We start from the raw sequence: 68,783 nt of genomic DNA on the forward strand, positions 1-68,783 counted from the left end.
AAATTGTTTTAATCAAGATTAAATTATATTCATTGGGCTTTGAAGGAAAAAATGTCCAAGATGCAAGGCTTCAAAACAAAGATATGCTTTATACTGTACAACTACTAGTACAAGGGGGCATCCAGTTTACAAGTTTCATTTTGAAGCGACGGACATTTTCTCAATCGATCTAGAATTAAATAACTTCATTTCTGCCAGAATATTTTCGTCACACAGCCAAACCATATACTTTTGTTTTGATAGTATTGGGGTTTGTATTTCAAAAAGAGGTTACGAAATATTGGCTTTGAAACAGTAAAATACTACATTACGAAGAATGAGGCAGTGGTGTTCAACAATGTCCGACCGACTGCAGACATGATTTGACTTCTGACTGAATAATCTTTTTAGCTTAGAACTATCATAATAAACTATCAAATTTCTCCAAAAAAGGGGAATTATACTTACAATTTTGGAATGATACTTACTGAAAAAGTTCTTCACTCAATCACTGTGGTCAGCCGAGCTCTGCACTCCACCACGGACTGAATCTGACGCGACAACTGTAAGTCACGTGACAATTTACGTTCGATGTAGCAAACAGAAGTTTTCAGCGCATTGTCAAATATATAACTTCTGAGGAGCAATTTTAGAAGGGCCCAATCACTATATATTTTGTTTTTTGGGCGTAAAAATTAACAATAATCCTCGAGACTTGGCGAATATGTCCGTTTGAGTCTCGGTAACATGTATGTGGAGAGATAATACAGATATTATATGAAAATTAAGATTTAAATTTAAAAAAACCTCACTTCCCCCCATGGTTGACTTTTTATGCATCGAACATATAAACTGTCGATTTTGGAGTCCCTGATATCACCAATTTAAATCAGTTCCTGTGGTTGAAACCTGATATATGAGATTGTATTATCATTCCCTGTTGTGTCAATCTTTAACACTTCAAGAGGCACATCGGAAAGTATTGAATCATAATCTCAAAACGTTAAGGGGAAACAAAATTTTCTCCCTAAAGATGATTTCCCCCTATGGTAGATTTTTTCCGCATGTATATTCCCCCTAATCCTCAGATAGGTACATATATATATATATATATATATATATATCCCATCTGCAAGATACAGTCACATGCTAGAATTAATTGTATTACTGTGTATATGATCAAAATATGTTTATGTATTCTGTCGATTGTGCACAGAAAAGTTTCTCCTCCTGTAAGATCGTTGCACTTCTTTTGTTACTTTAAACACTCGCACGTTATCAATTTGATTATATTATCCTGAAAGATTTCAAAACATAATATATATTATGTTACATTATTTCAGTAAATTATGATATCACCCTAATAATTCATTCTAAAAAATAATCTGAAAGCTATCATGATTAAACACAGTAAAGTTTATATATTTCCGAATCAATACACTTGAGATGAATTATAGTGCAAATTATTTCAAACCCATGATTACGGTGTGATCACATTATAGAGAGTGGTAACCGTTAATTTAGGTTGATAATGTTTGTCTTCATCACAACCAGAATGAAAAAAGTCGTCGCTATGTAAACTATATACACAGCGGAAACCTACATCGCAGCATGTTTAGGTGATATTTGCTCTGTTGAACGATTCATTAACGTTTTGAATCGTCGTATGTATGTATGTATGTATGTATGTATGTATGTATGTGTGTATATATGTATGTATGCATTGTATGTATGCGTCTGCGTATGTGTAGTGTGTGCGTGTTTTATTGTAGATCAACATTTCTGGTTTACATTTCTTGCTTGCTACTAGTTATACGTGATGGCTTGAAAATGTTTAGATGACCTAATATTCATATCGCTATAATGAAACACGATAGGGAATGGACTCACATCGAGTCTATCTAAACCGTCAAAAGCCACATAGAAAGATAAGGGACTGCCGTATTTGCTAATATCACGATAGTTTTGTGAATTTTTTATTTAAATATGTGATCATCTTCTCCTGCATGTGTAGTTCGAAGTGTGCTAAAACAGTCGTGTTGTGACGTAGATTTGTTGTCATGTCCCCGGGGCTTGTCCCTCTCCTGGCCCAGAAATTCTATCCGGAGAATACCTACATTGTATCTGACCTAGAACTTAGCAGTTGGGAGATGACTGTTGAAAGCAGAGTAATTACCGAGTCACACTGTTGGATCCAGATCGGGCACAAATTGTGATATTTTGGACGACACCTCCCTCCTCCAGTCATTCCAATGAATCCGTACTTAGTCTGTTACACCGGGGTGCCGTTGTGACTTCGACAATATCAGCATTCTTACTTGTACACAATCATCAAACTGTTTTGACAATAAGAGATGGCCTGTATTCTTGAGTGGTTGACACCTTAATTACATTTTCAAAGACTGTAGTAAACCTTCTCTTATGGAACGGTTTTATATTGAAGATTGAAGATGAATGACTGTTAGTAATAAAAAAGTCACATGATTTATTCTCCCACTGCGAACCTTGAATGGCCCAAATAAAGTGATCGAAAATAAAAAGTATCAATATGTCTTCGAATACTCAATGCCAACGACGATAACCTGACCAGGACGATTTACTGCTTCGGAGAAACAGTCGTCAATGTCTATGTAATGACGAGTTTATGGTGATGGAAATGCCTGTAATAGTCTAAATATCAGTATAGATGTCTTAATCGTCAGCATGATTTACTGTATGGCGCTGTAACTTGATGGCCATGATTCGAGTGTCTACAATGAATTGAAACGACTTTAACAGAGCACCTCGGCTAGCATACTACGTATTCGGTTAGCCACTGGATATATCCGTTGATACTGTTACCCGTACAGCGAATTAGTACCGTAAATTGTCAAATCTATGACGAATTTAATCCCAATGATAGGGTACTGAGTCGGTTTGATGGTAATGAAAACAGAATGGATTGCTTTGGGATAGTTCAGCTGTATTAGCGATATGGATAGACGTACGTGTAAAGTAAGATGAACTAAGACCTACAACTTTTGGATTTTGATTTTAATCATACAGCACAAGTGTTATCTCTCTTTCCGCCATATTTTATCGCGATATCTGGATAGTTTATGGCCGAGGTAAACATTAAAATCATACGTTATATGAATAATGTACATCAATCCATTGTAGTAGTACATACACCTGTCATGGGGACATGAGGGTATTGTTCGACAGTCCCATGCGTCCTTGGATCAAATAAGTTGTATTGCAAGAAGCCAGCCTAAAGTGTGAATTAAGGTAGACGGGGTAATTAAAGTTGTGAAGAGGGAGGTAATTCATGGACTGTGTTTTAACACGCTTGACCCTTTCCAGAATTACTTTTCAATTTCAAACTCCAATAGAAGGGTACGGTAAGTTTGTGGATTTATTTCAAAACATCAAAGTAAAATACCGAAATGCTGCGAAGTTTAGTCGGCAGAGGACGCTAACGTAGTAACGTTCTGGATAAGACTCAGCGAAGATCATAAAGGGTAATACTGAACTTTATCATCTTGCTTCAAACTATTGCGACGTTTACAAATATTCGTTGGCAAAGTTTACAGAGTATCTTATGTTATACTAATATTTGGGAAATCATACTTGGTGTTGCACGCTAGTATTTTTGAAGTGATTATTGATAGGAGTAAACAAAGAGTAACTTTTTAAAAATAATTATGATAAGCTTATCGGTGATTATGGAAAACTCAACTTTATCGACACATTTTGTAGGAAAACGTACAAGCTTAAGGCTACACATGTTTGGATGAAATATTGTAACTTCCTCTATATTATTCGAACAAGTTTAACGAGAGTTTCGCAATCGAAAAGGTACCGGATACATCACACTAAAGTACATCGTCAACACCTACTCCAAATGACGGAAAGGTCACTTTGTCATTAAGAACATTTTATAATGTGTATATAATTTACTCAGTGTGTTCAGCCAGACATAACGATTCTCGTTTTATCAGTCACTTGCAATTTATACAATGTAATCGTAGAATCTACGAAAACGTCGAGTAATGTCAAATGTGACAACAATAACAGTGTCGTCTCCATCTTAACGCAGGTCATAGGTTATTATTAACTGACAGATGGCACCGCCAGTCATGCATTCTGTCGTCTGGATATATATTGGCGCGCGAATTGAGAGTTGAAAATGTTGACCTTTGTCCTTACGCTTGACAGGAACTCGCTAAATGCAGTGATAGTCGTTCCATTTGATATACCGCATCAAATTTATATTACCTTATATAAAAGATGCCAAACTCAATACAGGATATTATAAAATAGGAATATGTTGGTGAAATATTAAACTCGCAACAATTTTAATAATAACATCGCTATAACTTCAAATTTGATTCCAAGAATAGACATGGACGGGTTTGGATTTGAGTAGCTTTTTGCGAGACTAGTATATACACCATGGTGTTGTATTTCACGTAAGCTCGTACCTGGATTGCATGAACGGGTGTGAAGAAATGTTATAAAAACGAAATATAAGATAATGGAGCTTAATTTTTGTCAGTAAAATATGTTTTTAAAACCCGTGTAAACACAAGTAGTGTCTTTTAAAGTTGCCATATGGATGGGGATTAGGTATTTATTTAGGATTCTTAATTTAGAAGTCTTTGTTCATAAAGCAATAAAATTCTGATAAATATGTAAAATGTTTGTTATTGTACGCACAAATAACAAACTTTTTTACACATTTTTTTTTAGCTTTTTGCAGTGTATTTAGTTACAAACACAGACTTGGTCTATGTTTTCTCAGATTAATTTTTCAAGTAGGACGCCATGATAAAATTGTTTTATAAATTAAAAATCCATAGTAAATACCGTGTCCCAGAGTTTATATCAAGTACATATATTTAATATTTAATGTTATTTAATGTAGATATTCTAGATAAATATATATTATATGGTCTGAGAATACAGTTGAGCGCAAACCAGACTAGAGTAGACTAGACTAGACTAGACTAGACTAGCTATAGATTAGATTAGACTAACAACTCCACACATATGCCAATTCCCAGATTCCTGCCTCGTAATCTAGTAAACAGAGAAGATTCTCTTATTTGGAATTCATAATGACTAAAACTGTTTTCGTTTTAAAGGTGCGATTTGTAAATTTGCTTAACTCTTACAAAAGTGAGAAAGCTAAACAAAATTTGGGAATGCAATATTCCACCTTATTTGTTGATAATAAGAACGAAGTGAATAGGCCACGATCTAATTTCACCGCCCACGTATTCTCTCATAGAATTTCATGCCCAAATCCGTGCTTGGAATCCTAGGAGAATTACCAAGTGTTTACCACGGAAGGGGAAATTAAGTTTTGGCATTAAAACAAACTCGTTGATTTTGAACAAACAGTCTATACTTAATTCTCGGTATTGAGTAAGGAAATTGTACCAGGCTAACGCTCCCTGGGGTGCGTAGTCTAGATTTGAAAAGGCGGAAGACAGACTTGAAATTTGACACTGTTTAAATGTTAACATTTGGCAATTGTGTTTACTTGATTTTTATTTGTATGTGAAGATCTAAAGGTGACCCTACAAAGTTTGAGAAGAGGGTGTCGCGTTACAAACGTTGATAGTCTTATCACTCTACCGATAATTGCACACCGAGTATGTGTGTTGTTATTTACTATACGGTTTATTGTGCGTTTTCGCAAATATCACACTGCACTATATTTTTCGAATGATTTTGTACAATATGACATCATATACCTCAGCTAATAATGTGATTTTCTGAAAATTAAAGATATGACAGAAGTCACTAATAAGCAATATGAAAATATGAAGGGCGTTATATACGAGATACTTATGATTATGAAGGTAGTGAAGCAGGGATTTGAATGGGCAGTGAAGGTGGCGTTTACAAAATCACCGGGGAAACATATAACCCAAAGTAGAATACCCGGGACATCTGGTCTCTGTTATATGTTGTACTAGAAGGTGAGAAGCCTGTATTGCTCGATAAAAGAACTTGTATTATAGTTGAGAAGGTCACTTTATATATATATATATATATATATATATATATATATATATATATATATATATATATATATATATATATATATATATATATATATATATATATATATATATATATATATATGTATATATATAATGTGTGTGTGTGTGTGTGTGTGTGTGTGTTAGGGGCACGTCGCTTTTGGCAGAATTTTCCCCAAAGGTCAGTACTCTCCCAAGGACTAAATGTACGGATATAAAAAACATTTTCTGCTTTCCCTGACCTTACCTACTTGAACAGTTAGCATTTGTGCACCATAGAAAGATCTAAATTGATTTGTAAAGATTCTGTGAATGTTATGCTGTATTAGGCAACATTAGTGCAATTAATATTCAACTTGCCATGCGCTGTTTATGATATGTATACATTGCTTGTGTACAAACATGATTGTGTTTATCCACGTGCGCGTACATGCCTGAGTGCATTTTTCAAAAAGTGGTCAGACATTTACGCGCACGTACACAATCATACGTATATGTGCACACAATGTATACATACAACGCATACATACATACAGACAGACAGACAGACAGACAGACAGACAGACAGACAGACAGACAGACATACATACATACATACATACATACATACATACATACATACATACACACACACACAGTCATATACATACACTCAACATTGCATGTAAGAAATCATTCTTATTTTTAATAAAACGAAGTTAGAATGTGAATATACAACAACAACAACAACAACAATAATAATAATAATAAAACAACAATAAAACACTGTGTTGAACAACTCATTTTGCGATAATCAGAACCAAAAATGCAAATTGAGTCAAATAAGTGCGCCAAATCACGCACTACTGATATGTACTTTCATGTTGAAATTAGCCTTTGTGATATATCTCACTGATAGTATGATATGAAGTTGGAGTCAAATTAACTGCTGAAGTACAAATCGACTTTTCTTATAAAGGTGATGCGCTACAATCGATGACAGCCCACAAAGTGGAGCTCATTTCCATGGTGATTTATGTCTTTCACGTCTTCTTGCCTTGTAAAACTTGTACTCGGTTGTGGATGACTTCAGTTGTGACGTCAGAGTGGGGAAGGTTATCGCGGTTTCTATCAAAAACAGGCGCACCTCTTAATAATTATTTCAGGTGAACATGATATCTAAATGGAATAAAAATAAATAACAGTTTTATTCCGTTGAGTTTAACAAATTGAATATGATTTATAAGAGTTAATTTTAGTCTTGGGGTTTTGTCAATATTTCAGATGTGCTAAATGTATTTGTTTTTAATTTCAAATTTATTTCTGGGTTTCCTACAGTGGAAATTTCGTGAGATAGATATAAATGAATGTCAAACATATACAAACACAAAAGATTTTACGGTGAGAGTACTCGGGGAAATTATACATTTGTTGAGGACGTGAGTTTTAGCAAATTCCAGCAGGTTTGTTGAAATGATAGTTGGACTGGAAGGCACAATTGTCATGCTTACCCTACAGGAAATAGTTGTCAGAAAAATACTCAGTAAGTAGGGTTTCAGAGAAAAAGGGAAAAGCTTGGTAATTTTAGATGAACGGTTTCGCATATTTCTGAAAGTTAATCTTTAAGTATCGCATTTCACTGTGTTATTTCATCACTAATATTAACTCTAAACGCTTAAAACTATTATTATCATTATTATTATTATTATTATTATTATTATTATCAAAATGTGACTTAATTTCTCAAAATGAAATTTTATATGTACAAGCTAGGCCATAATTAATCACTCCCAGCAACGATGATGGCGCTCTATGCAATAACAACATGCTCACAGTAATTTTAGGTGAATTTAGAATCTTAGATAAAGGTTATGGTTCTTGCTAGCTGTTCTCTGTGTAACTAGAGTGACATGCAGAGATTCACCAAATAATTTCCCTTAACTCGATAGAGTAGATTACCATGTCATAGGACATTCAAGTCAGTCTGGTGAAATTTGATGGAGTTTTCTTTCCCTAGGTGGTGTATGTTCCTGATATGCCTTGCAATTTGATTAAAACGATCTTGTTTATCGTTTCCTCGTTAAGCAAGATAAGCGCTGTCATCAACTTCGATATCGAAGGAGTATACGTGTACGCCGGTCTCCTGACAACGCGCTCATGTTTGCTTCTAAAGTCGCTAGCTCTTCGTCACTGGCGAATTCCAAATGGTGTACCTTGATGTCCAATTAACGAATTGTCTGCGTCTGACGAATAGTCTCAGGTCTATATTTTTGTTCTAATGATACACTCGTTCTCATTAGCGACACCTGGATTTACATTTAGTCAGCTAGCCACCCCCTCCCCTTCTTCTGTCTCCAACTCTGAAATGTTAATTATCCACCGTGACATTTCCAAATGCCAATTCTTTAAAGAATTGATCTGTTGCTTGACAAGACTAATTTGTCTTCAAAATTAATCAAAACGATAACATTTATTTGGGTAATTTCTAAGATTATTACCGAAGGACATACACACACACACTTTTAGTGACTTGTAGTTATTCAATATTTACGTGAAGACAGTGTTTAAGAAAGAAAAAATTGCTGAGTCGAATTTCGCGTTCATAGCACAGTACGTCTCGAAGGCATTAAATATTTCATGTAGGTTCCTTGTCATGAAATTGTGAAAGCAAAGAAGAGTCTGGTAGTCTGTATGTCTATCATCCGCACGGCTGTCCATCAGTTGCTACATATGCCTGTACTAGCTTATACCAACCTTAACTGCTTCATCCTGTCCAGAACGCGCGCAAATGTGCCATCTGCCTACAGTTGCATTCAATCATATATTTGTTGAACAGTGGTTGCCTCACACTGTGGTTTATTTTTTCCCCCGAAAACGTTTCGTGAATATCTATATTACTGTGCTAGAAATATAATTGTAAAATTAAAGAAAATGGTTATTTTCAAAATCGTTTCATCTTTCAACCAGTATATATTTGACTTAGATTGGCATAGTCCTCATTTTCATGTATTGAGCTTTTTGTGATGTGTTTTAATCGGTTTGCAAATAAAACAATGAAATCCCGCGAGACAGCGAAATCTCGTATAATTGCGAAACAGCGTTTTCATCTAAATGAGGTCCTCATTGAGATGCGAAAACGATGTTTCGCAATCATGCGAGATTTCGCAGTCTCGCGAGATTTCATTGTTTTACTGGTAAGAAAACATCACAAGTAAATGAACACATCAGATGAACAGTGTCAGTTTACATTTGACTAAGTAATGCATTCAAACACAATTCCAAAACCTTGTTCCTACGCATTTCTTTTGTGCTGGTCTACATTTGACGCAACTAATCACGTGACAACGTGCTTCCAAACTTTGTGGTAGTCATCGGAGCAAGAGCCGCTTTACCCCCAAAGCGTAAATGTATACAGTAAATATTATCACCGTTTATAGAGATATCATGCCAAATGTACATCACGTTTAATTTGTACTTTGTAATGCCGACGACAATTAGAGTGCAAAATTGCAGCTGTTGTGAAGTCTCGGCAGTCAATCATGACAAACAGAAGGACCTATAAAATATAATGGATAAATTCAAAGCTCTTAGAGCCAGACAGAGAACATGTTTCACCACTACAGTATGAAAACGCACATCATTCAAAGACACCTGTTTTAGACTTAAATAGCTATTCGTTGTTGTAAAGTGACTGTGAAAGGCCTGGCTTGGCATTATTATCGCCTTGGGAGGAGATTTCTGCTATCTGTTCTGGTCTTGTAAATATGTATGTTGTACGCTATCAGATTTTAAGCTCGTTAGGTAAATTTGCAACCCCACCTTGTTTTCAAGTAGAATGATAGGAGGTCAGAGGGAAAACGATATACTAAGTGCGTTATACTGTTACATATGTACTCACGATACAGCTAGTGCGGAACAGACTTCCATCGCGTAGGAGTCGAGTCAGAAACAGAAGGATGTTTTTATATGTTAAAATTGGAAAAAAAAAACAAGGGGATTTTTTTATCAATGTCTAAATCATATGAATTTGCACAATTGTATAAAATTACTTTAGTTATTATTGTATATATTTTAATCATGTTGTTTACAAACGTTCCTTTGTTATTGCAAATTGTTGATGCCGACCTCTAGATAGGTAGATAGGTGAGGTAGGTAATTAGACGGACGGACGGACAGACAGACAGACAGACAGACAGACATCTGCCTGCCTGTCTATGTTTTTGTCTGTCTGTGTTTTACTCTGTCTGCCTGTCTGTAGAAAGACAGACACACAGACAGACAGACAGACAGACAGACAGACAGACAGACAGACAGACAGACAGACAGACAGACAGATAGATAGATAGATAGATAGATAGATAGATAGATAGATAGATATATAGATAGGTGAGGTGGGTAATTAGACGGACGGACGGACAGACAGACAGACAGACAGACAGACAGATATCTGCCTGCCTGTCTATGTTTTTGTCTGTCTCTGTGTGTTTTACTATGAAATTGGCATGTTTTCTTTCATATTTCTACAATATGGTATACATTTATTAAATAACACAGTTATAGTCACTGTAAGGCCTCGAATTTCTTTTGTAATTTATCATGTTGGAATCCGTGTTGAAATAAATGATTATTTTGATCGTGATTTATAAAATGATCGATAGCAAATCACTGTTTTCATCATCTCTGCTTTAATTTTCTATTAAGGCAAATTCTCTAAACTGCCTCAAAATAAATTGCTTGCACAAATTAACACTTATACATTGTACTTTTGAAATCCGGTGTCCCCAGGGCTTGAAATTACTGCATTCATTAATCATTTCTAATTAATGCTAAAAGAAAAAATATATTCTCGGCATTTAAGAACACATAGGTAAGGTGTTATTGAAAAAGAAAAAGCGAAAATCTCAAGTCTAGTATCAGTGTGATATTTACTCAATATTTTGTTCTCACCAGAGGGCGCTTATCCATGCTTTCGAACTTTGTACAAAACGTGATATGTTCCGAATAACTGTATATCTTGTATTTTTCTAATCCTAGACGGAATGAGCATACCATCGGGTCATATCCCGTTTGAACTCAATGGCATCCATATTTAGTTGTTAATCTTAAGACATACATTACAGTTGAGAAATTCTGTGGCAAATGAGAATTAGCTTCTTCTTTTTTTTAAATTAAACTAGGACTCTGTATGTTATACACATCATATTTGTTTAGTGATATATTGTTAACTGTCATTTTTCTTTGCAATACAAAAGCCTATTGTAACAACTGTGTGATCAACATACTCAATATACAGACTGCCAATACATGTATAAAAGCATACGAGTTTTGCGTTTCGTTTTGATGGTTTTTGGGGGAGATGTTTTTGTTCTTTCTTTTATGTTGCTATTTTTTTTAAACATGTGCGTTGCATATACTCACTTATAACCAGAGACTAGCTATTCTTTTAGTCTCGGTATAAAATGACAGGTCATCTAAATTACTAATTATATCCGACGATACCATCGATTTGAAATATTAATTTGCACTTTGCTAATCCGATAGAAGGAAATGATTTGATGTAGCCTATTAATCAATTGTCTAGTAATGAGTTTCACTATTAATGTGAAATTTATCCCAAAGTTGATGGCTTTCTGTGGGTGATTTATTTATCATCATCATCATCATCATCATCATTATTATTATTATTATTATCATCATCATCACCATCGGATATATCTCATTTCTCTAAGAAATATGAAAACGCATTCAAACATAAAACTAGACTGCATTAAGTCAAGTTAGGAGGACATGATGTGTAGACACACCGATTAGTTCGTAGGTATTGAGTAACTCATTTATGTAGTGTATATGTATGTATGTATGTATGTATGTATGTATGTATGTATGTATGTATGTATGTATGTATGTATGTATGTATGTATGTATGTATGTATGTATGTATGTATGTATGTATGTATGAATGTATGTATGAATGTATGTATGTATGTATGTATGTATGTATGTATGTATGTATGTATGTCAGAATATTCTGAGTTTAATACAATGTGCAATGTAGGTTAGGTTTTTAATTTTGTCTAAAAAATTAACAAATATACAGTTATACAATGAATTGTATAACAACTTATAGAATGTTTATGCAAGAGATATCAAAGTTACATACATCTAACATGTGCAAACAGCTGAAAGTCTATATATGATATTCAATTCCACTGATTTCAGAAGTTCGGTCAAACTACGATATGACAATACAACACTTCACGTATTCATAAGCGTACTTTAGCCCTATTTCATGTACATTTCATCTACATTATACGGATTTACTGGATATAAATCTGTCAGTTTGCCAATTTATGATGGATGAAACCTATTAAAGATGTAAATTTCATTTATGTTATTTAATAAATGACACCAATTGCCTGCGGCATTCACAACTTCACTTTTCTAAGGGCAGGGATGAGAAAACCACCATTAGCTACACGGAGAATTGCAAACACAGCTACAAGCTAAGCTTATAAATAATTGTACTTTCTCATTTGTTACTCCTTTGTGTTTTAATGTCAAAGGTCAGGTCATATATTTTTTTTAGACATTTCATCAAAATGGGAATAGCATTGTCTCTGTCGATGAGTTAGAATATCACACCAAGATATCAAAATTACGAATATACAGTCTGTGCATGAATATATCTCATTATATATTTTGCAGTGTTCACTTTCTTTTATACATATAAATATATCACTGCTTCGAGCTATGGCTTACATGCAGGAATGGTAATGATTGTAGCGCATTTAAGGCAATTGGCACACAGTACATAGACAAAGATAGAAAGTTTGAAATACTTACATGGAAGGAATGAATATAAATTGGCATTGTGAATTATGAATATCTGTGTTGAAATTATTGAATGTAAAATTTCACCCGTAGATTATAAATCTAAAAGGGCTATAAATCTCACAAAATAAAGAATGCGTGATATTATTGTTCAATATGATATAACATCATGATATATATGTGATATACAAATGTAGCTAAATTTGAAACAAGTCTACTGTGTAAGTTTACTCCATCCAAAGATCGTGAGATAAACATCTAAACCTTGCCAAGGAGAGTACTTACGTATCACTAATTAAAATAAAGCTTAGATTGTATATAGAATGTCTTAAAGTTACAATAACTGCTTCCCTTAGATCACGATTTCGAACTATTTGGCTTCTTGAAATACACAACATTTAACTATAATGGGTAACCAGATGTAAGTTGAATTCCTTTCGTGTAAGGCCTTCTGATTAGTTCCTTCATATCCAGTATCAGATTGTGAAATATATCACTTGACTTATAAAATATCATTAATTATGCAAATCAATCATTTTGGATAACAGCTGAGTCCTACAGGTTTATACAATACATACGCTCTGTCGTCATCATCAACGTGTATGTAAAAAATATATCTAGAAGTGTAAAGCATGCACTATTAAGATATTGTTTTATTACCCATTACCTTACGGAAGATAAAAATAAGTATAAAACAGCTCTGATACATCAAGTCCTTGGTTTTCCAAGACACTAGCGAAAAGGTAATGCTTTTGTGCATGTCCACTATTCTCAGTGTATATATTTTTCTTCCCTTTTATATTTATAATAATTGGTATTAAACTGTTACACTTTGGGTTCCATCCCACCCCCATCCCCCACCCCCACCCCCTTCACTAGCTACTTCGCTTATAACTACACTTGTTTGCACTTATACATAATATAAATTCTCCTCCGGGGCATATGGATTGTGTTTTCCATTTATTTGAATAAAACATCCTTGGTCAATTTGTACCGTAGATTAAGAAATTATTTTTTTATATAGTCTGTGCTAGATATAAACATTCGATGAAATACGATGAGTACTAATAATTTCCTAATATTAATCGATATTAATTCAGATTGGAGTATTAGTGATTGATAGCAGATCTTCATCAATATTATAGTAGTACCAATAATTGATGATGTACAAGAATAACAGTAAAACTTGAAGAGCCCGATATTTACTGATCGATTGTCAAGTAAAGAGTATGACTCTTATTCACATCTTGAATATTGTTGGTCCGATTTTGTCTGCGTTATTATCCAAATACAATTCTATAATTACAGTGTTGGGCATTGTTGCATGCATCCAGCGGTCATGCCCCTCACCCCAATAACGAGGTAATATATCCAAGGAAAAGTCGGGAAGAACGTTCGTAACAGTGTTGTGACCAGTCATTTTCCTCCGACCTCGGAATAGGGTTTAAGCACATGGGCCTCAGGATTGATTAGTTAGTTAGTTGACGAAGACAAACAAACAAACAAACAAACAAACAAACAAACAAACAAACAAAAATAACTAGTAAATAAATAAATAAATAACAACATATAATACTGATAAACATGAACGACAGGGTGTTACAACTCAAGATAAACAAAGTTTCAATCTATGCAACAAGAATTACAATATCTTTTCTTGTAATGTGAAATGGTCATGACTGCCGTACCCCTATAAATTATTATTGGTATATACTGAATTATACAAATGACGAATTTCATTTTGAAACCATTATTTGTAACATCATCATCATCATCATCATCATCGGTTGATTTATCTTTTAAATGCAGATTCCCTAAAATACATTAATTTTGTCAGGCATCGAAAATAAATCTCTTTCACAAACTAAAATTTAAAAAATGCAAATGTCATACGACAGATTTTTAACTCAAGATAAATGTACTTGTTAACTATCAATAATTATACGCTAAAAGGAAATAACACGTAAACATGTACAGTTGAAGGGAGGGGTCGTCTAATAGATTTTGCTAAACATTTATATAGCATGTCGACAGAGGGCGCCCATCCAAATTTAGTAAATTCGAGCAATTCGATGCCGTCAGTGTATTACACATGCATTCCCATTCCACTGGAGCTCCGCATTTTAGTACTTTATTAAATCCGTGACGACAAAATTACTGAAATTAATCTTAAACTTGGTTCGAGTCTGTGATTATTAATTTACCATAACCCTAACAATGAATGAACGTTTGCCGATAATAGGCGTTGGACAACAATGTCAGGCAAAAGTATGTCAGCACTCGATGTAATCCCAAGTCCGTAAGCATGAACGAGATGATCGTGAATAAACTTTGATATTGTATGTTGTTTTGATTTTAGTTGATTTCCCGTGCTACTACGGGAACTATGCAAAAGAGTATACCTTGTTTTAATATTATTTTTATTTTGTGATTTTTGACAATCTCCGTAAAATGACATTATTAGTGTAATGCATAGACCCAAGCTGAAAAAAAGATCCATATCTATACCAATGAAAACTCTGGAACTAGGCTATTTTTCAGACACCGTATAAAGTGACAGTGAGATACTGATAAAAATATTAGTTTACTCTCTGACAGTCTGGTATAAATCAAATATGTTTAATGACATGTACACCATAAATAAAGTGGATTTAATTCCAAACTTGATGACTTTCCGTGGGTGGATCATTATCATAACAGAATGGCAAATTGTCTTTTTTCTATGATGAATTTGAAAACGCATCTAAGTATAGGATTAGTCTATAATAAAATTATGGTTGTATTTGATTAAACAGAAATATCATTAGAATGACAAATGGGGGTTGATGGAAAGTTATTTCTATATACCGTGACTTTTTTTATTTTGTATGTTTATCTTTGTCTGTCTGTCTGTCTGTCTGTCTGTCTGTCTGTCTATGTCTGTCTGTCTCTGTCTGTCTCTGTCTGTCTGTCTCTGTCTGTCTGTCTGTCTGTCTGCCTGTCTGTTTGTTGATTTGCGTATGTGTGTATTTGCCCGTGTCTGTGTATGTGTCTGTGTCTGTGTCTGTGTATGTGTATTTCTGTGTGCCTGTGTGTGTGTGTGTGTGTGTGTGTGTGTGTGTGTGTGTGTCTACGTGTTTGTGTCTATTCATAATAATCTTCGTTTCCCATGATCAGATTTTGACAGGGATGCGTTAGTGGTCCTGTCTATTTAACAAAAGAAATTACACTTTTGCGAACATCCGTAATCCCTGTAAAATATAGGCAATCTACGAAAAAGTTCTTTCTAAAAAAATCAGCTAATCGTTTATTCTAATACCCCGGTACTTTCAAATTAGTTGTGATCGTGACACGTAAACGAATGATAAATGCATTATCCCAAGGACCGAATTAAATAATACTAGTCGTGAGGTGTTCATTTCTCTATGGGGAAAAGTTGGGATATCTTTTCTTGAAAACGTGTTCTTTGATATCCGAAATATACATCTAGTTTGCGAAATTTACATATGTACGTGACTGACTTCATTTTTTTCAATGAAGTACACCGCGTGTGATACTATATGTTTATCTCAATTGCAAACATTTCGCAAATTTTACAAATTTTGAAAATTGACAACTACACATAATCAACAAGGTCGAAACATGATTTAAATGCAATTGTTCAATACCACATGCAAGCATCAAAGTTTGTTAATTTTGTCTGGAAACATTGCTGTAAAGTGATTAGTTGTATATTATGTTTTCATCTATCGAGTGTAATGTATCTAGACCTGGATATCTGCATATACTTTATGAGTGTCTATTACATGCCTTGGTTACCTTGTACATAATTCATAACACACTGAAATATTAACAATGGCTTGATAAGTATACCCTTTTATGGGTATCTATGATCTCACGATTAATGCCACTCCATGATGAAAATCTAACACATTACGCAACCATTAGCGTGAGCTAATTAATGGCCTCGCAGGATTCTCATTTCAATTTCATGATGCCACCTTAAAAGATTGATCGTGAATAAAAAAAAATGTATCATTAAAGAACATTTGATTAATCAAAGCCATTAAAGATGTATATTTCATTTACATTATAATTGAAATAATATAATACAGTTAAATGCCTACAGCATCTATAACTTAATATTCCCTGTATATTGTACTATAAGAAGTCAAGTCAGGCTGCCATGTTCATCGTGATTCGAGGCCTGAACCACTAAAGTATCAAAGCTTTATCTTTCCAAATAAATGACTCAACAAGACGATATTGATATAAAAAGCCGCATCCACAAGTACTAGAATGATAAAGAATGCTATACAACATGAAAAGACAAATCATACATGTCTGTGTATTTTCATTCCATTATGGCTAATATTTGGGAAACATCTATAATTTAAATAGAATATAGAAGTTCCATATTCGCTCATCATGCTTATTATCAAAATAAAGTCTCTTATCTGGATTGCGGATTTAATTTGTACATATAGTTAAAAACGACCACATCTATCTGCAGTATGTATTTCTCATTTTAGTTTTCTCTTCTAGAACAATTGTTTCTCAGATCATACATGCATCATACTATTGTAAATTTTCCTCAAGGCGCCATCGCCCCTTTCTTGCCTCGCCATGCCACCTGTTTGTAGAAGGATTATGTAAAAAAATTTACCCGCCTCTTGGGGAAATGCAGACGTAGAATCCGTTTGTTTGTTTGTTTGTTTGTTTGTTCGTTCGTTCGTTTGATGGTTTGTGTTTGTTTTTTTCGTTTACTAATCTTTGATAATCAATCTTAGGTGAAATTGGCATTAACTATTCTTAACTAAGATTCCAAGTTGGTGTATTTCACCTTTGACGATCCTTTTCCCGTTAGCGCATTGTTTGTACAACGAGGGTACGGTACTACAAAGATGTTACCGAGACTGGAAGATTAGTCACGTGGTTGTGTGTACGCTTTATATCACTCGTCACAAACGATGCTTAGAGTGCCAACAACGGCTAATCTATCAGTCTAGGATGGTACTACGAACTTCATTAAATTATGTATCCCGTGTTACTACATGTAACACTGGGATAAGGTCGACTTTTGTCATACCCATAATTATTTATCTGCCAGGTTGATTGTCATATTTTTTTATACATCCCTGTAGAACTGTACATTTATATGTGGTGCGGTGTAAATGAATAATAACTATGCAGTAGATAATATTATCACAGGATACAGTTTTATACATATATAATTGCATCAATCAATTACGCTGCGCTCGCCACGTCTAGAAGTTAATAAAACAAATGGTGGGAAGAGACTTTGTGATAATGTCATCAGATAGTTGTATGGTAAGGTATTGGCACAGCCAATATTGCCTCGGTCATGGATAACTGCACTACTTCTTTCAGTACGCCTTTGCTGGAGCCCTCTGTGGGCAACATCTGAAATATATATATGCACAATACATTGGCGTCGATCTTAATTGGGGTACAAATTATGCACTGGCGGGAAGTCTTGCATGGAATATTAATGTACATATTCCCTACCCCTGCCATACATCTGTCTCTGTCTCTGTCTCTGTCTCTATCCTTGTGTACTTTTCTGGCTCGCTATCACTGTCTCCCTTGTCTGTACCTCTGTCCCTCTGCCACACTGTTTTTTCATTCCCTCTCTGTTTCTGTCAGTCGGCCTCCACACTGTTTTTTTCTTTCCCTCTCTGTTTCTGTCAGTCGGCCTGTCTGTCTGTCTCTGTCGCTGTCTCTCCCTCCCCCGCTGTGTCTATGTCTGTCTCTGTCTGCGTCTGTCTTCTGTCTCTCTCCCCCTCCCTCTCTCTGTATATGTCTCACCCTCCCCTCTCCTCCCCCCCCCTCTCGCTCTCTCTCTCTCTCTCTCTCTCTCTCTCTCTCTCTCTCTCTCTCTCTCTCTCTCTCTCTCTCTCTCTCTCTCTCTCTCTCTCTCTCTCTCTCTCTCTCTCTCTCTCTCTCTTTCTCTCTCTCTCTCCGCGTCATGCAGGCTCCAATATTTCGCAACAACACAACACATCTATTACACAATAAGACGACACGTGTGCAATGTCAAAGTTCAACTGAATTGATTCAATACAACAAAAGAAGTATACAGAAATAAAGAAATGTGTTTTTAAATAATGAAGATTGTGCAGTGTAGGAAAATCTATTGCAATCATTGAACCATGATCTTATATTTTATCTCAATTACTTCCATGTGGTATAACTTGTGTAATGGTCTATCCTTATCTTCTCAGACTTGTTGGATTTTGCCATGTGCTATGTTTTAACAAATTTAAGGTTTATCATAGAAAATCTAAGTATATATCCACTTTTAAAATACTGCAAGGGGGATTTGCAGAGATCATAGCTTCGTGATCCTGACATTGATGTCAACACACTTCATTAAAACATGATTTGCCATTCTCAGTGCTCAACTTATTCTCCGGGACCACCCGGATGGATAAACTCTATAACTACCCCATTCACTCCATATTTCTCTCCAGCCCAATATAATTTGCTTATCCGAAATACTTCACAACAAATTACTGTTAGCCTCGAACAAGGCTGACTCTTTCATCACAAGTACATGAAATGGGGCGATACCTAGAAAGTCCATTCTATTTTGTTCCGCCTGTGTACTTTTCAAAATCTTTGGGAAACGCAAAATGTATATTTTAATAACATTGGCTTCATTCAAATCTGGGTATAAACAATAGTATGTGATGTTTGCTCTGGGTAACGCACACTACACTACACATATCCGATATATCTTGCTGTTCGATATTCTAGTGATACGCATACCTTTGATTATAAAGACTTGGCCTCGTTCACATTTTTTGTGCCAAGAAACAGCTCTGTCTACCTGTATCGTGGCTAAGGGATTGATACCTTTTGTGTTATATAGCTATTTGACTTTGAACAGGGAATAACCGCGAGACTGCAACTAGTAACCATATGAGGCAAACGACAACTGATTATTTATATGCATGTCGACTGCCGCTTGTATGCACTCTATAAATAGCCAGACCGTGAACAAATCAAACTGCGTCCCAAACAGATTTCATGCAGTAACGAAAAAAAAAACACCTTTCCACACAAGCCGTTTTTAGCAGCTTGTATACGTACGTTTTAGTGCACTGGTTTGTAAAGGCTGCATTCTTTGTCCTCTGACTGACCCAATTGTGAATCAATATAATTTGAATAGTCTACTTCTGTAACTTCAGATTTTAATGTTTTCTTCAATGAACCATGCATGACCTCCCTTTTGTGGTCAGTTTTTTCCCTTGAGATTTGATGGATTTGTTTGTCTACGAATGTTTCCTCGGGATAGTGCCCCCCCCCCTTAAGGGAATGTCATGATGTTGCATAGGAGGGGCTTTAGTATGACATGCGACATGTTTCCAAGTTTTACCACATAATGATTTCACGTAATAGACGAAGTCACAGATTGGTCTTACCAGTTAAAAGCTGTGAGTCCTCATTTTGAATTTCAGGCTAACACCCCAGCCGCCGCCCCCCCCCCCCCCCTCTTGAAAAATAATGATAGTCCCTACCATTTGTATATGTATTTAGGAACGTCAACAGTACTAGTAAATCAGACATTGGAGCAGTAAGTTAAAGCTGAGGACCGGTTTAAACTTTAAAATGGCGTTCCGAGGCAAATGGAAGCACTATAAAGATGAAGGCTTGGAAGAATTCTTGGATGTGGTGAGTGCCCCAGCGGATATGAAAGTGACAGCGAAAGAAATTCACCCTTTGCTTGAAATCAGTCTTGAGGGCGAATATTTTGTCGCATGCTTCACCGATCTTGGTCCAGCACCAGACAGAAAGGTGCAATTCAAAGAGGGCGAGGAGTTCGACCACTTGGCGAGTCTAGGAGACCCCAGTAAAACCCGTCGAGCGATAGCGACAAGAAAGAGCGACACTAACTTCGAAATTAAGACAGTGTCGGGAGAGCCTGAAATAACTGAAATACGAGAGGTTGTTGGGGGTGAACTGGTCACTACGTTGAAAATTGGAGGAACGGTATGCAAACGCTACTTTAAGAAACAGGAATAAATACCGTGGGTGCCATGGGCAGGGTTATGCCGGACATGGCCGCTGAAGTTTAATGTTTTAAATGCAGTGACCTATATTAATAGTGTTGGCCAATCAGAGAAAGCGTTTGTCTAAGTTTAGTTCCTATGACTACAGTGCTTGCTTTATGCAAAATATAGCTACCAATGAGAAGAACTGATAGGGTGAATGGTTTACAAAAAAAAACGGGTCTTTATTGCCGGACTTTTTTCGTCGGTAAATTGCAAGGACAGGTAGTGAGGTAACGCCTGTGTCTGCACTGAGCACTACGCAAACGCCAGTCTTGATCAGAGTGGGCGTTCAGCTTGTATCTCGCACTCCAGAGTTTAGCACTGCTCTACACAACATGGCCCTTCTTGGAGAATGGATCCACTGTAGAGATGAAAATATCGATCCCTTTTTGGATTGCGTCGGATCACCACCCGAAATGAGAGACAAGTTTAAAGAAACACACCCGAAGGTCACCTTATCAGTGGACGGTGATACATACACAATGCAGATAGTTGGGCCAGCGAAGACACTCGAATCCAAGTTTAAAGTAGACGAAGAATTCGACCACTTTGCAGGCGTCGTGGCAGACAAAAGGCGTCGTGCCATAGCCAAAAAGATCGCCGATGGAAAGTTTGAGATCAGAGGAGTGAATAATGAAACGCCAATCGACCGACTCGTTGAGTTAAGGGAAATCGTCGATGGAGAGATGGTTGTGACCTTGACTACCGGCGATGTTGTTGCTAAGAGATATTTCAAAAGACCATAAGATATGAAAAGCATGGTGTGCACCTTTGTGGACTCGGTACGAAAAAGGAGGTGACTTTATGTTTCATCGGAACATTTGAGGATGGTTGGTATAACAACCTTCAGACTGATAAAGTCCGTAGAGAGTAACATTTTTATTTCAAGTTGCTGAGATCTAAGACTTTTAGTTCACATTCATGGCTTCCTCAATGACTTTGGCATAGTTGCAACGCGTACGATAACAACTAGTGTCTAGTTGATACATTTTGATATTTGCTTCTCTCTGGCATTAACTGATGCTTTGCTATTTGGAAGTACTTGGTCGTTTCACATACAACAGACATCGAGAAATTTAACTGGAGTTGAAATTATTAACTTTTAATGCTTTGGAGCAATTAAAATCGTTTCTTTCGAGAAACTCAAACTTTGTTGAAGTGTATTCACGTGTCTGTAAGTGTGTGTGCCTATATATATATATATATATATATATATATATATATATATATATATATATATATATATATATATATATATATATACATGTATGTATGTGTGTGTGTGTGTGTGTGTGTATGTGTCTGTGTCTTTGTTTATGTCTATCTAGCTGTGTAGCTTATCTATGTCCATACGTGCACACATGCGTATGGATGGATGGATGGATGGATGGATGGATGGATGGATGGGCCATTAATACATAATAATTGTATCAATCCCAAACGTGAATGATTTGTGTTTTCACTTCGCCAATCCAGAATCTTACACTATAATTGAAAAACGTATAAACCTGAAAATATATCCTTCAGTCATTTTTTAACCATAAATCGAAATGACTTTATATACATTGAGATTTTATACACGCTGCGCCATTTTTTTGGTATATACTTACTACATGTAGTTGAGTCTTCTTTAACGTAACCATAGACCCTACACGAAAGGTCTATGTTTTAACTGATTACAATAAAGTAGGCGTCAATAGGAAAATTCTGCACTATTTTCAATTACCTTTTGAATATAACTGCAGGGCTAATATGTAATTTTATCCCATAATTGAGGCTCAATTTTCACAGTGTTTAAACTGGTCGAATTCAATTTATCTCCACCGAGTTTGTATGAGAGGGCTTACAAAGTAGTAAGCACATTGTGACTGAAAGGAATTTGTAGCTTTATCACCTGAGCTCTCATACATCTCGCTCTTCCTTTTGTATTCAACCTGAATGGTTTTATGTTAAAACTCAACGGGATTGTTAAAATGACCTCAACGGATCATTGACCCTTTTTTTCAACTCTTACAAATAAATATATGACTAAACAATGCCACCTTTGTGACATACAGCGGAACGGCTTTTCACAGTCTAATTTTTAGACTAAGTCTTAAAACAGGTCCGTGTTCCCACGATCTCGAACGTGTGCTCTTGTTTGGTACGGGCAGTAAGGTTGCAAAGGTTCGCGCCAGAGATTTCCGGCCTCAACAATAACTAAATACAATCAGTCTGTACTTAACAGATTTTTCGACATAGAAAGGTCGTTGCTACCTTTACAAGCATTGTGGTATTAGACAGGTTGTTAGTAGCTGTGACACTTGTATACTTCCGTCGTAGCCTTTATATACGACTCTGTCTGGGGGCAATGATACCAAACCCACTCTTCAAAAGCTGTTTTACTTAAAGGTTAATAAATGCATACACTTTACTTCCGATTGTATGACTAAATCTATTGAGAACATTTGAATGTGTTCATCAGAACAGTCATGGCATACTGATGCTGTGAAAGAGAATACAAACGCAGCGTGCCAGTGTGTAGCGTCTACCTTTCGCCTTGGGGTATCGCATTCCGATTGTATAAGGTAAAGGCAGCAGGCTGTTACACCGTGCTTCCCTGGTTGACCTTTGACCCAAGCCTGGAATTCGATAGTATGTTTAAAAATTGAATGCGGCTAGATAGCCTTCTAAATAAGTTTACTGGGTAAAAGTTCACTATTTCTAATATCATGATGTTATACCATTTTGACATGGTATATGTTATGTCTGCGAGGGTACAGTTTACACTGTATGTATCAAAATACAATTTTCCGCGTGGATGTATTACCTTGATTGTGCTAGAGCTGTAACTAAATAAATATATTTTGGGAACAGACGACCAACCATATATTCACTGAAAATTGTTAAAAGACCAATAATTAGATGTACTGCATCTTCCAGGCGCAAATATCATAAGAAGTCCGATGGTCTATCAGCTAGACCGTGGATGAGGTTGAATCTGTCTTTACTTGATCAATAAACTCACTATCAGAGCTGCCACCATACTATGAGTGTAAACACACCAACATGCATTTACAGCATATATCAACATATTGGAGTAATAATTTGAGTTTGTGTCTTTATAGCCGACAGTTGCCGTCGTCGTAACATGGTCACAATCCTAGTGTTTAGGTCAACTGTATCACTAGATGAATGATAATTATATAGGTTGTTAGTTCAAAAATTACTGAGAACAGCATTATAGTCACTTTAAAAATCAGACAGTTACATTTAACCTCCAATCCCAAACCCCCAACGCACCCCGTCCGACCCCCCCCCCCCCCATCATTCAGTTCTTCGACCGTACACCATTAGGAAAACCGCTCTTTCCATTTGAGTTCTTTTGTGTGTTTTTATATCATTATACTTTACCTTGTCTTTTTCCTCGAACGTTCGCGGTCTACTGACGAACAGAGACAAGATATCAACACGAGAAACGTGTCCGGACTACATTATAGCAAATAAAAAACGAAAGACTTTTTAAATGATGATCATTCCGGGGAGGGCGGCAGCGAGTCGCAGAGAAATTCGAATTCTTGGTTCTCCCAAGATGGGGTTATGTTTAGGTTTTTTCCACTGCCGGTACAGCTGACGCACCTTTCTTTCCTAGAGGTACATTTTTTATTCGAACACTAACATATATTCAGCTTGGAGGAAGCAAGGAATGTTGACCATCATCACCTCTGAGCGTTGTCAGCTCGCTCTCCCTGCCTTTGCCACCTTTTTAGATTTTGTCCTGATGAGTTATCCATTATCCTGTTAAATGACATTATGACAAAATAATTGAGAATGGCCAAAATAAATGGCGAGATTTGTTTAAGAATAAATAAAGGGCGTTGACAAACCTGTATAAATACTTGGAGATTAAACAGTATTGATACATGATGAGATTATATGATTTACTTAAAGTGTGAGAAATATCACTACGCCTTATTGTCCTCCCATCTGGTTCTAACCAAACGGTGGCCTAAAAGTAAGTAGTTACGTTAATGTCAACATATTCTAATTAGTAAGCTTCAGTGGCTTACAAGAGTTCACTGTGACCTAGATTTCATCATGTTTTAAACCATGGAGTTGTTTTAAACTAACAATATGAGAATGAAAATTAAGTTTTAAGAACGAACTTGTGACACACATAATTGTCGAGCATTGTTTCGCTTGACATTATGCATTATAAGGGTAAAACAATAACGTTGCACAATTATCATGAATACTTTTTAGTAACGGTCACGTCATTACCCGTTTGTAAAAATAAGCAAAACCACTGTGATCTTTGGTTAGAATTATTGTCGTTGGGGGCGCTGTAATATGCAACTGCAAGAAAAGGGTTAACCAACTGACAGTACCTGTGTCAAAGAGTGGATGTAAATGAACAATAACGCTTACCACTGACACTTTCATACTCCTCATCGTTTCCTGTTTATGATGAGATGGATTCTTTCACAATTTGAAAGGTAGTTATTAACACAAATAGTTTACTACAATTTAAACCAAATCAACGTAACGTTCAAAATGCAGACAATCATCGTATCAGTGAACATGCCTGTCCCTATTGTCCAAACCACTTGTCAGTCCAACAATAGACAATCTCACATCTGTCCTGACAATGGACAGGTAGCTAGATAATGCTTGTTCTGAACACGACTTGCATCACTGACAAAAAAAGACGTTGCTAGGGCCTAGGAGACGTTAAGAGAATTCTTTCTAAGGGGAAATATTTAATACTACGGTGACTGTTGTCTTGAAAACTTGGAATGTAAGCTGATATGTTGAACAGTATGTACAATGAAATGGAAAATACCTTATAAAATACATGGCAGGCGTCTTTTAAAGCAGCTTATATTTAGTGGTCCATCAACAATGAAGAAATTGCCAGGGGGTCACCATAGAGTAATAAAGATTATTCCAATATTGAGGTCACCATCCGCATGAATATATACACACCGTAATGTATTTACTGCAGGGTTTTGTTAACAGAAAATAAATGAGATCAAACTGTCGTGATCGATAAGTATTGTGTGTACGTGTGTTTGAGTCCATGAGTTGAATTTTTTTTTTCAATTTTGCTGTTAGTCTGTAATAAGTTACGACGTGCCGTGGTGTTCTATCACACAGTACCTAAACAGATCTAGAGACTAAGGGGCGGAAGACTTATTCACTGCAAGTTAAATGACATACATGATGTTTCTTTCCGTAGTTTGTCAGTCTTTCTTTTTTTGGCTTGAATTTCAATTTTTCCAAATGTATGTTTTTTCTCGATCCCATCTTCAATTTTGTTCAAATCGTATAATTAGCCCACTTTTCATGCTGCAGATGACGTGTACAGTATCTGGACTTATGAATGTCCTGGCAGTTGGCGCTGTTATTTTTTTGACGGGAGAGAAGCGGAGGGGGGGGGGGGCTTCGTTTTACCAATCCCGAACTGCGTAACTTCGCCAAACAAAAGACTCGGATCCATTTTCACAAGGAATCCGATTACATTTCTTTGGTTACAACGTACAAACATGTTTGAAATATGTTACGAATACAACATAATTGCAACAACTGCTGTATACGTATTTGGAACTACACTCGTAAAGCGATCAATGCATGATTTCAACCCGAGGTTTATGAGTTTCCTTGCGTTGAGACTACGTTCACAAAGTTATACCCACTTTGAACGAAGCACGCATCTTTTGTCCATACATTTCCAAAGCTGCTTTCTTACCCGTATTCAGCCGAGAGACGGTATACATTTCGTTGTAATGAGATGTTTTCAAGTGTTCATAAAACCATTATATTGTCAAGATTATTAAGGTCATGAACCTGTCCAGTATCCTGATGACTGCAATTGTGACGTATGACAAAAATAAAGGCGTTGTCGCTTGTGCGCAGAATCACTGAGTACGCGAGTGATGCACATGTCATATTAAGAAAACATACTTTTTTATACTGCGCTAGATTTATTCAAATATTAACTATTGATTTAATATTTCGATTTGACAGATTTAAAATTGATTGGGCTCCTATAAAACTTCTAGTTCGCTCAATGTGGTATAAAACCCCTGGATTTGGTCGCTTCAACTCCACGGTCTGCGAAGTGAATACGTTTTGCGTACACTGAAAAAGTGTAGACTGAACTAACAGCTATATTTCATACGGAATTCCGAACTGTATAGATGCACAAGTATAGGTAAGTACCTTCAAATTTCTTCTATTTTCTCTATCATTTGAATATGATTTACATAGTTATAGAGGTCATCATAGTAATATGGAACTCCGAATATGAACATAATATAAGGAAAGACTACTCTAACAATTCAAGATGTCGCGTTGTTTGTTTTTGGTTGATTTTCTCGCCTTGACCTCGATTATAGCGAACAATCTCAACGACCAACAACGTTCGTTTTAGGGACTAAAACACCATGTACAACTAAACCCAGCGTAATAACTGATATTTTACAAAGAAAGGCATTGCAATACCGTTCGCCATTGGACAACTGAGTGCGTTTAGCGTATACAATTCACTGTTATGTGTGTATACTTTAAAAACAGTGAACATGTCTTAACCTACATATTCGCGATTACTGCCAATGGGTGTGTAACGAATGGAGTACATCACTCCTTACTGTTTACAGCCTTGTTTATTAGCAACAAACATATTCAACATGGATATACCTTGACATTTATAGGTCAATGCAATTTTTTTTGAAGTTGTTTGCTGAAGCAAGTTTATTATTTTCATTTCATTGAACGTGTTCAATATAATCTTTTCAATATCTATGTTCCATAATGTACTGTTAAGACTATTGCATTCCGTGGTAGGTGATATGCACCTACATGTATACATGCAACTAGTGGCCAGATCTAACTAACGAACAGTCATTCTGAAAGTCTGAAAGGGTCTTTGTTCATGGCAGATCGAAAAGTCAACGGCACTTATTAACCAAACAGAAACCCCTTATATGTGATAACGTATCTTTTCACCAAGATTATAAATAGTTTTGGTCATAGGAAAGTGTAAAGAGTGATCTATAAAGCTGCCACACATCATACCAAGCACTAATCAGGATATTAGGAGGCTAAAGCGAGTGTGGGAGATTAGTTGAACTGTAGTAAAGACCGTCCTGATAAATAACGACAGCAAACCATAGAAACGTCCTTTGATCGTCTGTTTCGATGACGACATTGATGAACTTGGGATAAAAATGGTTAGTCCTGAACGACGAGACAAGACGTGTCTTACCGTCTATATTAATGTTGACACCATCTGTGTGTCTAAGGCAGGTCAAAATATAACAAAATAGCGCTATTAACCAACACATGCCCGTTTATATAATAACACTCTCCCTATTTCAAACAATATTTCGCTCTTGAGGTCAAAAAATGCCATTGCGTGAGAAATTTACTGCGTTTGGGGATTAAGACTTATATTCTGACGTCATCTGGATATTAACGTGTGTTCGATTCTGGTGAACATATGGCGCGAAATTTCACTTTCGTAAATATTCAGTACGTACTTGAAACCAGAACAGCCACAGGTGTGTGTTCTCATGAATTTCTAGAAAGTGTAACACAGGTAGAAGAAACATGCATTGAATTGTATCATTGTTCCAATACATGTACGTGACAATATGACCTTGAGAACTGAATATACCGTTGTTGTTAAACCTGACCGTATGAGGTCGAATTTGCTTAAATATACTACAGTATTAACAATTACGTTTGTTGAATGACTGCAATAACTGTCATTAAATCATGTACTATATATATACACAGACGACTTCTCTCTTGTTTTTACATGCTACTTGACATAAATTACCTCGGAGCTGGAGCAGTGACCCTGTCGACATTGAAAGACATGCTCCTGATAATCTTTCCGAAAGAAATATCATTTATAAATACATACTATAATAAATCTATTGAGGGTATTGTTATGCATGTTGTCATGGCGTCACGTTGTGAGCATGCGTACATGATAACACAACTCCACTTCCATATTTACAAATGTACATGTATGTGTATTATGCGTTATGCAAGGATCATCTGACGTGAGGGCAAGATAAAAAGGATATCTGAGCAACTGTATTCAAGTCGTTTTTGCCAAGGTAATGTCCGAAACAACCTGATTCTAAAATCCTTTTGTAAATCAATAGAAAATACCAAAAAACGTATGAATATGTACATTTGCACTTGTAGAATTTGTGATTTTTTTGTTCTCGGACTGTTTGAAAGACTGAATTTTTATGATCTCAATTTTTCAGTGTTGAAATCATTTTAAGACATTTCTGAGTGAAAGCTTGAATATGCATGCAAGTTAATAACGTGACAAAAATATAGCTATACTTCGATTGCAAACGACATGTTGGCCGTTATGACAATTCAAATCTAAGCCGTAACACATCGACAACGTGTTTATTCTTCGTAACTTCCTCCTTGTTCGCTAGCATGCACCCGTTTAATTAATATCTTTAGCACGTATCAACATCTCACCCACACCCATAATCTTCAGTCTCATTTATATTTTAACTATATGTTCGTCAAAGCATAGAAGATGAAAGTGAAATTACCCCCCCCCCCCCATATATTATTACCCCGAAAATTTATATTAATTTGCTTCTAGTTCGCAGTTTTATTTTGTATAATTTGGCTTGTACAAACTTGTGTTTACCTTTTGATAAACCTTTGACGTCATTAGACCGAATGCCAAGCTAATCATCTGTAGATAACCTTTTACACGACACTATGATTAGTCAATGTCTATAGCTATGTCTATAGCTATTACATTCATGTGTTCATGTTGATACTTTTGAGTAAATGCTTGTACCTGTTTTAGACAGATTTAGCACTCAGTATATTGTAAATGTTAGTAACTGCCGATAAACAAATTGAATTGCCAGATCAGCTCTTCCCGGTTACATTGTTTCAGCAATCGTAACGTACATTTGGAACTTCTGGCATAATATTTACCCCTTTCTGACTGGACATATCTTGCAAGTAAATGTCAACCTCCTAAGCTATGCTTAACTCTGAGAACTTTTCATGGCCATTGTAACAAATGCATTGTAATATGTTTTACCAACCCCGAGGGAAATCGTTACTCGATCTATATGAATGAAGCAACAACAGGCATTTGCCGTGTTTCTACAATAATCCCCTCCCTACCGTTATAAATACCAGTTTGCTATACGCTTGAGGCAATATAATTCAGAAATATCTGTATATATACGTGCTACTTTACACTGAAGATTGAATATTTTGTTTTATTGCCGACAGAAACTGTTGGGTAACTAATGGCAACCACTGAGGAGGTTACCACAATCGCTTCGAGTGCAGGTACGTGGTTATGCATGTGGTTCGGTAATGAAGCCGTTCGTTTACAAATACTTGACACTAATTTTGAGGGCTGCTGATAAAATTCTCACATAAGAGTTTTGTCCACCACATATCTACAATTTAATTGTGATTATCCCTTAAATATGGCAACTTCTGAGCAATGTTAATATAAAACTGTCGACTCTAGTGTAAAAACAATTTGATATACTGCATTACTAATCAATAGTAAACGATCGAATGACATTTTAAACCCGTCACAGACGTTATATACGTAATGGTTTTAGGCCAGCGCTAGGTCGCAGTTCAACACAAACTGATGCACAATGAATCTTTTGAAAAATAAAACTACTTCAAAATTGTAAGGCTTTACCTATAGAACTAGCCTCGATTCAATAGAGAACGTGCAAACGAACCCGCCATCTTGAATATCCTGAAAGATGCATTGTGGGGAACATGATGATAAACACTTAGTTACCATGGCGATTACAGGACTGGTGGACCATTTTATCGATTGTTCTATACATGTATTACGATAACTACATATAATCTCATATGTCTTTTCACTCTCTAGAACAGAACAGTGAGCAAAACAAATTGATATATTGATACATACAATCATGCAGATAATGTTTTTTTTTTCTCCTGAAGAATTCGTATTAATTCTCCACATTTTCGTTGAAGATTTGTAATGCAAAATACCTTCAAATAGTTAAGTTTTATGAGTTTGTCTGATTTGTTAGTTTGTTCAGCTGTTCGGTATGCTTGCATTTTATTAAACAGCATATACGCTGCTACGCCTCATGGGATTACAAAATATATATTTCACAGTTTTACGCATAATTCAGTTTCTATTTTCTCTCATCAGTTGCTTCTGATAACATGGATGCCTCTACAAGTCAGTTGATTGGAGTATGTGTCGGCTTTGCTATACTTCTCCTGATAGCGTTCCTCCTATTCAAAAGCATGCGAAAGTGAGTACCATGAATGGAAACTGTCATTTAATGTCTTTCTGGTCACGTTTTGACAACCATTTTCTTTCAATTGAACGTTGAGCGCATCTACAAGGTGGCGATGTTTTGTACGAATTGACATTTCATGTTTCTTACGTCAATATACGATTAATCTATATAACACAAAGACTAACCGTAGTTCTGATAATATGTAGCCTTTCACCGTATAAATTATGAAGTACAAAAATGTAGCGCCACCCGAACTACTAGTTCTCAGAGAATCCGAGTGACAAAATTTATGGGGCTTGACAGATTCATTATCCGTTATAAAAACTGTACTATTTCATAATTTCAAATGTTAACCATCTTCGCAAATCAGAATAAGTTTTGGTTTCTAACGGCGCCTAAAAGCGATATCATATCCATGATCTTGGATTACTACCGCTACAAAGCAGATTTTAAAAGGGCATGCATTATTCTACAATTTCTCTTCTTCTATATTTCGACCTCTTGAACTTTAAGATTTAACAATTTTAACGTGTGTTTGTCTTTCATTATGTTTGTTTCCTTGCAATATATCTACCTTCACGGTAAACGTTGTCTGTTATGAATCAAATTTAAGTATGACATCACGTGTACGTATATTTAGTCACCTCTCTGTAGTAATGTGTACATTTCAAACATACAAATTGTGTTTCAACTATACATAATGTTGTGTGTCGATTTCATATTTATAATGTAAAGAATTGTTTTCATATTTTTTTTATTCTCACTGTTTTCTCTGATGTTCGATAATGAATGTTTCTTTAGCATTATTATTTATCCTTATCTCCAAATATCGAGTAATTTCGATAGTGTTGTAATGATATCTTCTTGGAATACTTTCTCTTTATCTCTCACCATCGATCGATGTACATGCAGATTGGCGGATACGTCGTTATCACGAAAAAGGATTCAGGTAATCGTGCTACATTTAAATGAAAAGACAAGGATGCAAATATATTAACACACGCATAGCCTGAATTTGATGGATTGCCTTTCAAACTAACATGTTACCGATTCGTTGGTGCTGTAATTAAACTAACGGGGAGACGCTGGACTCGCTTAAACAACGAGGTGGCTTTAGACATACAAACTCGCGGGTTAGGGCAAATGCAAGTTTAAGTGCTATCCTGAAATCACTAATCTCAAATCCTGCATAATTTTCATTGCGTCACATTCGTTGCTCCTAATGTGTAATGAACTACCTATACGTGTATGTGCATATTTCACATGTATAGTTCATGTACTCACTTGGTCAAGTCAAGACTAAATGTCTAGACATGGGGAGCTATTTCAATGAACTATTTATTAGCCTATCCATAGTTACCACAGTAAACTAAATACATCAGTAGTATCAAACTAGCAATTGGATGTCAAAGGGGATGGGAGGGCAGGACACATGGCTTTCACATCTAACTTTACATGTGTAACATATTTGCAGTATTGTTGCTCTGACTAAAGAATAAAATACTATTTCATAAAGAGTATTTGTTACTATAGGCCCATATATCATGTTTATGACGTTTATAACAAAGTTTTTTTCTAACCAATCTGAGATCATATATCATCTAATTCTCATCTGCCTTACTGTTTGCTAACTTTTTATTGAAGTCATTTACAAAAGGGAAAACTATTCATGATGAAACAAGATGATTGATTGGCTAGAACACAAGTGTCTTCTTATTCACCTGACCTATTTGTAAAAAAGAAAGTAGTTGTAGACTGCTGTTAAACAAATGAATATAGATGGATTAATTAATAGAAGGATGAATGTATGGATGGATGAATGTATGTATGGATGGATGGATGGATGTATGGATGGATGGATGGATGGATGGATGGATGAATGTGTGGATGGATGGATGGATGGATGGATGGATGTATGGATGAATGGATGAATGTATGGATGGATGGATGGATGGATGAATGTATGGATGGATGGATGGATGGATGGATGAATGTATGGATGGATGGATGGATGGATGAATGTATGGATGGATGGATGGATGGATGGATAGATGGATGGATGAATGTATGGATGGATGTATGGATGGATGGATGGATGGATGGATGGATGAATGTATGGATGGATGGATGGATGGATGAATGTATGGATGGATGGATGGATGAATGTATGGATGGATGGATGGATGGATGGATGGATGGATGAATGTATGGATGGATGGATGGATGGATGGATGAATGGATGGATGGATGGATGGATGGATGAATGTATGGATGGGTGGATGAATGTATGGATGGATGGATGGATGGATGGATGGATGAATGTATGGATGGATGGATGGATGAATGGATGGATGGATGAATGTATGGATGGATGGATGGATGGATGGATGTATGGATGGATGAATGGATGGATGGATGGATGGGTGGGTGGATGGATGGATGGATGGATGGATGGATGGATCGATGGACGAATGAATGAATGAATGAATGAATGAATGAATGAATATGGATATATCGATTTATACAAAATGTAAGCATTGCTCGCTTTCCATATATAATACGTGTGTGGTGTGTGTGTGTGCGTGTGTGTGTGTGTGTGTGTGTGTGTGTGTGTGTGTGTGTGTGTGTGTGTGTGTGTGTGTGAAATATGAAATATAACCGCGATAGTATACAGTATGAGAATTTATGTGATTGTTTTATCCACTAATGAAGAGTCACATAAAACTAGTTTATTCATCATTAAACAAAATCAGTGGAAAGGTTTCAGTGATAATACATTTTGAGTTTTGAGTTGTAAACTTATGCCATTCGTTTCATTTTACAGTTTATCACAACTACCAATTGGAAAGAGATCATGGCACGTCAAACTTAAGGCTCTGGCGGACTTCAATCGAGAAGAATGGATCGAAGCAAGATTGCGACATTTGAATAAAAAAGCAAACCGAGTCCGTCAAGCTCCCATCAATAATAAGACTGATATACACTCAGGGATTCCTTAAAATAATTTACAATTTATGCCGAAACAGTACTATAGACGATATATTTCCTCACTTCAAATATTTGCTTTTGAATTTTAGAAAAAAACGCTTCTGAAAACTATCTTGTATATAAGTTCGTTAACTAATTATTTGGCTGACCTGTCTATCAATGTATTTTACCAGTGAATGCTTGTACCTTCATATCTAATTTACCCACCTTTACCCTACCTGTGACCCACCTAACCACCATGTCTGTCCAAGGGTAGTACGAAACGCAGTACACTTTTGACTGACTACAGCCCCCAGGGGAGAGATCGCCGTGGGTAAATTAAGTCAAACGTGGAACTCCATCTCATATATACTCACCACATTTACACATCCTCGGTTCAAGCTTTTACCCGGATGGAAAGACATGGTCAAATATGACTTTTCGTATAGTGCTTTATTATTCTCCTTTGCAATATACTAAAATGTCTCATGTCTCGAGGTATTGTCACAAAGACAAGATAATCAAGGATATTTTTATAAAGATTTTGGGGGAATATTACATTTTCTCATAATTGACGACACTATTATGAAAAGGTACCACCTTAAGAGATATAAATGTAGTTGGAGGTTGGCCTATATTTTTTTTACGATTGCGCCCTCTAGTGGGAAAACACACAATCTGAGAACCGTTTGTTTTATAAACTAACTTGACGTATATGTATATACACTTTAACAAGTCGTATTAAAGCTGCTTTGCATATGGAATCAATTATCTATGTTCCTGTAATTGTCTGAGAGAGGGAGAGAGAGAGAGAGAGAGAGAGAGAGAGAGAGAGAGAGAGAGAGAGGGGGGGGGTCAACCCTTCATTTATTTCTTTAATCCACTAGGAAATGAATTCATGAACTAAACAAAGATTCATTGATTATCTTCAATGTAAACCTTTTAATCTCCCGTCTATAGCAAAGTCACATATTTGAAAAGTTACAACAAACGAATCAAGTCTAGCTATAATTAATATTCAAATTCGTTTTCCCTTCTAAAAGCCAAATTTGTGTAGATTTCAATAAAAATGTTTTTTTTTTTCATTTCTGAGTACACGCACAATATATCACACAATATTCAAGCAATGGGGTACATGTACTAGGTGATACGAATGCATTAAATTTTATTTCACTTCTGGAATTTCAAGTGATTTAAAATATCATGCGAGAAAGTTCAGTCGAATTACTCATGGCACTCAATTACTACCATACTAGAAAAACTATCTGAGTTTGAATTAGTCAGCACGGTGGTTTTTTTTAACATCTCACGCATTTTTTTTACGAATTACACAAACAAAATTCATGCACTGATAGTGCGCATGCGCATGAAATGTTACATGTTATCTTAATGTGAACACTAATTTAATAAACGGTTTTGTGGTAGAATCTTCATTGTCTCATCCGACGTTGATTTTGATTTTCACAACGAGATAAAATTTGTCTCCTTTTATACATATGCCTTCTCTTAAAATATGCCTGCGTATTATGTAATTTACAACTTGTTTTTGGCGTTGTGTAACAAACATTAAAGAAATGAGTTTACTTATCCAGCGATTTCTTAAAAGTACAAATAAATTTACAATTTCAACATCAGAAATTTTCAAAAAATGTTTCCAGTTGTCTGTGAATCTGTGATTAAAATGATTTGTAAGTTCACACGTTACTTGGAAGAAAATAATGTAAATATCGCTATCAAGGTACAATTCATGACCAATACGAGAGCCTCGAGCTCAAACTTAAAACCAAGTCCTTTGACCATAATGAAAAATATACACTCAGCCAGAAACTACAGCGTCAGGTGTAACTATCAAGCAACCGTCGATACGAGTAAATGACATCAACGTGAACACTACTATTGTATTTTATACGACGAACGTGTTTCATTGTAAAGGCGCTTTACAAATAATATCATTCACGGAAATTTAAAAACAAACTCCACCTATTGACGTCGGTGTTTTCATGTTTTCAGATAAATCATATTTTAATATATAAATTATGATGAGTGTTAAATTTGGTATCCATATGGCGATAATGATCTTCTTGATTTCAAAGTTGTGTATATACTTTGTTCACTTTTAGTTGATTTTCAGTGAGAGCTCGCAAACAGCACACTGTGCATGCGTTTTCATTTTAAAACAGTAACTATGTGTATATATGATATCGACAAAAAACTTAGTTTATAATTACTACCATATCATGACATCATGACGACTGATATATTATGATTGACTTGATATATTGTCATGAATTATTTAAGGATTCACAGTGTAAACGTCCTATGGTATAATCATTTTGAAATTAGATTTCAAATTTAACATATACCAACAAATTACTATATAAAAATTGTTCACAAAATCTTCTAACAACGGCTTTGAATTAAACATACCCAAGTGTCATTTAGAAGTCAAAATGACGATCGTTATAAAATTGCTGAGTTGCTAACTATTAACTGCCAGAACTGCGCAATATAAACTACACTTCGTCTGATTAGCGGCTCCTTTGCTGAAAAATCAATTTAATATACTGTACATGTTTTGCACAAATATCGACTTACGGTCTTGATGTGAAGATATTCATGTTCAAGTTGGATGTCGAATTGTGGCAATTTAAAAAAAAAAAACATCTTGAAGGAATGTTGAATGTCACGCACTGACCTAATACTGAACCAGTAGATTCCACAACAGACCGTAGTTCTACCCAGAGATGAATGCGATGGGCGACAGCGCCACCAGCGGCGAACCGGTCAATCAATTACATGATATTTTAACATACATAAAGGACTTTGATGTGCCAAAACCGTTAGCCTTTTTTCTCAAAACATGTAAATGCTTCAAATCGTTGCATCTTCAGCCTTCACAGTGTACACACACATATTAAAATAGCATTTTACAAACCTGTAGACACAAACTACAGTCTGCATGAATGTGATATGTTTTTGCCTATGGCATTTTTTTGAATTGTAGCATTAACAATTTGGTTTACATATGTTATTGCTCAGAAAAGATAAAAAGGACAACAAAACAAACGATTTGAAGACATAAAACAGGTAAGTTTAAGCCTGAAAAAGTTTGAAGCTGCCAATAGCAGTTAACAGTGTAAATAGTTGGGTTCTATACAACAACAACAACAACAACAACAACAACAACAACAACAACGACGACGACGACGACGACGACGACGACGACGATGACAGGAAATCCATTGGTTCTTTGAAATGTCTAGATTATTTCAGATAAAGTTTATTGTCAACTCCATATGGTTCTCAGTAATTGTTTATTCACGTGACAAAACAGAGCCTTCATATATTCTTGGCTTGCTTTCAGCATTTCTCCACTGTTCAATCTTTTCTTTCAAATCGTCGTTCTTGCTGATCATGTCATCATTGAGAACAGTTTCTGTGACATACGATTCAGACATGAACTTGAATCTGATCTGTGCTAAGACATCTGATAATAGTGCCTTTCGATTGTCGCGATCATAACGAACCCAGCTAACGATGGCTTCATATACCATTTCTTCTTTTGGGACACGGAGTTCATCAGATGAAATCAAGTCAATCAGACGTTCTTTGTTAATATGCGGGAAGTAGTCATATTGGCACGCTTCGATGAAATGCTGCAAAGAAAATGCACGTGCTCTCGTAGCAAGATCACTCTGACCAGCCGTTTCTGCAGCCTTCAGTGTCCTCAGACAGGTCTGGACGCTTAGAATTCTGGACATCAGAGTCAGGCATCCTTTCCAGGCATCAGTCATCTGTAGTTTCCTGGCACCATCAAAAAATCTGTATAATTCCCTTTCAGTGACAGCAAATTTTGATGTGTATGCGAAGTCTACTAGTTTTCGCAGCATATCAGGTTTGATCTCGGGAATTGGGACTTGGTCAGACTTCAGTTTTTCGGTAAACCACAGCATAAAGTGTTCACTGCTAGCTGCTAGAAGTGCGCGATGACATGGTAATACTTCGTGCCCAGACTTCAATACCACATCTACAAAAGCATTGACGGGCCGAAACTCATTCAGGGTATGGAGTAATTTGGAATTATGATGACGGTCACAGTAATTGAAATTATCGGATCTCTTGTACTCGGCCTCATTCTTGGAATCTTTAACCCCACTTTCGCTCTCTGAACCACTCTGGTCCTTTGTGTCCAAGTCACCAGTAGATATATTGGAATCTTTGTCACTCTCACTTTGTCTACCTGGACTTTTTGGTGGAGAATCACCATGTGTAACGAAGGCTTTGCAAGCAGAGATCAGGGTATCAATCTGGAAAAGTTCTGCAGCTTCAAGAAGAGATGGAACTGTCCGCTTTGGAACAGAAATTTGACCTTTGTAAGCATAATCAACAACAGTTTTCAGAATGCTAGCCTGTACGCCTCTCATATCAATAATGTCTGTTTTAGCAGTAAATGTATTACACAGTGTGTCTCTGAAGTAACTGCAGCAAGCAGCCATGACCATGCGGTGACAGATGATTTCATTTTCTTTCACATGAAGAATGAGATCTGTAAACAGCTGGTTTTCTCTGAACTCATTCAGACGATTAAGTACTGTATCAGCTCGACATGTATCGTTATGGTCGATTACTGCATACCTCCCAGGTGGAGAATGCGATGGTCTTGGTGATGCAACGGGTGGGGCAATGTTCTCTTTAGGGGACAGATTTAGTATGGCTGGACGATTTCCAGATGATGATTTCTTAGGACTGCCATGTTGTGTTCTTGATGAGGAAGTGACTGTTCTTGTTGTTCCACTTGCAGGTCTCGTTCTTCCAGATCCTGGTCTTGTCTGTGTTGTCGTTCTTGATGTTCTTGAATTTGAGGAAGGTACTGAGGCACCATCTTTCATTACCGTCCTCGTTGTTACCGTTGTTACTGTTCTCTTAGAGCTACCTGCAGGGGTTGTTCGTGGTGAGGATCCTGTAGTTGCTGTGGTTGTTCTTCGTGTTGTAGTAGAAGTTGGTCTGGTCGGTGATGATCCTGTAGTGGTCCTGGTTGTTCTCCTTGTTGTTGCAGAAGTAGTTCTGGTCGGTGATGATGTTGCAGTCGTGACTGGTCTCCGAGTGGATGGTGTTCTTGCTGTTGGTGGACTTGTTGTTTTTCTGTTTGATGGAGCTGACCTTGTTCGTGCGGGCGCTGTTGAAGTTGTACTAGCTGGTCTTTTTGTTCCTGGACCAGTTGTGATTTTGTCCCTTGGTGTTCTAGATGTTGTGGTCGACATTGGTCTAGGCGTCGTTCTTCTTGGTGTTTGTTTTCTGTCAGCTGAGGATGGACCCCGTTTGTTTGTAGGTGGAGCACTGATCGGTCTTGCTCTTGGTGTACTTGGCTTGGCTGTTTTAGAGGGTGATGCACTGACTGGTCTTGGTCTTGACTTTGCAGCAGTTGACTTGTCTTTGTTAATAGTTTTCCGTAGTGGTCCTTGTCCTGGGGTTTCAATCTTATCTGAGTGTTTCCTAAGTGAACTAGCAGTTGGAGCAAATAATCTAGAAGAAACTTGTTTCCTTGGTGCAGCTGGTTTCTTTTCCTTTCCATTTGCAACCTCTTTTGATCTAGCAGGTTCCTTTTCTTTTCCTGCACTTTTTGGTTCGGACTTTGCTTTTGGTGATACTGGGGTATCCGTTCTGCTGTCTTTGTCTGTATCTTTATCAGGTGATTTCTCCGTCACTTTGTTTGTCTCTTCACTGATTGGTTTCTCCGTGGTTGTGTTGTCAGTCTGAGGGCACTTCTCTGGCTCAGAAGGGGTTTCTTTGCTGTCATCATCATTTTGCCCTGTAGGTAGGGTATCAGACTTAACTGCGTCATGTGTGGTCGGTATAGCTGTAGATCCATTTGCGTCGGATGCAATTCCATTCACAGGTCCATTTTCCTTAGTTTGAGTTTGTTCTCCTTCCAACTCATCATGGATACTATTAGGTGTTTCTTTAACTGGTGCTTGCTTCAGGTCAGCTGGGTCTATGACAGACGTTCCTTCTGTTATAACTGTTGAATCACTATTTGCTTCTGTATCCATATTGATCTGATGATTACAAACTCCTGTTAAAAAAGAGAAAATCCCCAATTTAATTTAATGACGACATTTTGCCATAAACAAAGAACATATTACAATTATAGAATAAGGGAAATGTCGACATTTAATTTACCTTATTAAAGTTTGTGGTTTTATCGCTTTATTTGAGCAAAAATTAAAATAAATTTGATAGAACTTATTACATATTGTTACACCGGTTGATATTTTCAACACTTGATGAAATACGTTTGTGGAATCAAATGAACAGTATACAACAAAGTTGACAGAGCAGCATACAATTCATTTTACTTCAAAGATTATATTCATAGACTAAGTGTATGTTTGCTGAACAATGTAAGATTTCGTAATTGTTCCATTATAAATCGAGTTTTTTTAGCCTGGCTTTCATTCTTCAGTACAGTGATTTTTTTCAGTGGTCTCCACCTAACCAAGCGTAACAAGGCAGAAAACATGACCTTATAACCCTTGCGGTGGATGAACCATTGTGCGAGAGAAATCAAACTTAATTACGAATACTCTTACACGTCAAATGCCCTTCGCTATGAGAGAAGCATTGTTTAGGCTTTAATACGAATAGACGGTTTATGTTGTGTGCGGTGTATATTCGTAAAATCAAACAAATGCATTTGGTGGTGCTAAACAGCCGCTACAAAGGACGCTTTGTTAGTGGGAATTTCAATGTGAGATAATGCTTCTATCTGTAGTGCCACAACCTCAATGAAAGACATAGCAGCTGAAGCAACAGGTCAACGCGCCTTCCTTCGAATCTGTTGTTGAAGGAATTTATGACACGATTTTGACAAATTTATGAATGATAAGCAAGAGAGGGACCTTGAATGGTAAACTAACCACGATTGTGTTTAGAAATGAGGTGGATTTCCCACATCAAGTACAAAAAAACATGACCTCGGTTAACCCCCACCCCTCTTTCAGATGATAAACAGATAATTGTATGCCGACGATGGTAATATAATGATAATCTGCATCTATAGTTATTGTGTTTTGCAGATAATCAGAATTTTTCGCTTGTTTTTAAACAAATATCATAATGAGAAAAAAAATACAAGTAGATTCGATACGGTATTTCGACGCGGTTGTAGTAAGCAGGGACCTTTCTAAAGAAAGAATTGAGTGAATTGTGTGTCAGACAAAAAGGGCCAACAAACCCGCACAGTTGCAATATGCCGTCCACGTACACAATAGGATATCTGCAGACCACATACGTGCTGCTTTTCATACATCACATTACCTTCTAATAATAATCCTATAGGGCGAGGTATACGAAAACATGAACTCGCTCGCCCACATACACGACATTCCCACAGAGACGGAAAATACGTGTGATTAATTACCTTGCTGTAATAATTACACCAATAACACATACCTGTACATGACATTAATCCATACCGCTTACACTAGCTAACATGGAATTATATATTTCAATACATATATACTAGTAGTTAATAGTCAAACTCCCTGTTTAAACAACGGTAGGAGTAGTATTATCATATCGCCTATATTAACCACAGACATTAATTGCCCATGCAGTTCATCAACCCATAGTGTGACAGCAATGGCTCCTTTGCTATGTTGAACAACTGCCATTCCTGATGTTAAATTGTGTTATGTGCGGCGTGTCGCTTTACTAAGATGACACTTGTTTGTGACATTTGTGTATTGAAATCGAATGGTCTCACTGTTTTGTAAATACTTCGAGTACGGTCACAGACTACCCCTTACTACACTGTACGTGTGCTTTGGCTACCGATCCCTATTAACACAAATTAAGGGAAAGTTGACCTTGGCTTGGATTCGCATGGCTCGTTACACCATCGATCAATTTGTTTTATAGTGTTTTGTTTATTGAATTATTAACTGACTAGTGTTTATTCCAGCTGTGTAGTCGTTTGCATTTAGCTGTCATGTTTTACCTGTAACCTAATGAAAGCGCTGAGTGTACACATGCGTCATCACTTTGCAAAGAGCTTCAAACCATTTTCAAAAAAAAATATTTATTGAACACATTAAAATAGCTTACTCACCTCTATGCAATTGTAACAGTCGTTATAAAGAGTCTTTCACCACACCTTGTTACTGTAAAAAAGGAGACGGAAACAAATATAAGTAGTAGTAGGCGGTTTTAATTTCGGATTCCGATGAGCGCACCCAGCCCGCACTTTTACCTGTTACAACCAGTCTGAGCAAGATGGCGTACAGGACGACAATTTTAGTCATATAGGTGCTCCGTAGGCTGACAATCTGTAAGGACATAAGGCACCAAAGCTACTACAATGACTCTATAGAAAAAGTAATGGAAGCCATTATATAGCATGTTGAGCTCAATGAAGCCCCATTCAGTAAACGCTAATCATTGGGAGACAAAGTGGTCGGTAAGATTGATAGGGCTCTTCCTATTTTAACCATCAAAACAAAATTACAGTGGAATTTATAATTAAGTTCAGTCACCTGTTCAGTCATGGTGCAAAAATTAGACAAGCGATGAATATTGTAGCGCTTACGTAGACCCATCCACACGTAACGATCAACAATTCAACACTGTTGTGTTATTAAAAAAACACGGTCTCCCCTCCGCCATAAATCTTTATAGAGGATTGCTGCTGTCACATTGATCAGACTGGAACACCCCAGAGCGTTCTCACGCTATTGCACAGCCCTGGGTTATAGTATCCACCAACCAAGGTGTCTGACGATACCAATACACTACACGCAGGAATCCACAGTTGACAATATGTTACATCTCCGGTATAATGTACCCAATCGTATACGTCTGCTGTGTGATTGTTGCGTTCAAAACCCGCAGAGTTAAGTGCATCCATTTATATACTTTTATAGGCGAACCATACGTAAAGGTTCACGTGTTCCGGTGTTATACGTACGTTGCTGAGTGAGAGGTTACCACACAGATAAAGGGCTGACGTAAATTAAACAAATTGATGGAACTCACCTTTACACTATCCTCGATGGACAGACAGATGCAATTCACTGATTACAGTTGGGAGCTCAAGTATGAATAATATCAAGCGTTTGATAACGCCAGAGTGCATTTAAGTGTGCTCTTGTGCGAACTATAGCTACATGTATCTATCAGCTGTTGAAAGCCAGTCTCGTTTCAGTGAATATCCCTGCGCTTGTGTACTAATAAGCCTCTGTAGATCCTGTATGTGTTGGGGTGAGTCACTCTATCGATGGCCACGCCTTCTTTGGGGTCGACACTCGACCAATACGAAATAAAGTAATCCATTCATCCAGGGAACAAACAACTGGTTCCAGAAACCAAAAGCATGTGGGCCACAGCGGTACCATGTATCAATATATGCAACTCAGTCGAAACATTGTGAAAATATGAAAGCCTTCAGAGCTGAGGTCAACCAAAGGTCGCAAATGAGAATAATACTATATGGATATAATAATGTATATATAATCGGCACAATTTGGGTCATATGTCGACAGTTCGATCAGGGGTCAACATACATGTAAAGTGATAGGTCAATCACTGTGAAAGGCTTTACTGCATGGTTGGTATCCCCTCTAACAAAATTGACAATTGTAGCGCCAGTATTATATATGTTCTCCTTCGAAACACTCACTTTAATAAACATTTAAAAAAAATAAAAAAATAAACATAAAAATGACAAAATAAAACAACAAATCTGACATCAGTCAATGCGATGATTCTTAAGTTGGTACAAGAAGAAAAAAAAACATACGTCCCGTAACGTTGTAAGTGAGTGCTGGCTATGTTTGATACAAGCACACAGAAACCAATTGCAATACGAAACTGCACATGAGATGGCAAGGTTGAAATGAACTAATAATGGGCCACCATGCTAACATTAAATGCTGACATCAATCCACGTATCTGCGTCTAGTTTCAGTACATGTTTAATTTCAGAATAGATATTGTGAAGCAAGAAATTATGGATATTAAACTTAAAGTGTAGAGTTTCGTATTGGTTTCTGCGTGGTTGTATCAAACAGAGCCAGTCAACACTCGCATGAAATGGGCCGTATCTGTACTGACGATCGACCTCGTGATCATGGTTGATATTGAATTTGTCAATCCCAACAACAGGTAACAACATCTGCAAAGAATACTGGTATGTCATGGGGGAAAATAGTTTAAACCATGTGAATGTACGGGGCTGTATCTCGTCAAAATGATTATCAATTATTGTTCCATTATCAGAAAGCTAATAGGTACTAATTTCTTTTCCCATGACATGTCAGTATTATTTGTGTAATTCGATGTGGGTAGCAAGTAAGATGTGAATGGTACATGTAAAATAAGCCAACAATCACAGACTAGACATGTCTGGATTTTAACTGAGGCGGCTAACCGATACGTTATATAATTAAAAATGATTATTGAACAACCGTATCTCAAGACTAGCTTTTAGCTGAGGCCAAATCAAAAAAGGTTGTTGGTTCCGGTTACCCGACCCACCTAGTTTTTCACGCCGACCCTGAACTTTTTTTTACATATTCGAGAGAAAAAAAAAGAAAATTGCGGAAACTGACATCAACTGAAAAAGACAATATAAAACTGTTCTTCCAATCTGTAATGGCTGTACATCTGATGAGTAGAAACCAAAAACACAGACCATATGGAAAACAACGAAAAACATAACTTCCTGAACTAGACACTCACATAGGAAAAAAATAAAAAATAAATAAAAAATCTACCTACCCCACCTATTCTAAAATTGAATGTAATCAGAACCACACAATTTTTTTTACGCCTAATCGTTTTCGACAGAACGCGTGACTGTACTTCTATCTGTATACTGTTATAGCATAGAATCCAGGCGAATGGGGGGGGGGTTAATTTTGATTAAAAAGATTATCACCCGATAGATCATCACCGCCGGTCATTATTATTATCATCATCATCAGCAGCAGCAGCAGCAGTAGCAGCAGCAGCAGCATGTCGTAGTAATCGTCGTGTTATCGTCGCCCTGGTCATAACCACCCATTCATTTGTGCAGACTTTTATGTTAACTACACTTTTCATTTCATCCAACAATTACGTGTATTTGACGAAGGTAACGAAAATATTCGCGCACTTACTACTACTGAAAATAGTCAAAAAACAATTGTTGCTTTCCAATACGTAAAATGACACTCCCAGAAGTCACAAATCTGTCAAGTTCAAGTGACGAACATGAACCACATATCCTTGCCTTACTTCTTGTAATGAGTCTTTTGGGACGTGACTTGAGATGCCCTCGGCGTGGTTGTCATTACGCCGAGACGTGAAAAGAAAGTCCTTCACACAAACACTGGTATGATACCCAAGGATAGGGTTACATAAAATGGTGACCACAGACAGTCATGTTGTTTACCTACCATACCATCGCACATGTAGGTAATCCGATATATACCTTAAATCGGTGACGACCTCTAAATCATTTCATCCAGTAGTTTATTACTGCAAGTTTTAGGTTCCGTATGATTTTGGGGTTTTGGGTTTGAATTTTAATTATTTTGCTTTATTGATTTTTTTTAATGAAATTATTTCCCAATTACATATATTTCGAAATTGTGACACGAGAAGGGAGTTACTGTAGACAATAAATTCTTCCACTTATGAACGAAGAAAAATAATCTTTCTGAATTGAATAACAGATAACTAACTGTGTTAGTTATCTGTGATTGAATTGAATTTAATTGAATTGAATTGAATTGAATTTGAACAAAGAGTGTTTTTGAATAACAACAATCATCGCTCAGGGTTTGAATGATAAGTTAGCTACCATAAGTTGTCGGAACACACTGTAACACCCATGGTCATCAACCCCCACCACACCCCAATTTTAATATCGTAACGTTAATTTCAAATGGTCTGCAGGTAGATCTCACCTGTATGTGAACTGTTAAATATTGACGTAAGCTCCCATGAAGTGATATTGTTCAATTATATTCTTACAACTTATATCAACATAAATGTACGTGCACATTTACAGGAAGATGAAAGTACAGTGGCCCTGCATTGTCTGACTGTGGTTTGTCAATACCCTCTTTCACTGACCAGTCAGGCTAAAATGTTGAAACTTGGGACACAAATGGGATTATTTGATTAGAAGTTCAAATAATCTCGTTTGCTTTTGATAAACAGACGAAGTATAAATAGCACGATTGCTACATATGTTAACACATCGTATTTGATTTGGGTAAACATAACGGAGATATACACATCAAATATAGCATTAGTACAGTGTAAACATGCATGCCGCAAAAAACGTCAAGAAGAAGCTCGACTGGTACATGGTTTGTCCCAGGGTTGTGTTTGTTCTGTGGCTATGTATTTTCAATACACACTCTTTCAAAGTACTCTATATACCTACTACGGTTTAATTTTATTACCTTTTATTACTTTAACGGTGTCTAGAAATATGAGTGGGCGTGACTGGTAGATTGTTATGTAAACTTACCTCGGCTGAAACCGCTCCTGTTCTGTTCTGTATTCGTTACCATGGTATTGTTTATCAGACTTTGTAGACCGAGACGTGTCAGTGTCCTAAGCATTTAGTAAACAGACGTACAATAGTACCTTGATTGAATTCGTCGTCTCTATAGTTCTGAAAGAGTGGAGATTTCAGTGGTCAAAACAGGCAAGGCTAACCCGTGTGACCCGCCAATAACTCACGAAGTAGTAACCCCTTGTGTCTCTAGACAACGATGACAAAGGTACAGAAGTATACGAAGCGTCCCTGCAGGCCATGGGAATTATACTGTTAACTCGAAATAAACTGCAGTGACAAAATGACACCGTGGTCGGTCACGGTACAACCATTTATTATAAACATTGTTCTCATTTACAGTGTACATGTACCTGTATATCCATCGCCATTATAGTCTACGTCTCCAACGTTTCCCGTTATAGCATATACATTGTATTTGAGTCTCACAGGAATCGAAAGGTTCAAACGGAAGGAACTCCATTGTTTATCTACAAAACAGAAAGTGAATCATTAATATATCGTTTCTAAATCTATCTCCAATTCCATATAATGCCTTCGGGCATATAATTTACATGTTGAACTACATGTAAAGTGTAATTTACAGTTGGTCCATTGTTAGTTCACACGTTCGTTTTACCATAGACTACTATTATAGTGGTCTGAGGGTTTACTAAATACGTTAATATCTGTGCTCTCGATCGACAGCCGCTGTCAAAGTTTTGTGTGGGTTTTAATTAAATCATGAACATTGGAGTTACACAGAAGTATATCGGCGTGAATAAACAATAAACACTGCAAGCTTTAGCGCTAAAAGTCGGTGCTATAACTAGTAATTACTATGCAAACAAAACAAATGCGTGTATTTGCGTTTGAAGAGCTGAGATGTATTGCACACTTCACAGTCAGTTCTCATCAAGCGGGAGCTGTAGGTACACAATGTACCAATTATTGCATGTTTCGATACACTAAATTCGTGTACTTTTAGTCATGAAAAGCGATACCTCTGCCACATAATATGTGCATACTGAACAACCATATTTTAATAGTTGTCTTTGAATTATTTCCTGCATAACGCTTACGTACAAACAGGAATCTTTATTAATATACAAAATTAATGAAATACAAATGTAATGGTTGAATTTCATTTCACCATAAAAACTAAGGTGTTAGTAAAGGGGCTCGTTTAAAAGTTAAGCTACCAGTCCCTACCTGAACGAACATTGAACATGCACGGACTGTGCACAGTTTGGGCACTGATAGAACAGTTCGCAGGCATCATCCTCGTGAGGGCGCACTTGCTAACATGACATTACCTGTTCTTGTCCTAACTGAACTTGAACTGAACAGAAACTTTGTGTCCATCATTTAATAAAACGATTGCCAGTCTGAAATATTATTGTCAGGTGAACTACACGTAATCTAAACTTATTGATAAGATTCACGAATACTTTAAAACAGTATATGGAAGCGAAAATCACTTTATTAACTTATACAAAACACATCACAGATACATTGTACATTGCCTTCAAGTTTAGTAATCTAAAGTTTGACTCTCCCTTTCTTATAGACTTGCTAGTATTGGGTGAGGAGTCGGTATCTTCCAGTTGTCGGTGAAAATTTATTAATGAAGAATACGGTATTTATTGACATTCAATAATAAAACTTAAACAGTGGATAACAAGTGACGACAAAGTGTGTCTTTTTGAAGAATTCAGATTAAACATTGAAAATCGTTCGTGTTTATTTCGCCATCATCTTTCTTTCTTTCTTTCTTAAATTTTCTTTCTCTCTTTCTTTCTATCTATCTGTCTGTCTGTCCGTCTTTCTTTCTTTCTTTCTTTGTCTTTCTGCCTTGCCATCTTTCTTTCTTTCCGTCTTTCGTATAATCGAAGGAGAACATGATTGTAACATGCTAACAAAGTTTTTTTTATTAAAGTATATGTAACATTCGACCAGCATGAAAACAAGTTGATTTCACAATACGATTTTCGTAATACAATAATAATTCATCAATAACACATAAACATTTTAATTCTACAGTGTGCCACCAACGACGGGAAAACAGTGTATGTTTGGTAAACGATGGTGTGGAGATGGTAGTGCGCTGCAGTACGTCATTCAAGAAGATTTCGATACCGAACGATGCAATACAAGTGATGTATGAGTAGCGCTTTAAAACGCATTCAAGTATAACACTGAGTCATTGAAAGAAAATAAAACAATTTAAATATGAGCAAAGACAACACGTGTACATGGAATACTCAGGTTACACGTTTAATACCATGTTGATAAAAAGATCCGTGATCAGTAGTGCTAACGTGCCACATTGTATAAATATCTACGTTGTCTGTAAGGTACGCCATGTCGAGTGCCCTCAAGCATCGATCATCCTCCTTCTTAGGAGCTGGCCGATGAGGGCGGATTGACACTTGTATCTAACAAGTTAAAATCTACATGTACGATAATCTTCGCCAGTCTTGTATTAAATATATATGTCTTAGCTCTATTATATAACTATATTGACACGACTTCAAGAAGTGTGACCTTCACTATTCATTGTCACCTGACAGGAAATGCTAAAATATTGCTGATTCATAATTTAATACTGGTCTGCAGTGGCATGTCGTTACTCTACTAGTGGTCTGAGGTGGCAGGTAAATATTTGTAGGCGTTACATTCATTGTGGCCTATATAGAAGTTACCAGTACCAGGCTCTAAGTGATACCTGGTCACATTATAGTTCTCCATTCGTGCTTGGAAACAATGTCTCGCATTTCAAACAGTATCTTCAATGACTCGTCCATTATTGGGGTATTAAAACGAACAATAAACTGTCGTTATTAATAGCCATTAATAATTTTAGCTCTGAGGGAAAGGTGATACCAATCCATTATCAATGCAGAAAACTGTTTTTTAATTCTTATTTAAATAAACATGATGACGATGTTGATGACCTAGATAGCTCTCTTGTAATGTGTGGGTCAGAGGTCAGATGAGGTCAAGGATTACATTTACCAAATGATACATTGTTTACAAACACTGACAACATAAAAGGAGTCACGTGGGAGTTTTGAAAGATAACACCTCACAAGTCTAATCACTAAACGTACTGTTGACAAGAAAATTTAATGACAGCAAGCTAACTCAAAAGGCTGAATAATTCATATCATCTAATAATTAAAAGAATTTCTGAATCCAATAATTGACACAATCAATATTTCTTGTCCTCTATCTGTACTCGACGATTTCTCGTTCCTACTCTTCTATACAACTCACTCATTCGCTCGCTCGCTCACTCACTCACTCACTCACTCACTCACTCACTCACTCACTCACTCACTCACTCACCCACCCACCAAACCCACCCACAGATCCACCCACCCATTCTCACTCACTCACTCACTCACTCACTCACTCACACATTCACTCACTCACTCTTGCACATGCCAAAACCCTCATACCCGGCAAATAACCAGTTTCAATAAAAGAAATTGACACGGGTTGGTATACAAAGTTAGAACGGTCTTTCACACTTAATTACAAATATATTAATATCAAAATAAATAGCAAATAAATAATAAACATAATAATTGCATTATACATAATCACATTGCACTTTTGTCACGGCAGTTGATGTTGTAATCCTCACAAACATGTTCGTCATAAATTCTTATTTTTGTATCAAGTAATACAATATTACTTACTTCGAATCTAACAATTCTTCCTGTGGTCCACAAAATATGCTGAAGTTGATCCAATACTTTATGAAACATAAACCTCAATATATTTACAAAATTAATAATTACAATCTATACATGACATAAGTAATTCTATTCACAATTCATTGTCCACAGAAATGAATTCACGTGGAATATTTCGAAAGAGTAAACAATAGCAGCACACAAACGAAGTGCAAAAAAAGTTTCCCTGAAGGAATCAGCCAAAAAACTTATATAATTATCCATCACTTAATTAAATACATAGGTAACAAAAATGTCTATGCTGTGCGTCTATAACTAGTAACATTATTTCTTTCCTCATAGACTGCATCTGAAGATGTGTTGATCCGATTACATCAAAATGAGAGGCAAAATAAATAAATATATACAAAAATTTTCTTTGCTGGTCTTGAGCTTGCCATCTGTAAAACTATCAACATTGCTCAAAAAGAGTTGCAAGGTGAGGGGTCACTTCAGCTAGCACTGTTATGAAAACCTGATAAGCTTGTGGTCCTTTTTGGATGAGTATGCCGATGAATCGTCTCCTTTGATCATGGTCAGAAACCATGTGGTTCATTATGTTGGATTCATCTTCTGTTGTAAATATCTGAAGAAATATAATAAAATAACGGGTTATCTGTACATGGTGCTGGTGGTAGTTACGACGACGATATGGAGGAAAATTATTATGATTGTGTGAGTATGTGCGTGTGCAGATAGTCAGACAGACAGACAGACAGACAGACAGACAGACAGACAGACAGACAGACAGACAGACAGACATACAGTTGTCTGCAGACGGATGCATGCATACATACATACATACATACATACATACATACATACATACATACATACATACATACATACATACATACATACATACATACATACATACATGAACAGAGACAGACGGGAACCAATAAATGCATAGGTTTCACCGTTACATGCGTTTCAACAAAGCTGGCCAAATGTGCTTTTTGACGTGCTCTGACTTACCCCAGTCATGTGATCCAACATTTGTTGTGTTTGTAGGTCTTCAATTAACTTAGGTTTATTTCTCCTTAGTAGTTCAATATGGTTGTTACTCATTCCTAGACACCCTGATTCATCTACAGGTTAAAACGTATAATTGCATGATTGTGTAAATTTAGATTATCGGTAACATGCATTGTATGCATACATGTACATCAATGGTATTTAGTTACCAGGCCAAATACTTGACACTGCCAAGCAAACCGTTTCGCCATAATATTATTGTTTCGTTCATTTCCATGTATGGACGTTTATAAATCTCGTGTAACGTCATTGATTACAACTTAATTTGCATTATTTTTCATTTAGTACACTACTTCAACTGTAGGCCTCGCAATTCTAAAGCATATTTATGGCCATTTTGTGTCGTAAATATGCACAGCAATAGCAAGGAACTTGAAATTTTGATAATTTTGAAACAGATTTACTAGTAAAATGCCTACCCAGAGAGTTTGTTGTGTCTACTGTTGGCACAGTGGTCAGGCTTCCAGAGTGCTGTGTGGGTAGATCACAGGTAGTGGAACTTTGTGACATCATAGGTATTTCTTCCTCCGATGTACCAAAGTCCTGTTGCACGCTTGGAGGCACATAACGTATAGCATCAACGGATAGGTCATTTATCACTGTAAAGATGACGTTTCTTTTATTAGTAATACATTTATTGCAGGGGTGTTATAGAGAAAAGACTGAAGAAAGTTCGATTAGGTTACATATGTGTTCATTACAGACCGTCTTAAACGTTGTCAGTCTAGAGATGGCAATCAGTTTATAATCAATTCATTTACCCCAAATAAATATAACAGTGGTTAAATGGGGAGTCAGGAAATAGTTTACAGCTAGTCTGAGCCTGTCCCCTCACATATTTCTATACAGAAATTCACAGCAAGGTACTCAATATGACTCAAAATATATAATGTATTATGTACACACGATTAAAATTACAAATATACAGTTGATCAGTTATATTGTGACAGTTGATGTTGCTTTGAAGATTTGTTTCAAACGATATAAAGAGTTAATACATTTTATGTTGGCAGGGATGTTTTTCCAAATTTTTGCGCAAGAAAAAGAAATGTAAATGCCTTTGTGTCTTATTCTAGTTTCATATGACGAATTACTTCATCACTAGCAGCTATTCAACTATTTGAAACATAACGTAGTTAACAGGAGGACTGTAGCATCGCATGTCAAGGAGCCTAATGAATAAGTGAGACGGACAGACAGACAGACAGACAGACAGACAGACAGACAGACAGACAGACAGACAGACAGACAGATAGATAGATAGATAGATAGATAGATAGATAGATAGATAGATAGATAGATAGATAGATAGATAGATAGATAGATAGATAGATAGATAGATAGATAGATAGACAGATAGATAGACAGACAGACAGGGGTTGAAGCAGCAAGAGAGAACGTGAGAAGATGGGAGAGAGCGTGTTACATATACAATTACCATTATCTGATGTTGGTTTATTCTTCTTCCTGCGATAAATGTAACATGGTACAATAACAACTCCAATGACTGGAAAAATTAATAATAACCAAAGCCATTCTACATTGCCTGAACCAGTAGAGCTATGCACGGTAGAGCTGTTTCCTATATGTTCCAGTTCTCTGTAATTGGTATTATTTATATAGCTTGTATTGATATAGTCCATGTCATCTAAAAATAATCAAATAAATATATTTGATTAGAAATAAAGAAAGTCATCAAATTCATATACAAATATGTATGTATGTACATGTATGTATGTATGTATGTATGTATGTATGTATGTATGTATGTATGTATGTATGTATGTATGTATGTATGTATGCATGCATGCATGGATGGATGGATGGATGGATGGATACTAGCATGTATGTATACGTACGTACGTACGTACGTACGTACATGTATGTATGTATGTATGTATGGATGTATGTATGTATGTATGTATGTATGTATGTATGCATGTGCATGTATGTATGATGCATGTGTGTGTGCATGGATGGATGGATGGATGGATGGATGGATGGATGCTAGCATGTACGTATACGTACATGTATGGATGGATGGATGCACGGTTTGATGAATATAATTTTGAACGTTTATTGGCTCACCTGATATTGATGGTGGTGATGTTACTTGAGTTTCATTGCCACATTCCGTTTTAGTTGAAGTGTCACCCTGTTTCATCACTTGAAGACCAAGGAAATTGCAGCTATTGGAATAAACCAGATTTAAACAGAATTTAACCGGATGTAAAGTGAATGCCCACTGGAAGGACAACACACTCTTTGATTTGTCTCAACTCATGAATATACAAAGCTACATCAACACGCTTTGAAGAAAACATGTGTTTTATCATTAATCTGTACACCAAAGTATATTTGAGGCATCAATTCTTAACATATTCTTGCAAATATAATTAATTATCCAAATTACTCATTAAAATCCAAAGCTACATCGACAAGTAAGGTTATTATTACGTTGGTTTTGCCAGAATTAACATTTTTTCTACTAATAATTAATTTGTCTAGATCTATCTTACTAGCTACTTACTTTGGCTGTTCTTCACATCTATCCACCGTAGAGTTTGTATCCGAATATGTTCCCTCCATGCAAAGTATACATTGTCCTATAATTAATAGTGAAATATATACTTTTATTTAAAATTTCGGGAAAAAAGGTCAACAATATAATAATACAAAATATAAAGTTCTTGATTACAGGACATGTTTTGGTGGTGATAGGCAATATTTTCCATGGATTGACATAATACCATGAATACGTATAACCTAAATTTACATATATTTAAATATCTTTAACATGACGTGCATAATTAAGACATCCAAGGGAAAAACATTTTATAAAGAATGAATTTCAAGTTACTAAATTAAATTAGAACACATGATAATACTTTTCATTATACAGAACATAAAAGCAAAGCTAAGATACAGATATGAAATTGATAGAATTAAGTCTGCGTTACTCATAAACGAAACTTTCAAAATATGCACATATTTCATTCCATTTCACCCCCTTTGCTAAGTGTGCTGCATAGCCTGTGTGTGATACCGTCACGGTGTTAAGCCCCAGATACACTGGGAAATTCTCAGAGACTTTGCGCCAGACACAAGGTCTCCGAGACTTGTCAGGTGTATCGAGGGTTTACGAAATACTTTGACGAATACATTTTACTGTACATTTTTTTTAAATTAGAAAAAATCCTTCTATCAACCAATAACTAAGGTTTGTTTTCCATCCACGCATGTAGATCCTTATAGATCACTTAAAATTTATATTTACTTGAGAAACATAAGTTAATGTGTCAGTCATCCACTCGTCCATCCATGAATTTATACATATCGCTCAAACAGTTACTGAAGCATACTTGTGTATGAGTCCACTCTGACTCATATATGTACAGTACACTAATTGTCTCTCACACCATCTGTGTTCGTGTAGTTCTCATCAACATACCTGTTGAGTTGTAACAGTTTGTGTTTCAATTCAAGCATCGCAATTATTCATAACTCACCTCTCTCAATCCCCTGACCAGGGGGACAGAGTGGATTAGCAAGACATATCTCTTTAGACCACGTGTAGTGGTACCCCTTTTTACAGCGACATTTGTTATTTGTAGTACCATTGGAATGTGTTCGAATTTCTTCGTTTAGTCTATTGCACAAATTCAGACGCTTACACGATTTCCTATTGGTCCATGAGTCTGAGTAATAGCCATCTGGACACCTCACACAGTATGTGTCATCAGGGTTGTCATGACAATCACGCCCTACTTTATAACCTACAGGGATATATAGCATGTATTAGGACAACGTAAGAAATGCAGTTTATGATGGAGTTGCTGTAGATCTCTAGTATACAATTTACGACGAAAATCGCAAAACCTACAAAAGAAATTGTCTGGTTCGACAAAAACGTTACCAACATTGCTACATGTTATCGTCTGGCTAGACAAATACGTGTATCTCAAAGACGTTCTAAATCTTATTGTCTGGCTGGACTCGACAAAAGAAAGTGCTACACTATTGGTAAAGATGTTTGTCACGCCAGACGATTGACGAAACACTGTTAGTAAGATGTTTGTCTAGCCAGACAATAAAATGTAGCAATGTTCATGAGATTTTTGTCGAGCTACGCGACGTTTTGTTTCAGGGTTTATGATTGTCGTTGTATTGTCTAGCATGACAAGAGTCGAAGCGCAATTGTTACATTTTCGTCATTTGACTGTCCTAAAACTATCAGAATGAACGCGCCAACTTTAGGTTAACCCTCACGTGTCGTCCTTGTACAATTAACTGATAACATGGTAGCTCACCCTCGACGCAAAGAAAGTGGAGCAATGTTGGTCAAGATGTGTGTCGCGCCATACGATTAAAAGAAGCAATGTTGGTAAGTCTTAAGGTGGAGATTCTATGATTTAAACAATCAATATATATTCTAAAGACAGTGAAAATAGCCTACCAGAAATTGACAAATCCAAGCCGTGGATGTAATTTTGAAACGTGGTTTTACCTAAATATATATATATTTTTAACTCGGGTGTGTACTTTAATTAATATTTATTGATTTAACGCCTAGTTCATGGTAACTTCAGTTTAACAAGCAATGTGTATAAAAATCTGAATGAAACACACTTGCTACCATCGATCCCATAGACCACAGAACATATTTAGCTGACTTTTTAAAACTTGGGTTACTTTTTCCTAGTTATGGACATAGTTTCACATTTCATTCATCAGTAGTCAATTAGATATTCACTCTTTTTCCAAATCTATGAAATGTGTATGTAGCCCTGAGACCTCGACATCTTGTTTGACTATGTCTATCGCCAGTCAAACCGTATCTGAGCTAGTATGTGTAGTATAAATACGGAGATTTCAACTGAGGCAGATCACATTACCATGGAGAGACAGGAATATAGCAATCGGATACTTACCAGGAGGGCAAGGGTTACAGCATATCCCATCATCATTTAAATATAGATTTCCTTGGCATGACGAAATACTGGCTGAAGTAACATGTCCAATCTTAACAGGCACCAATATGGTCTATAGATGGAAAAGAAAAGGATGATACATGTCGAAGATACTAGAGTATCAAAGTGTCATATGATATTCTAAAGATATAAAAAGAAATTGGATAAATATATTGGAAGTGAAACCGGAACTCATTAAACCGTAATACAAATCACAAACTTCAATAATTTGTATTGTGTACATGTATCTAATACCAATATGATTTGAGTAATACAGGAAAGAAATAATGTTGTTATTAGTCATACGAATTGTGCAATAGTATTTCCTGTTCTCTGTTGTTGTCTGATGTATAGACGAGAATATTTTAAAATTAATGACACAGTGAAAGTTAATTTAGTATAAAAGAGGGATTGTTGTCGTGATGAATTGAGCCTTGGTCGGGTATAGTTTGCAAACAAGCACGTCAAAGGGACGAATTTCAGAGTTCTTAAAATCTTCCCCAAACTGACGGACCATATGGAAGCTGGCGTCCGGTCCTTTTGAAATATGAAAAATAGGGGGTCGATCATCTTGTTTACGAGGAAATCGACAAGTTTATTTTCCTTTATAATTAATACAGTATTCGGTGGCATTATTTTTAAAATGGTTTAATTCTGATACACAATTTTGATCTCTATTACACGTAAAAACATGTACAGTTACCCTGATATTTTTATTTTATTTTAATTGAGAATATGTTGTTAGTTTGAAGAAAGTAACAGCAAAACTTTCAAAAGTTTATTTCCTAGGCGCGTTTCACTTTAAACTGTATATGGTATAATGATAGACTTTGGAACTTTCTTGTGATAAACATAAATCCTTATCAGATACACAATTACTGAATGACATTCTTGTTTGTCCTTGAATACATGGCATGCAACAACACTCGAGAGGAATCTATCATAATCCATTATTCACCCCAAGGGGTCAGGGTTTAAATCAATACAAGTGTCTGAGGTCAAAGCAGTTTACGTCTGCAGTTAGGCAACTCCGCTTACAACTCAATAAGTGTAGTGGAACAAGAAAGTGCGTTTGCTTGCTCGTGGTAAGCAGGAATGAGACAAGTCTTATGCAAAAACATACAATTTAAACAATGTCGGGAACTTATCAAAACATAAACACCACATGAGTGGACACTGTTTACCGATAGAATGCTATGTGTTTTACTAGTCACAATCAAAGTATGACTGTACGTTAGACATACATTACAAGTCCCACATATCATATATTAACAAACGGATGAAGCGTTGCCATGACATACATCAGAGGCCTGTTGTTTTTGTTTCAGTTGTATTGTTGTTTTTAACTTTACCTAGTATGTTTGTCGTTGCGTGGAGTCTTTTCTTTGCCCACTTCACTCAAGCAAACGCACTGCTGTGTTTTCGTGGGTTGTATTTGTTACTAAATAGTGTTCTATGGTAATACTATTATACATTAGTAATACAAACATTACCTCGTGAAATCCTCAGAAGCATAAAAGAGAAAAAGAATCATTATCACACAATTAGTTATAATACTGTTAAATTCAATAATGAATTAGACGAGAAGGTAGATTGCGACAGTCGGACTTCATATCGTGAAAAGACGGAAGACAAATAATGTTTAAATTTGGTTCTCAGTTCGTCACAGACACTTTCACATATGGTATGTACCCTGCTTTCACCACACCTTTTTATTCATGAGTTCTACATGATACGTCAACCTCTGAGGTCCCTAATAATGGAAGTTTTCACGCCATTGTTGTCAGTGATATTGTCATTTTGTCACAGACAACTTGAAGAAATTGGCGACAAATAAATACAACAAAGTGACTGTGATAGGCAAGATTGATTTTGATAATTGGACCGAAAAGTCAAGTTCAAGGTAACAGGTCATTGTCGTAAGAGAAAGCTTAAACCTCATAATATGGGGTAGACACTTGAATGGAGTCTGTGTAACAAATGTTTTTAATTATATGTGCAGTAATATTGATCTTTAACTACAAATATGGCCGCCATTTGGTAAAATTTGCATATGTCGCTAAATAAAGTGACGTACACAAGTCCAACATCATACAAATGTATGTCACCTTTGTGTCACATTTAAAAGAAATCGGATATTGTGTCTGAGAAGGGACGTATTACGGACGGACGGAGCCCATTGTAATGAGTCGGGTGGGGGGATTAACCAAATGATTGCTGTGTTGTACGGCATTGCATTGTACGATAACTCATTTCCTGTCGTCACGTGAAGCCGCACCTTTCGCATGTCAAAAGTACATGTACTTTAAATTGAATCACATATGAGTTAGTCATAAGGTCATTATTTGAAATGAAAATCCACGTCAGAATTGTCACAATACGGGTGTACAATCATTTAGGTATTGCCAACTGGTCTAAATAACATGTACACTCCGTTTGTCATCTACACTATGATATCGTAAATAACAGTTCATATTGTTGTTCGTGTTGACAACGTCTACTTGATAAAAGATGGGTGGGGATCAAAATCCATCTTTGTGTATTTGGCGCGTATATGTTTACAGGCCAGCGTCTGGGGTTTGATTCGGACTCTGTAGATGAACAGGGGGTTACAAGAAGACAACTCAAGATATTCAAAATAAAATATAGAAAATATTATGCAGTAGATTATCTGTAGTAGTGAAAGCGGAATAAATATAGAACATCGATTGGGACTCATCACAAAATCGGGACTCAATCAGTTCACGATCAATATTTGAAATGTCATGTCTAAATACCCGAAAAGGTAACAAACTCTTTTTTACAGGTTTATTTGTTGTTTTTCTTTCACTATATGTACAACAATAACACATCGTTTTAGTTTTTCCTAAAAACATCAATTGAGAGTATTAGAATTAGCCATCTCTCTCGATGTTACGCTCTCAAAAAGAGCTAGCGCTTCTTGAGATAGTAACACCAAGACAAGCTTGTTTGCTATCATAAACCCCCAAGGTCACTTGTGAGTCAATCCACGGATGCCGTACTACAAGATAATGGTGCCATAATAGCTATGTTAGAACAGTCCCTATGAATCGTTTCCTCCAAATTATTGTGTACTTTTCTTTTAGTGCGCTAGGTGAATTGTACCAAAACCATATTTCATACCTTTGTTGTCGATCCGAACTCAAAGCGTAAACAATGTATGGTATATACTGGCTAAATACTCAGTCCTCTCCACTGTTGTTGTATATACAATGCAATGAAGTATTTTTGACATTTGATAGTGGATTGAGATGGGAGCCCCGACCCAATGTGTTGAAACAAAGTAAATATTCATACATCATTAATATACAGCATTACATATGACTTGCCCAGACAGACATTGATTTGTCACTTTCATTCACAAGAACACCTGTCGAGCTAGCATGCTGAAATGCAGTTAGTATTTACAATCCGACTGGATTCCTATACACGTACGTATGTATCACTACTAATTGTAAAATGCTATACATTTGATACTTACTACGATAAGTAGTTTAAAGGCGATTGCCCTTTCCATCCTGATGTTAACCATAGAGAGAGTTTCCCAGTCTTTGTCGTATGAGTTCACAGCAACACGTGGATGATGTAAAGACTAGGAGCTACATCGTTACGCGTTGTGAGTTGTGAACATGGTGAAGCAAGCTTACATTTTAATTCAAATGACGCCACCACAGGGCACTTAACAAACAACAACCATCGTACATAAAATGGCAAACTGATATGTGATTGGTTCATTTGATAGGAACGGTACGTCAATTGTCACGTGACGGGGTTTCCCCTTTTGCTATTTTTAGACATGACGTTCAACATGATAGCATTGAGACTTCATGTCTTGCCCTAATTAGCATGTTACCATGGCGATATGGTTAGGGCGCATCAACATAACTACAGGTGGGGAGGGCTGGAAGAATTAGGGATGGATAACAGCCAATCTATACCATAAGTGGAATGACAGCGATTGCAATACTTTGAAAAACGAATGACAAATGACAAAATGTCGCAAGAACCTATATTCATTCAATCTTGCTATCTTGATACAGCATAGCATGTGCGATTTCTTATTGGCTTCTGCGTGGTTCTTTCAGACACGTACAGCCAGTGAACACTGACGTAAAACGGGTTGTATTAAGAACTGGAGTTAACATTGAAAGCAATACCGACATTGTCACAGGACATATCCAGGAAACCATGACGTAGATTCCATTACAATGTATAAACAACAACATTTGTACATACACATACATTTGTAGTCCATACAATGCTAGGTGAATTCTGATTTCTTGTACAGCCAGTCTAATTCCTCTGTGCGAATAGAGATAATGAAACATCGTTCACCAAAGCATTTTTCAGAGGGGATACGGGATGAATAGAGGACAAAATCACGTGACTTGAACACGAAAACATGTCCGCCATATTCGACATGTCTGTATTGTTCTGCGACTCGACTATAAAATCTAGTGTACTCCAGTAGCACCCGAAAGCCGGTGATAGTACGTTCAGGTAACGAATATTCATGAGGTAGGATGAGTTCATACATAGATTTGTTTTATCGAGATTTATCATGTTTATGGAAACGCTATATTCATTGGCGTTTCAACGTTCATTTGTAGTACAAATAGCAAATACACTAAACTTTAAAAGCAAGTATTAATGTTTTATCTCCAACTAGTGTTATCACCAACGCTACTCTTACCCGGTCATTTAGTATTCAACAATCTTATGTGTTTAACTGCCTGGATGCATTACAAATGACAGTTAACGTAAATTGAACACTCTAAACAATTTCATTTTATCAAATTGCACAAATTTTAACAAGAACGACAGTGTTCGTGAAGATACGAGCTTACACTATCGCACTTTCACCTGGACTTTCACCATTACCATCTCATCACCATTTCACGTTGTCGTTTTTTTTCAGTTTCAACCGTAGGCGGCGTCCTTTTGGGGTGTCGGATATAATACTGGGCTAGTGAAGTGAGAAACCGAGTTAAATAAATAGGGATATACGAGTCTCAAGATGAACTTTAATATTTCCCGAATTGTCGCAAAGATCAAAGTAAGTGAGTGAGTGAGTGAGTGAGTGAGTGAGTGAGTGAGTGAGTGAGTGAGTGAGTGAGTGAGTGCGTGCGTGCGTGCGTGCGTGCGTGAGTGAGTGAGTGAGTGAGTGAGTGAGTGAGTGAGTGAGTGAGTTGTTGTTGTTGTTGTTCCTTTATTCCTCCTCAAAAAAGAGAAGAGTTACACAACAATAAAGCAAAAAACTATCAAATCAGATCAAAGAGGAAAAGTATAAATAATTACAGAAAACTAATTGCAATATTCATGTTTCAAATAAACATGGCGTAGGGTTCGTTTCTAAACGTCCAGGCACATATGCATAAACTTTAAGATGATATCTTGAAGTAGTTCTGTGTTAATGAGGAGATTGTCGTTGCAAAAGACATCTCCTAAAATTCTGACAATGAAATCAAACTCATCTAGGTTGAATAAAGCCACAGAAAAGTCTACATTGAGTTCATTGAAGAGACTTGTCCAGAAATAGTCTCTAGCAGTGGAAGTTTGGCGACATGACGTTGTTAGATGAATGAGAAGGTTATCAGCAACGTTTTCACATTTGGAGCATTTTATATTGCATGGAGTGGCAAGAACTTTCATGATTTTGTAAACAGTTGACTTGTATTTAGGGAATTTGCGTGAGTAGGAATATAAATGAAACGGCAATATATGTTTATGTAACTGAGAGAAGAGCTGTAGTTCATCTCTAGTTGCAATTCTATCTCTCCAAAGATTGCACTCTTTCTCATATATAGCATCTTTTACAATAATTTTCCAAAGGAATTTAGGCGGAAAATAACCAGTTGCACAGAACTCGTCTAAGAAGCAAAGTAATCCGTATTTCAAAAGAATGTTCATAATATCAGGTATAAAGCCTAAGCGTTTCTTTACAGATGAAAACTTAAATTCAAAAAGTCGTTGTAAGAATACATGTTTTCTTACTGAGAAATTATCACAGTTACATAGAGTTCCAAAAAAACGCAATTTACAATTGTCAATGTATGCCTCAATTGGTATCAAACCCACTGCGCTTAGAGCTAAATCAGTCGGAGTTTTGGAGGGAAAACCTTGAATGGTTTTGGCAGCATATCTCTGACAACGTTCAAGCATTAGAAGTTCAGTTTCATTGGGAGTCCAAAGTTCACAAGTATGAAAGGCTGCAGGAAGACACATGCGTTTCCAGACTTCTGTACTGACGATTGGATTGAGACCGTAAGGTCCAATACCAACACTGCGTAACGAATTTATCAGACACCTGGCTTTCTTACAAACAGAGAGTGTACGTTCCATCGACGATAAATTATTTGTAAATTGCATGCCGACGATTGTAATTGAATCTACTTCAGTGAGAGGACAGTTGTTCAGAGACAAGTTTCGATGTTGGCGCGAGCGTTCACGTTCTCGTGTTGTTTCACCGAAAACGAGTAATCTACATTTTGTGGCTGAGAGCTTCAGTCTCCATGTCGAGCAGTAATTGCATACAATGTTCAACATTTTTTGACATGTAGAGCGAGTTGGTGCTAATATTGAGATGTCATCTGCTAACGCAGGCGCACCAAGAAATAGCGAATCGATGTAACATCCGAATCTACTGTTCTCGAGTTCAACGAGGAGGTCATTTGCATAAATTAGGAATAGAGTTGTAGAAAGGATACTTCCTTGTCGTACACCTTGAAATAGTCGATATTCCTCAGACGTATACGTGTCTATGGCGATTTGACATTTTTGTCCGTGAAACATGTTTTTCAATAATCTCCAAAGTTTTGCGTTGATGCCCAAAGTGTACAGTTTGTGAAATAAACCATTCCACCAAATCGAGTCAAAAGCTTTTTGAAGGTCAAGACTGCACATAAATACCTTGCTACCTCTTTCAACGTGATGAAGAATTGTCTCTTGAATGCAGAATGCTGTGGTGATATTACTCTGACCAGGTTGATAGCCGGCTTGTAGGGGATGTGGTAAATTTTTGTCACAGAGCCATGGTTGTAGGCGATGCGAAATGCACATTTCAAAGAGTTTTTGCAGAGTCGGTAGCAGTGTGATGCCCCTGTAGTTTGCGGGATCAAAACGATTTTTGTTACCACCCTTGAAAATTGGAACAAGGTATGCAGATTTGAATGATGAAGGAATGTATTCAACATTAATCAATGCATTAAATAAATTAACTAATGCGTCCATAAGAAAGGGGCCTCCGAAAATAATGTGTTCGTATGTGATGGAGTCTGGCCCTCCTGCTTTTCCACGTTTCAGTTTTCCTATAGCACGTGAGATATCTTCTATAGAGAGTGGTCGAGACAGAATTGTTTCAGCGTTATCGTGGCTAGAAGCTGAGAGGTTGTCAAGTTCTTCGTCGATTTGGACTCTGAACGAACTTACAAATGAATTGTCTTCTAGTGGTTCATAGAGTTGTTTGAAGTAGTCCGCAAAAGTGTTGACAACACAAGTATGATTGGAAATTGTTTCGCCGTCTGTTTTTAGGACAGGAAAGCTGTTACACGTATTTTTTCTACGAATATTTACATTCCGCCAGAATAGAGATTGGTCAAGTTCGATAGCGTTTTCAATGAAATCAAATTTTTCACATTCTGCTTTACGTTGTCGTTGTCTCAGTTCTTTTCTGAAATTGCGTTTTGCTTCTTTATAGTTGCGAAAAGACTCGTGTTGTAATCCTCTTGGCCTACCGGCCGAGATCCACTTATTCCGAAGTGCTAAAGATTTCTTATGAAGAGACCGAACATCTTTCCAGTAGGGTTTTAGAAACGGTTTGAATTTGGATGAAGGGATGGTTTCAGATGCCGTATCACGGAGAATCTTTATGAGTGTGCTTGTATATTGATCTATATCAGCCGGGCATGAGAGTATTTCATTTTCTAGTGAAATTGTCTTTAATTTATCTGACAACGATCTAGTGTACGACTCTTTTATTGAGTTAATGTCAAGCTTCGACCACTTTAAGCGAGATTTCTGTGGTAAAGAGGTCCGAATGTGTGAGATTTCGAGATTCAAGTCACAAATAACTGGATAGTGATCTGAGAGGTTCAAGGCAGAGTCATATAAGACTTTACACGATTTTAGCGTAAAAACGAGGTGACGTGGGATCAGAATCGAATCTAAAGTTGACTTACTTTGTCCGCTGTAGGCACTGAAAGTTTCGATTGGGCCTGTGCATAAGTTCAGCAAATTTGCCGGAATTAGATCACAAGAATGTATAAATTGTCCGATTGCCCTTTCTCTAGTCGAGACTGGGGTTCCATGGTGACGAGGCCCGAATAGGTTAGCGTTAAAATCACCGAGAATGATGACATCACCCATAGGTGAATAAGTTGAATGAAGATCTTCTAAGAAGTTAATATATTCAGTGTAAGAGTCAACAGTATAATTAACAGGTGGCAAATATACTGCAAAAACAAAGATGCATTTAGTTTCATAATTTCTATGCATGTAATTGATTTTGAGTCCGATAACACGGTCATCATCGAAATCGAGATAATCAATAGTCGATGTGAGAGACTTCCTGATTAAGAATGCCACACCCCCTTGGCCACGTAAGGAGAAATCGGCAGGATTTATCTCCAAAGCTCTATCATAGACGCCAAACGATGTAAAGTTCAAGTCGATAGAGTTCAGAAAATGCATTGAGTGTGGAAAAAGCCAGTGTTCTGTAATTGCAAGAATATCAATTTCCGGAAGGAGCTTGGTTAAGTACGGTACTGTGGACATCACTCCACATACATTCCAACAGCCAAGTCGTAGATTTTTCTCATTGTCGGGTGTAGAAGAAGTCATTAAAGTTGTAATTAAAAGCAACAAAAAAGCACGAAATTGCTTTTAGTGAGTGAGTGAGTGAGTGAGTGAGTGAGTGAGTGAGTGAGTGAGTGAGTGAGTGAGTGAGTGCGGGGAATATACTCTAGTCAAAACGTTGTTATATTTAGCATTGAAGTGCAAGGTATTTATCTGCTAACAGTAATGCTCAAGCTCGGGAGAATTACTTTTAAAAAGCGTGTATGCCTCAATTGTTTACTAGTATACTGTCAATGTACCAAATTACCAAATGATGTTTTTGAGAAAGAAAACGAGATAACACAATCAATCTGACAGAAAATAAAAAAGCACTCCTTATTATGTGGCTTGAATCTGACCACCTCTCTATTGTTTATGGTATCGATGTACATAAATCATTGTCACCCCGTCAGTACAACAGTGCAGTAAACGTATCCCCAAATTTCATCCCCGTATGTCTTATCTAGGACTTTACAAGGTTACAGCATTCGGAAATCCTGCAGAGAAGTTCAAGTGGCCATGGATCCAGCAGCTATACGAACATATCAGTTGCCGTTCTAATGTTACAGTGAATTCCTTTGACATTCATACACACGGGTTCGTGATCAACATACAGTATCTTCTTGGATCTCTTGTATGTGATCAACGTTGTATGTGATGAACGCTTGTACTTTATTTCGACACACTTGTACTTTATTTCGACACTAGTTGACCGTTCTTTCTTCAACTTCTAATTCCAACAAAAATTCTAACAACCGTTGAACTTTTCTCAATGAATATATGTTTTAATAATAGGTCACGTTTTATATCCGTTGTGACGCTGATTACTGGTTCTGAATAACATGAAACAACATTCCGTCAGATTTAATCTTCCTATGAATTAGCTGAAGAAAATGACGAGTCAATGACGACTTTACTGGCTAGTAGCTCATTAAAATGACTTGCAATTGGCTGTGTTGGCCTTGGTGTCGGCCTTATTGCACAGTGACCCATATACTATATAATTAAACAATGTTCTCTATTAAGGCCGGGGGGGGGGGGAGCCCAACCTACCCATATTTTTGGCATTTCTATGTTTTTATTTTTTTCGTGATGGGCAATTTATCCCCATGTGGGCTTCTAATCTCAGTAAAATGGCTGCTGGATTACTATGCACATTTTGCTTCAAACTTATGTAAGGGAGTTTCTTTATATTTTCTGAACAATACATGTATACTTATACATTTAAGTCAATTCCAAATTATATAATATCTATATACAGTGATTAAATTACCGGACTCTGATGATCCACACAATAAATTAAAGTAATATTTTGCATATCCAACATGCACTAAAGGAACAAGAAGAATTTACGACAATGGGAAGGGGGTTGAGGAGAAGTCAGTGGGCCATCACAATTCTGAAAGGGAAACATGAAATATTTTTGCTCTTTATTTGTGATTTTTTGAACATCTGCAAAATATCTGGCAGCTTTGCCAAAGGACAATACACTTCTATCATAGCCAGATAATATGTACTGTAAGCAGCATGCTAAAATTGTTTCAATTCTGGTATTTCAAGCCCATATTCAAGCATTGTAAGACATTAGATTATGTCTATGGTTTGATGTGTTATGCCTCTAAATGGCCTCCTACATGGTCTTAGTTTCAAATAGGTTTTCACTTTTTGAGATATCTCCTCCCAACCAGTAGCAGTCACGGTGACAATGTCTTTCTCCCAAATCAAGATGGAAGGTGGTTGGCTAAGTACCTCCATGCATTGTTCAGAGGTCTTTATGAGACATCTCCTTATGCATGTGAAATCCACATCCCTTGTAAAGTTATCTCGTTTGGACTGTTATTGTAGTTGGTTATCTAAAAAAAATAGTGCCATTAGCGTCGTAGCACAACTGTACAGTTTTAAAAAACGTTTTCCCGTATGCTGATCCATACTAGGTATAGGTGTTCATTTGCTGAATGATTATCCATACATTCATTTGTCTATTTATCCCTGTTATCTTTGCAATATATGTGATCACTTGGCTGTTGCTATGGGCGTAGTCATGTTGCTAGGCATATTTGCATACATTTTGAATGGTTATTCATTTGTCTATCAATTCCTATTGTTATCTTTGCATTATTTGATTATTTGGTTGTTGCTATGGGCGTGGTCTTGTTGCTAGGCAAATTTACATACATTTTTTAATGAGTCAACATCATTGTTACATAATCGCTAAAGATGGAAAATAATTGATGATCGGAAATGGCGGGGAAATTACTAATAATGGATCGATCATTTTAGCGGGAAATCATTCCAACACATGATACACAGTAGCAACATTGTTGTGGTTAGCAAATGCCACTAAAATTTATGAATAGGTGAACTTGCATCACATTTGATGTGTGGCGGTCTTGTGTATACAAATTATAGGAAGAAACAGCAAAATTCAAAATATGATGAACAATATATAATTTCTCTATCTTGATTAAATTGAAAATTCGATATTAATCGAAGTCTTTCGTTTGACACTGTGCATCTCCACATACCGGAACATCTCACACTTTCAACACGGAATTTCCAAATCACTGTAACCATTGGAAAGGGCGTGAACCAAAGCGAAATTTCACATACCGCATGGATAAGCAACTCAAAATTATACCAGGACATATGTCATGTCGTAATGTTTCTTAGGACGCATTTGTTAACGCAAAATGTTGGCCCGATAATTACCGTTTCGTTTTACGTAAATGCTGTCAGATCTTTTCGTAGGATTAAATTCAAAACACCAAGATCGACCTAGATTTACAAAATATCTGCATAAAACCAATGAGAATTTGTCGATGTATTAATCTAGCAAGTACACAAACATGACAAATGCAGGATGTCTCAAATACGTGTCATGAATTCTTAATTACTGTGTTTGGGTTCAGACATGACACTGCTTATACATGTCACCAACCACCTAGTTAGAGAAATGAATATGGCTCACATGGATGTCAGGACAATAGGTACACTTATATCGTATGTTTGGAGATGTCATTCAAGTTAAACTTTAGTATCCCTCTTCTTCTTTCTTCTCCATGACGCTCATAATTATGCGTGACCTATTGTTATCCTACAAGCACATCTCATATGCGTGACTTATTGTAATTTAATTATTGTAACGACCATAGCGTCGCAGAGAGTCAGCCCTTGGCTTTTGACCGTCGAGCTGCGAGCATCTGGACTCTCCAGCTGGCTCTGCCTTGGAGTTAGGCCCCAACTCAGGGCTTTGATAAATAAAGTCTATGGTTCCAGTTACACAATATACATCGTCTCGTATGCAGTTTATCATTTTACTACAAGCCTTGCTTATCTTGAAAGATCTGATATACGGACGGACTCTGGATTCTATAACGTGATTGTACTCACCAGTCAATCTCCAGTCTAGACCATCTTGTGACTGTAGTAAACCTGTGCGAAAAACCTGCGCAAGTGCATTTAACGGTCAAGTCGCGTACCTGCGTTCCGACT

At 36.6% G+C, this 68,783-nt stretch overlaps 4 protein-coding genes and 1 long non-coding RNA gene across 9 annotated transcripts; 3 read left to right on the forward strand and 2 right to left on the reverse strand.

Moving 5' to 3' along the window:
* The first annotated feature begins 20,368 nt into the window (after positions 1 to 20,368).
* On the forward strand, positions 20,369 to 20,952 carry LOC144435239 (fatty acid-binding protein-like). Its single transcript, XM_078123822.1, has one exon. The coding sequence runs from the start codon at positions 20,436 to 20,438 to the stop codon at positions 20,847 to 20,849; it is 414 nt and encodes a 137-aa protein (XP_077979948.1). The 5' UTR covers positions 20,369 to 20,435; the 3' UTR covers positions 20,850 to 20,952.
* A 133-nt stretch (positions 20,953 to 21,085) lies between these two features.
* Positions 21,086 to 21,834, forward strand: LOC144435240 (fatty acid-binding protein, liver-like). Its single transcript, XM_078123823.1, has one exon. The coding sequence runs from the start codon at positions 21,214 to 21,216 to the stop codon at positions 21,622 to 21,624; it is 411 nt and encodes a 136-aa protein (XP_077979949.1). The 5' UTR covers positions 21,086 to 21,213; the 3' UTR covers positions 21,625 to 21,834.
* Positions 21,835 to 26,802: 4,968 nt separating this feature from the next.
* LOC144435773 (uncharacterized) lies at positions 26,803 to 34,818 on the forward strand. Of its 2 annotated transcripts, none has more exons than XR_013480905.1 (5): positions 26,803 to 27,071; positions 30,155 to 30,214; positions 31,080 to 31,185; positions 32,086 to 32,122; positions 33,998 to 34,818. It is a non-coding gene; the product is annotated as an uncharacterized LOC144435773 (long non-coding RNA). The 2 variants fall into 2 exon arrangements; XR_013480906.1 differs by lacking the exon at positions 26,803 to 27,071 and adding an exon at positions 28,877 to 28,986.
* Positions 34,819 to 37,323: 2,505 nt separating this feature from the next.
* Positions 37,324 to 46,705, reverse strand: LOC144435602 (uncharacterized). 4 transcript variants are annotated; one of them, XM_078124193.1, is made up of 3 exons: positions 46,661 to 46,705; positions 42,251 to 42,302; positions 37,324 to 40,213 (listed from the first exon to the last, which is right to left on the reverse strand). In XM_078124193.1, the coding sequence occupies exon 3, from the start codon at positions 40,188 to 40,190 to the stop codon at positions 37,455 to 37,457; it is 2,736 nt and encodes a 911-aa protein (XP_077980319.1). In that variant the 5' UTR covers positions 40,191 to 40,213; positions 42,251 to 42,302; positions 46,661 to 46,705; the 3' UTR covers positions 37,324 to 37,454. The 4 variants fall into 4 exon arrangements, with proteins under 4 accessions (XP_077980319.1, XP_077980316.1, XP_077980318.1 ...); XM_078124190.1 differs by lacking the exon at positions 46,661 to 46,705 and adding an exon at positions 43,174 to 43,346; XM_078124192.1 differs by lacking the exon at positions 46,661 to 46,705 and adding an exon at positions 42,728 to 42,999.
* Positions 46,706 to 50,451: 3,746 nt separating this feature from the next.
* Positions 50,452 to 60,120, reverse strand: LOC144435221 (tumor necrosis factor receptor superfamily member 1B-like). The gene is made up of 9 exons (XM_078123804.1): positions 59,941 to 60,120; positions 56,400 to 56,511; positions 54,978 to 55,244; positions 53,999 to 54,074; positions 53,557 to 53,657; positions 52,907 to 53,116; positions 51,888 to 52,067; positions 51,409 to 51,521; positions 50,452 to 51,016 (listed from the first exon to the last, which is right to left on the reverse strand). Exons 1-9 carry the CDS (start codon positions 59,989 to 59,991, stop codon positions 50,843 to 50,845), a joined length of 1,284 nt encoding a protein of 427 aa, XP_077979930.1. The 5' UTR covers positions 59,992 to 60,120; the 3' UTR covers positions 50,452 to 50,842.
* Positions 60,121 to 68,783: the final 8,663 nt, after the last annotated feature.

The sequence above is a fragment of the Glandiceps talaboti genome, chromosome 5 (genome assembly GCF_964340395.1).
Source record: "Glandiceps talaboti chromosome 5, keGlaTala1.1, whole genome shotgun sequence".
Classification (NCBI taxonomy): Eukaryota; Metazoa; Hemichordata; class Enteropneusta; family Spengelidae; genus Glandiceps; species Glandiceps talaboti.

Bases quoted from the DNA above. Each gene is read 5' to 3' on its own strand.
- LOC144435239 (XM_078123822.1), top strand. From the start codon at position 20,436: ATGGCGTTCCGAGGCAAATGGAAGCACTATAAAGATGAAGGCTTGGAA.
- LOC144435240 (XM_078123823.1), top strand. From the start codon at position 21,214: ATGGCCCTTCTTGGAGAATGGATCCACTGTAGAGATGAAAATATCGAT.
- LOC144435602 (XM_078124193.1), bottom strand. From the start codon at position 40,190: ATGGATACAGAAGCAAATAGTGATTCAACAGTTATAACAGAAGGAACG.
- LOC144435221 (XM_078123804.1), bottom strand. From the start codon at position 59,991: ATGGTTAACATCAGGATGGAAAGGGCAATCGCCTTTAAACTACTTATC. The intron at 53,658-53,998 runs GTAAGTAGCTAG...TTATTCCAATAG, and splicing joins AGATGTGAAGAACAGCCAAA to CTGCAATTTCCTTGGTCTTC. The intron at 53,117-53,556 runs GTGAGCCAATAA...GATTATTTTTAG, and splicing joins ATCACCACCATCAATATCAG to ATGACATGGACTATATCAAT.